The sequence below is a fragment of the Rhea americana genome, unplaced genomic scaffold, assembly GCF_003343005.1.
Source record: "Rhea americana isolate MKP2758 unplaced genomic scaffold, rheAme1 scaffold_6, whole genome shotgun sequence".
NCBI classification, from domain to species: Eukaryota; Metazoa; Chordata; class Aves; order Rheiformes; family Rheidae; genus Rhea; species Rhea americana.
The window spans coordinates 4,048,309-4,120,397 of record NW_028186756.1 but is presented as its reverse complement, the minus strand read 5'-3'; the positions used below and the strand labels follow the sequence as shown (position 1 = coordinate 4,120,397).

The 72,089-nt window shown below is 40.2% G+C and overlaps 2 protein-coding genes across 3 annotated transcripts in view; one reads left to right on the top strand and one right to left on the bottom strand.

The window, feature by feature from the left end:
- LONRF3 (LON peptidase N-terminal domain and ring finger 3) overlaps positions 1-3,358 on the top strand; it is a 28,094-nt gene extending 24,736 nt beyond the window's left edge. Inside the window, exon 13 of one of the 2 annotated variants that reach the window (XM_085319748.1) lies at positions 1,286-3,358. The gene's annotated coding sequence lies outside the window, so the exon portion shown is untranslated. The other variant, XM_085319747.1, reaches the window with a different exon arrangement.
- Positions 3,359-18,119: 14,761 nt separating this feature from the next.
- KIAA1210 (KIAA1210 ortholog) lies at positions 18,120-52,925 on the bottom strand. Its single transcript, XM_085319790.1, has 12 exons — positions 52,896-52,925; positions 47,270-47,346; positions 43,266-43,434; positions 38,389-38,518; positions 35,730-35,888; positions 34,389-34,454; positions 30,035-30,244; positions 28,768-28,870; positions 25,707-27,284; positions 24,807-24,958; positions 24,006-24,102; positions 18,120-20,257 (listed from the first exon to the last, which is right to left on the bottom strand). The coding sequence occupies exons 2-12, from the start codon at positions 47,334-47,336 to the stop codon at positions 20,085-20,087; spliced, it is 2,904 nt and encodes a 967-aa protein (XP_085175916.1). The 5' UTR covers positions 47,337-47,346; positions 52,896-52,925; the 3' UTR covers positions 18,120-20,084.
- Between the last annotated feature and the right edge of the window lie 19,164 nt (positions 52,926-72,089).

Here is a 72,089-nt window from a genome sequence, read left to right as displayed (position 1 = left end):
GTGCAAAATGCATCCAGGGTGGGGGAAGAAATGGGGGGAAAAAAAATGCTGGAACACACAAACCTGTTCAGGAAAAGCTGGATGAATAGCTTTAGCCTTTGGTGAGTTAAGATGATAATTCAGTATTAAGATTTAAAAACAAAAAAAATCTTCCAATTATGCCACAGCACTCTTGATTTTTGAATTGTATTAATTGGTACAATTATGTAAATACAGCATTTATTAGAAGCATGAATAAACAGCTGAATAGATTTAAATACCTTCACTTTAATTAGAGATACGGCATTGATCAGATAAGAGGATCATTGAGGGGATATTCTATTTATGCTTTTCACAGTATTCTAGATACCTATTTGTCCCCCTAACAAGTCTTGCTGATATTGTTGAAAAAAATCATGACTCAATCTTGCATTTCCTGTGTGGCCAGAAGTATTGATTAGTCTTTGTTAGGGCATAAGCAATACATAATTTTTGCTAGCCCTCCATCAAGGTTAATTTCTGTTGACCCTAGATCCTGAGTTTTAGGATTATTAAAATCAATGGATTTTTTTTGATTCCATGAAAATGTGATCAGTCCCTCTTAAAAGAAGGAAAACAGAAAAAGCCATTGCCCTGTGAGGCAGAGGGGAAAGGCAAGAAAAGGCTCAAACTATAATTAAATAATCAGTCTCCAGAAGAATATTGTGTGTAAAGCCACCTAAATCTCTCCTGGAGGCTTCTTGAAAGCTTTAGATTTCCATTTTTGAGATAGTTTTGTTCATTTGTAAAACCCCCTTCACTCTTCTGTAAGTAAGTGAAGTATTTAATCCAAATACATTAAAATAAGTAACAAAGGCTGGCTATGTCACCTTTCCAAATATCTGTATATATGTGTGTCATTTCTGATTAAAAACATTCTCTCAGACGAGTATTACGTTCTCTGAAAAACTTACTTACTTATCATTCTCATGCGTAGAGCAACTTCTGACAGTCATGGTAACTTTCCTTTGTTTTATATGCTATTTTGTCTAGCAATAGCTTAAAGGAAAATATTTCCATGAAAATAGCTTTCATCTCAGTTGGCACAACTTGGTTGAAAATAAACCTGAGGTAGGAGTGGATTTATGGGGGAGGGGGGCAGCAATCAAACCTGAGAGTGATCTCAGACACAGTTGTAGAAAGTTGTTTAGTAGTGTTAGTGAAATGATAGAATGGTCTGGATCTAATTGACATTCTGGTGTTAGTTGAAACTAAGTTCTTACTACTTTATTTTTAATTTCAAGTGCTTCTATCTTCTCTTCTTTAGCTTGTAGCAATAAGAAATACCATCTGCCATACTGAATGGCTGACCTATTGCTGGGCCTATGCTTCTGTCCTGTATGACTGACTGCTCACTAACAGAACACCTGAACCACTGACTTCTTAATCCAAAGGTTATTATAATCTCTGGAGGAAAAAAGGAAAAAAAAAAAGAACAAACAAACAACCTTAGATTTGGATTTAGCATTTAGATTTATGCTGTACAGTAAACTGTAGAGAGAGAAAACTTTATGGAAAATCAAGTTTTGAGGTTTAGATGGTGATTTAATGATTTCCTGCTTGGTGCTGGCATTTTACTAGTGTTCAAGATAATGACAGACAGGAGTTGTATTTCAATGCAATGTTTAGGAATGGAGAACATACATACAAACTCCTACTTTAAAAAAAAGCGTAAAGTAATTACAATTTACATGTAAACCCTGATGAAACTGTATGTGCTTAGGATAGTGCTCCCCAAAGTGCTTTAGTCTGCGGGTCCTACATCAGATGAGCTCAAGTCCTCATTAGTTTTCACTTAACGTACCAGCTTCACAACCTAACTTGTATCCAGTGCAGCACAAAGTTTAAGATCTAGTGATTTGGGGTCTCTTCCAAAGCACAGTAAATCACTACAAAAAGTCACTATTTTGAAACAGATTGCTAAATAAATACTGTCTGGGAACAAGAAACTAATCTGCTTAGTCAGGATTAAAATGATAGATAATAAAAAAATGAACTATTACTATCATATGAAGTGCTTACTATTGTCAGAGTTTCATAAGGTCTAAATTAACCCTCACATAGAAGTGCCTGTATTGTTATTGGTTGCCATTCTTAAGCTTTTTCAGAAAGTAAGTCATAGCCATATATTTTATATATACATATGCACCTTTAAGTCTTTACATTAAATTTGCAGAACAAAGGTTTACAGAGCAGAAGTGTAGCAAAAACAATGCAATAGCTTCTATATTTTAATGGTAACAGAAGGGAGAAGTACAAAACTGAGGAGGAAAAGACTATTGTGTAAAGATGTCTTAATATGACACCATATAATCATCCAATTTAATTCCATGAAGTGATGTGGTTGCAAGAGTGCCAGAAATATATCAAGCCATTTCAAATGAAAACAGTTCTTTGTGGGCTTGTGTATTCCATTTGTTTGTAAAACATCTTTTTTGTGCACTGTAATGAACTTGAAATGAAACAAGTTATACTCGTATCACTGAACAGAGTACTGTTCAGCTACCTCTACGTAAGATTGAAGTACTTTATTTTTTTTCCAAATTTGTTCGTTGTCATATACAATATATTTTTTAAAAATCATAGTCCAAAGAAACTGTATGTGTTTGTAGATGTACTTAAAATTCTGTTGTACTGACAAAGTCTGTGTGGAGAGTTGTGTTTGCTAATTAAAGTTTTTGTGTTCTTTACTCTTTGGCTCTCAACAAAATTACAAAGATGAATATAATTAAAAAGGCAATTACAATTTCAATACTAAAACAGGACAAGAAAGCACTGGAAAAGTTATCTTTTCAGATGCATCCTTCAGCAGTTTCTTTTGTCTACTGTCTTCAGGAATGCTCTTCCTGCTGCTCTCAAACTCTGATACTGCAGTTAGATAGGAATTTACCCTCAACAAGGAGTATTGTTATATCAACTACTTATTTCTGCAAGTTTTCATAACACAGTGGTTGGGGTTTCATAATCACTGGAATCAATCACAAAATACGCAAGCCACTTAAAACTTTGCTTTAGTAGGCACAGTGGTGTTAACTGAGAGAGATCTTCCTTGTCTATTATGTTTTACTATAATTCTCTGAACTTTCCATCATGATCATCTTTACAAGCGTGCGTTTCACCAGGTAATAACCAAGTTGCTATTCTCACTCTTGTCAGAGAACTCACGCTGGATTAAAAGTGAGCTGCTACTTTAGGTATTTTAGATAAAGCACCAAGAACAGATCCTAGACTGAACAATCACACCACAAAACTTGAGGTGAGGGAACAAATACATAGAAAGCAAATTGCCTAAACTTCACAGTTTGTAAAGGACCCTGAATGTTTTTTTTTTTTCTTCCTTGTCATTAAAGGAAGAATAATGGGAACTGAAGGGGGCCTGGCTTACAGCACTGTAAGCACTTCTGCAGGCTTCAGTACCTCTTGTACATTACTGTTTGTTTTACTGTGAGCTACTTCAGTTTGTGACTTAAAGTAATAACCAGGGTACCTTTTCATTCAAAGTCTGGGCAAGATTGAGTCATAGCTGCGTTTAAGCTTCATTTGTGAACAGAGGAAAGGTCTGTTTTTTAGCAAGGACAGAAAAAAAAAAAAAAAAAAAAAAAAGGAAAATTTTGCTTAAATCCTGACCTTTATAGACAAGGGAGAAAATAGCAGTTTAATCTTACACTTAGCATTACAAGAGGAATGACTACTAGAAGACCTGGAAGAGTTGCCAAAGTTTTTAAAAGTTAAGTATATACAGGCTGCTCTTGTTGTTTAAGTGTATAAGATAAAAGAAGGATGCAAGGAAGTCCCAAGCACTTACAGTATTGGAGTTTAGCTTGCTGGTCTCTTAGGTAGATTTGTTCAGGCCCTGTGTTTGTTTAATTAGCAGGGCACAGGCTAAGACTGTATATGGTAGGCCAACAACTAGTTATGTCAGACTATTATTTTCTATAAGTGTATTTGATTATTCATTGAGGACATGTTTTGACTGAAGTGTTTTTCCTTCAAAATAGTCAAAACTATTTACTTGGGAACGCATTGATTTAAATCATTTCCTTCAATTCTTGATTTTAGTTTTGAAACCATTAAGCTGGATTAAAAAAAAAAAAAAAAAAAAGTATTCAAGTCCCAAAACTGCAGTCATCAACCTGGTTTATCAAATCTCTGCTATGCCAGTCATGGCTTGCCTATGCTTCACTCTGTACTAATCACAACTACTCACAGTATAAGGTATACTATCCATCACCCCCCAGCCACATGCACACATAGGAAGAATATAAACTTCATTAATGAACTACTGTAAGGCTGTGGTTTTCAGGGAGGGGCAGGGAGGCAACTGTTTTTAAAGGATTTCTAATTTTCAAATTGAGCAAGTTTTTAATCAGCAGTCACTTGTACCAAGTCCTCCAGAAACGATGCAACAGAAGAACTAATTGTGATTTTTTTTAACTAGTAAGCCCTAATGTCATCAGGCCTTCTTTATCAGAAAAAAGAAATGTTTTTATCTAAACAAGTTGTATATTATATCAAAAAAGTAAAATACAGAGGCAACCCAAAAACTGGGGCACTGACATGAAGAACAAGAATTGCTGTGAAGATTAGCTCTGAGCTGCCACATACTGAATAGCTTACATCTTACACTAGGAGGGCTCTTAACGTTGTTAAAACAGAAAATATACTGCCTGAAAGAATCTATATAATGAAAGCCTGAGTGCGCTGTCAATACCAGTTTGATGCTAGCATAACCTCTTTTGTTTAAGTAGATCTGCTCTTGATTTATAATGCCATAAATGAAAGAAAAATTATTAAATAACTTTTATAAGTGACTTATGCTGTATTATGTGATTGAAAAGAAAACTAAGCACATGGCTTTTTGTGTTTCTATGAGCTACAGAAAGATTTTGTAAAAGTAATACTAGTAATAAAGTTTTCTGTATGTGGCTTATATTAGAATTTCAGTCTCATCCACACAGGTTTTATCATGAGTAGAAAACATAGTAATAAATGACATGATAATGTAAAGGATTTTAGCAGTTCTGCAGACAGTCTAGAAAATATGACTTCTGAGCATCACAATTTAGACCGTAGGTTAGTTCAACAAAGCAATTGTTATTCCTTAGATGACTCAGTGACTTGTACTGTGACTATTAGTACTGAATGTACCATCCGAAATTCATTTTGAAAGATTACTGAAGCATTAGTGATTTAAAAGCAGTTTCCACACGTATTTTTATCAATGACAAGCCCAGACTCTAGCAAGGCTGAAGAACATACACAAGGATCTTCAACATAGCTGAATTCATTTTCTTTTAAGTTTTTTTTACACTGTTTTTCACTTCTTAGTGAATGATGACTACATAATATCTAGGAAATCGGGGTCAGTAGGGTAAACGTTTCCATAGCAATTTGGCAGACACACCTTTCATAACCCATAAAGTCACTACTGGAAAGGCACAACTGGGTCACAGAAGTGCATGGTGGGATGCATCGCAGTTATGCAAGGAGGGTAACTAAAGGTTAGAGAGGGAGCACTAGAATAATGAGCTTTTTGCCAGAAAGAGTGGAACAGAAAAACACAGTCTTTTTAAACACTGGCTTCTGAACAGCAGCCGTCTAACGTGTCTTGTTAGGAGTCATCAAACCGAAATAGAACCGGATGCGTCAGAACTTTGAAGAATGGCAATTCAACATCCCAAAAGAAGAGATTCACTTGTATTCCAGAAGCAAATTCTACTGATTATCTGATTCTGATAGAAGATACTAGAGCCATTTGATGTGTTCTGCTTAGCTTATTCTTTTGGCCTGCTGCAACTAGCTTTATTACTCATCTTTCCCCTTCATCCAGCAACATCTTCAACTTAAGGAATTCCACAATTTACTTCTATTTTATTTGCACCGTTTTTGTCATCCTAAACTCTTCTATTCCCCTGATAACTTATAGCTCATTTGTCTGCTTCTCCCCCCACACACTTTCTTTCCTGCTATTTACTTTTTTTTTTTTTTGGACTACTTCTAATAAATAAAATTAGTAAGGAATTCTGACTGGACTTCTTACAGAGGAAAGAAAAGAAAAAGGAAGTTTTGTTTCTGCACTGTAAAGATTTTCAAGGTTTGGAGAGCTAGGACATACACCAAGGGCACAGATTATCACCTTAACTAACAACCCCCCATCAAGTTTGGGGATGTTAGTGACAAAAACTGAACACTATACTGTAAAAAGACAAAACAGTGCTCTTTCAATCCCAATTGCATCTCCTGCTACAGCTGCACATCAGATAAATATATTAATCAAAATGACCTCATTTTAGGCATGAGTAGCAGTGTGTTATATAACCATGTTAAGTATGCTATTTTATTTCCCTCCCGCCAAGGAGAAATGGTGTTTGTCTTACAAGAGTTCCAAATAAGTCTGGTTATAAAATGATAGGGAAAAGAACAGGAGGGAGAAACGAAAGCAAGAGAATTAATGAGCAAAAATGACTCACTCTCCAACTGCAGAGGTGATGTTAGACTCCACTGTTAAGTATTAGTAGCGCTACAGGAAACTAATGTTGTCAGCAGCAGTCTGAGTGCTCCTAATGTGCCCAGCATTTCTCAGGATAGGAAATACAGAAGTGTTGCAAAAAATGGAAAGTATTTCTTCTCAGACTTCTCAATCAGATGACATGGGTTTAGAGCATTCCTGTTTTGTTTTTAAAGCTATTTATGAAGGCTGTCTCCATAAACAAGGAGTTTGCAGAATCCCCTGCCATCCCCAGAAGTTGTTCGCTTCGTTCATGAAAGTGGCATCAAATTATTTCTTTTCCTAGTGCTACTAGTCATGCATTAAACAAGCTCAAAAACACCCTTAAAAGTAGAATATCCCACATACACACACACAAGGCTGAGACTCATCTAGATTTATACTGCATTACAGAAAAAAGGACCAAGAGGCATACATTTTTGCCATATAAGATCACTCAGGCAGAGAACTGATAAGTGCTGAAAACGTGAAAAACAAATGGCAGGGTATGCATTTCCCATTTGCTCAATACACATACATAAAAGAAACACTGTGTAGGCTTCACTGCAGCATACCAGTGCGTCCAAAACTCAAAGGTTAGTTACATAAATGATAAGGCGTGGGCTTAAATGCTTCATTCAGCTTGTTAATTACTTGCTTTGTGGCCCTAGCCAATGTTCTGAAACAGGTTCATCCAATACTGCGTTGCTTCCTCTGCATTTTCATTTAGTGTATTAAGGTGAAGTGCTGGGAACAATTTATTGCAATGCCTAGGAAGAGTCTGTTTTTCTTCTCAAGCAATTTACAGAAGAAACTTACTCAGAGTAATTCACAGATGCTCTTTAAATGTCCTCCCTATTCTGGAAAATTTTATAATTTACATCTTAAAGCCTTGTCTTAAATAAGAGAACTGCTGGCAGCCATAAAAGTATATGCATTATCGAACACTATGTTTTCATGACTCCTTTGTATTCTTTTTAATCTACATACCTAAAGTGAGAATTATTATGAAATGAACTGCAGCATGTTAGAAAACTCTTAAATTAAAGTGCTAATAAAAGCTATGGTTTGATGGTAAATGGAAATATCTTCTGTTTGGTTAATTGAGATACCTAGTTGTTAAAAATTTTTAATACCATGGGTAAGAACAAGCCTTCATTATCGAGCAGCCTATCCTAAGGAGGCGGCAGACCACCTATCCATTTCGTGAGATGCGGAGGTAGAAACTGCAGGTTTAGAATTCCTTACCGCTGCAAAAATAAACCGTATTGTATGTGGAGCAAACTGTAGTTGTAGCAGGAAATATCTCTTGAAGGTACTTAGGAACCTCCTCTAAGATTTACTTGAAACAACATCATTTGTTTTAAAACTAAAACCCTGTAACTTGCATTATCTTCATCACTGTACTTTTGCAGACATCTTGATTTCTAACACAGACACGGTCTAAGATGCCTAATCTGAGCTTGAATATGTTTTAACAGCTACAGGGAAAAGGAAGCAAACTAAAGGAAAATATATCAGAACAGTTTTTGACTCCTGCATTTTATGATTCTGATGCATTCCCTTTAAATCTTACCATCCGTTTTCTGCATTAAGGATCTTTTTTTTCCTTCTATGATTAGGTTGCCAGTTAGAGATTTCTGAGTCACAAATGCAGATTAGCATTTGGATCTGAATTACAAGTCTCCAAAAACTGAAGTTGATTAAAACAGAAGTCTCATCCAGCCCATTATAGATAGAGAGACTAACTGCAAAATATAGATTGCAGTTTGAAACCTGGGCTGAAGCGATTTGGCCTTTATGCTGTGCTGTGTGAAAGGTGATGAGATACATGTCATCTACGTGTCACCTTCTGTTTCAGCAGACTGACTCCCCACTGAAATCACTATGGATTTCTACTCAAAAATTGATAGTGCAATACGGCCACATGTCTCTATTCTTACACACCTGGCCCTGTTCAGTTATAGTCCCTCTTTCATATTTCCTTTCTTCAGATTACTCAAAACACTGGAACATTCTTAACTGCATTTAAACTATCAAAGACAATTTCTAAATGAGAACATGTATAAAAGCACCTTTTCTATTAGCTAGTGAGACCTGACCACGCTACTTAGCTGATTTCACCATACAGATCACTTTCATCTTCAGGCTAAACATTGTTTCTTCAAATTGAAGATGAAAGCTGCAATTAAATATAGGCCACAGATGTTCAGGATACAGAGGACAAAAATACAGGTTTCATAACTCGATAGTTATGCAACCAGTTGCTTTTTCACATATTAAAACGAACATGTAATTTTATGCTCTTATTTACCCTTAATCTACACACAAATAAATCTATGCATGTCCTTAAAATGATAAGACTTTTTTTTTAAAAAAAAATGCTTCTGATCTATTTTAGTCACTGATATTTTTCTCCCTCAAGATGTTCATCATTGTTTTCTAATTTAACTTTAGAACCCCAAATACTCAGACCTCTGATTCTCTGTTAAATTACTAAAGCACCTAAATAACCGAGGATCTGAACCTTAATTTCATAGCAAATCTGGGAAAGGCAAGACTATTTTAAAATAAGGTCACTACATATAGGTGTTACCTTACCTCCTGCATCTCGTGTGTCTACCCTGATAGTCAGAGCCCTCTCTGGGAGTGGCTGCGTTACCCCCCGCAGCAGTGAAACTCTCAACTAATGCAGCACAGTCACACCTGCAAGAGAAAAATTTTCATAGCAGTTGGACCTAGGCAATGAAATTTAACCCCTCAGTAGATATAAAAATTATCTAAGACTAAGCACATCTGGCATTTACATAAAAATCCTTTTCTTCAGCTTAGCTCTCCTTTCGTAAATCACACACATTAGTTCTCTCGCACAAAACCACAGCAGCAAACCAAGCAAACTGTTCCCTTTGCTGACTAGGAATGCAGAGGGAATGCATAGATAGGAGAAAAATCATGTTACAATTATTTGTACTTTTAGCCTGGTTTTCTAAGGAGGTTCAACTTATAAAATTACATTGCCTGTCAATCACTTTTGATAAGTTTTGAATCAGATGGCTGTTTTTTAAACCAAATTTGAAAGGAGGCGGTAGAAATTTCAAAAATCCTCCCAGTTTCATTAAAATCAAGGGCTAGTAGAGAAAAATGATGAAAATTAACAGACTGGCGGGAGGAAAGGCATAGAGAACCCAGCCATTTGCACGCTGTTCGAATTTGCCGGTTAAGTCACACACACGTGCGCAGGGAACAAGGGAGAGGGACAAACGTCCTGGGAGACACCCAAGCACGGGAATACGTCTCCATATGAAACCAGACTTTTTTGGTTTCAGTGTTTGCAGAATTACTGCTTAAATACTCAGCAGGTACTTGAAGGCTGTGGTAACAGGAGCTCTGTTCACACAATGAGAAACACAAACTGAAAGGTCTGCTAGGTATCTAGCACATTTTTTTAAATGAAGGTCCCAAAGCACAACCCTAATAATAAATATTAATAGCCAACAGCAGCTCAGGAAGACAACAGGCTTGCTTACAGTCAATAAAGGCAGTCATCCTCAAAACGAGTGATTTTGGGGTGATGGATGAGGTAGGGCGTGTAAAGGTCTCAATTTGTGTTTTAGATCACAGTGTGAATCTGCAGAACTGGTATGTTTTTACTTTTAAGCTAAGGAAGTTTAAGTCAGCACAGAGCCTCACAACGCCATTTTGCAGTCATTTTAGAAGCAAAATTGCATTTTGAAGACTTCAGATAAGAAGAGTTAAGAGCATAAGATATCTCAGATGTAACACAACCCGTGTAAATATCTAGAAAAGCTCTCAACCTTTCCGAAACATTTAAGGAACTGGGAAACTACACAAACAAGATTCTTATAAACTTGAATTACTGCTGCTTTTATAAAATCCTAATGTGTGGGCCTGTTCATTGTGGGTCCCCACAGCCCTGCGAAGGCCGTCCTCAGAACCAAATGTTCCCAACCCCTAAGAAAGCAAAATAAATAAATAAAATTCATTAATCTTCTCCTCTAAGAGACTCTGACACAACTTGGTTGGGTTTTGTTAGGTTCAGCCAAGCTGCGTGAGTCACATCAGACGAGTCTCCAAGGTGAGTCTTACAGCTAACTCAGGGAAGGTGACAGAGGGACGGTTGTTTGAAACCCCCCGTTCGACTCTGGCAGGCCAGTTCCTCTCCACAGCGCAGAGAAAGCCTCTCAGCCCCTAAACGAAGCACAAAGTCCATAATGCAGTTACTAAATGAGAAGTGGCATCTCAGTGGGCTGCCTCAGTGGATTAATTTTAAATGCATAATTCACTATGGACCCACATAAACCTTTATGAATAGAAATAGAGGTTATATAAGCTTGTTCTTAGAGCATATACTGCAAACTCCAAGCCCAGTTTGAGTGCAGATTAACTGTATCTTTTATTAGTATTTTCACCTTCTCTTTGGTTCACTTCTCCAGCGCATGGGCTAATCAGATTACTTTCTTCACTCATACACTGAGATGCCTAAAATAAAAACAGTATCTCCCTTCCAGTGTCAGAGACCAATCAATCCTTTAAAAAAAGTTTGTCAGACAACTCCTGAGGCAGCAGCTTGCATCAGCGACAGTCCAATAAAGGCGCCGGGTGCTAAACCATCATTTCATGCTGGTGAAAGTTGAAGGTCTCCAAGACCTGGAGGGACCTCTGTGTGTCTCACAAAGGCTAGCAGTAGCAGAAAAGATGCTAGACATGCTTCTGTCAAGAACCAGTGCTAGGAAGTGTCCCAGGAAGCATCTTTGGGCAACTTTAACAAGGTCTCATGCAAGAAGGAAGTGGCATATTTCCTAAAAACAAGGCAAAAGCTGTACATTTACTCCCTGCCTTCCTCGGAGCCAGCACACACACACTCTTTGGGAAACCAAAAGAGGAAACTGGCCTCCAGTTTTCGTCTATTCCTAGCTAGACAAAAGAAGCATGCCAGACAAACAGCTTTGGACACACAGATACTTGTCTGCAGTAAACAGTCACATAAATTATTCCTATCTTTTCTAAGCTTTAAGTATATAGTTGTTAATTGATCAAAGATCTCAGAAAACTGGAAGACAGGAAAACCTACCTCAAAACCATTTTCCACATGGTAGAACTGCTTTGAAAACACCAAAATAGTGTACACTACAAAAAAAAAAAAAAAAAAAAAAAAAAAGCTCACTCCACACATATTAGTTTAACTATCTCAGAAATACAGTGATAGTTGTCTTTTCAGCCAGGGATTAATATTGTCTTCAGTCAAGGTAAATCCCTATCCCACGGAATGCCGGTTCTGCAAAACTGATTAGCAGCTTCACTAGTTGAAGATATATATATATATATATATAATGTCCAAAGGGTTACCACAATTCATTTTTAAATATAATCAGATTAATTAAAGTCAGAATGCTAGGCTTGGGCTATTAGTAGAAATATTTATAATCACATGTTGCTATTTAAAAACAGCTGCTTCTCTATTAAGCTGAATATTAACAAAATGACAGATTGGTTCAAAACGAACGTAGTTTTAAAGAGTTATAGAATTGCACAGGTTATGAAAACAGAACAAAACGAAAAACCCTTCAAATGTTCCCAAGCTTTGAGGGGGTTTAGATCCTGATTTGGACCTGAATAGTACAACAAATGTACAACTCCAAACCATGTGGACCCAAAGCCTTAGTTCAAACACTTGCTGAAGTTTAGAGAACTTCATATCTGGCTCAAAATCTAGCTTTCTGTGTTGAGGTCCACCATCACTAAAAGCACAAATAAAGAAAACAGTTTTCTTTCCACAAGTAAAGATGACCAAAGAGATGTCTACGCCAAGTTTTGCAGGGATATGGGAGCTTGCTCTGCTTTCTGCCCCCAGATACTAAACTAAATTAATTGAACGTGGTATGAAAGACACTAGAGATCACATCTGGACAACTACTGGCAGCAGCTCAGTCATGAGCCTCCCTAAACTGAAGCTGCACAAACATTTATTTCGCTATGTTGTGGTAGGGAGGCTTCTAACTGAAAGTAAAGCAAAATACACAGTAAGCAGTATGCCTGCTGGCATGGATGCAAGCACACTGCATGGAGCAGCTGCTCTTCATCTGGCTTTAAAAGAACCTCAGAAGTGACCTATTAAACTTGGCTTTGGAGAAGACATGTTTGTTTGGACCTCCTGGCATCGTCAGCTCCTTCAAACACACTGTTTGGGGCCGTAACACCCAGGACCAGGACACAAATACCCAGCAAGCCTAAGCCAAACAGCAGCGCAGGATTGATCACAGCCCCAGTGCCATGCTCTGCTGTTTACCACCCTGGACCCCAGGAGCCAAGGGAGCACCTGCCTCCCTGCCAAGGGCAGCTGGACCCAAGACCGCAGCAGCACACTCTGCCACAAGTGCCCATGCTGCTGTGACCTCCAGGTTGTACTCCTTGAGTTTGTGCAACTTGAGAAATGTCACAGGCAGCGTGGAGACTGGCCCTTCCCAGAGATTCCTGGAAACGACACAAAGCGAAAGCTGGTGCTAACGGGAGCTAACCCCAAACTTCGGGGATGGCACCAAGGCTGCAGTTCATTGCTTTTAAAGAAGGTCAAATAGTGGGAAAATAAAACTTACCCATTCCACTTGATTTATCTAGCAATGAAAAGGTATTTCTAGTCAGCTAGGCAGGTAACATACTCAATTTGAATGACATACTGTACAAATCCTCTTAAAATGACTAAGGAAGATACCAGTGTCTTCATCTACTGAGCCTCAGACAGCAGCAGTTATATGTGTAACTACTCTTTCACACGCTATTCCTAGCAATGTATTTAACTTGACTATCAAAGGAAGCAATGCACTGGTCTTTTCCAAGAGATTTTGTTCCATTTTGCTTTACTCCTCTTAAGCAGGGTCAAATCCAGTTTCCACTGCAGCCAGTCAAGAACAGGACTAGTTCTGTAGTCCACTTTTTGACTTTGTCAGTCCAAGCCCTGGCTCATTACTGACCCATGCGGAAGCGCTTCACAGAAGTTGTGCTTTAGAAGCTAGTCATACTCTGAAATCATTAAACAAATAGCAAATAATAAGTGATGTTAATTCTTTTAGCATTTTACATGCAATCTAAACACCACCCCACTTACTATTCTACCACAACACGTAGCATTTTTTCCTGTTGTTTTCAGAACAAGAGCTTTGGCTGTGAGGTAAGGAGACAGTTATTTTCTCAGGAGATCATAACACATGCTCACACGTTAAGCTGTTGTGTCAAAATGACAAATGTGAAATGAAGCTCTGTTTTGAAGCATCTCTGATTTCCTTTCATACAATACAGATCAGGTCATTCATCTTTGGACTGAACTAGCTCTCTTTATCAATGAAGTGGTCTGCTAAGAGAGAAAAGACCACATCCATCTTCTTCAGATGCTTCTGGATCTAAACAGAATGAACACACTCTGCATTTAAAAAACAGCTCTATTATTTAATGTAGATGTAACCCAACTTGTACATCTAGTTGTGACAGAAAAGTCACCTTATTTACTCCTGGATAAGTAAAACATACTTTCACAGCTCACAAAGTCCAGTGGAGTTATTTCATCCCACGTGCACAACTGCTAAAACGCAGACTCTGTGGGGGGCACGTCACCATTGCTGCTGGACCACGGTCACTTTGCTCAGCTGCTCCATTTGCCCTCATCACCAGTGACATAGCTGGTATTCAGGACGGCAGGAATGACACACTCACTAGGAGCCAGCCAGCAATGTCTCCTCCTGCCTCATTAGCTCCCTACGGTGCCAATGATATCATTAGGGAGGGCTGCTGCAAGTGATTTAAATTCTATGGAAACAAAACAGCTCCAGGACTTAGACCCTTTCCTATGCATCGCTGCAATTGCTACACTGACCTTTTTGCGTAATTTGGAAAAAGTTACTTAAATGCCACAGAACCATATTTCTGAGCAGTGTGAAAAGCTTCTAATTTTAAAACACAACCTCACTTTTCTGCTTTATAAAAACACTTGCAAGTCAAAACTGATTTGGAAGTGAAAAAATGGGGTAATATGGAAAATGTGATCGAAATAGCTTGAATTGCTTAATAAAGCAGGTAAAAGCGATCTTTGAGCAAGGCAGTGCTTCCTGTATTAGTAGATTCCTACAAAATACGGCTGATTATAAGAGAAATTAAATACCGAATGTTTTTAATTCCACAAATAAAAAGTAAGGTTGAGAGAGAAACTATCTTTTTTAACAGAAAAATTCCAAGGCAGATAGAAGAATGGCTGGACTGAGAGAGCTTCAGACGCAAACGAACTGTTTCCACATGGATTGTTTATGTCAATGTAACAAGGCTACTGCCTCCTCATTTTTATATCAAACAAAATTGTGACATCAATTAGTTACCCTACACTCTCACTCATTTTCATACCTACTTGTTGTTTAGTGGCTTATTTGATTTACAGATCAGTCTAAGAATTGAAAGTTAATACTCCTGTTTACATAATCTACTTGTAGCTTTTTCTTTTCAGTTGCCTCAAAAACATAAATAGCTATTAAAAATAGCTTATTTTTAAACCCCTCCTAGCAAAATAATAACAGCATCTCACATTTCAGGAGTCAGTAATCTGCCTTACAAGCCAGGAGAAGCTGCTAACTACAGCTTAGCTCCCTCCTATGAGGCTGCATTTTTAACACATAGATCATAGAGCAATTTCATTTAAAGAGCTGCACCGCTGCCGACTCGAGTGATAGGTCACAGCGTGCTTTGATCTGCAGCATAATCAAGGCACTTACCCACTCACTGTGGTCCAGAGTAAGGAAAGGGGCTTAGTGACACAGTGTTTCCTCTCCTCATCAAATGATGTGGAAAGGTGTGAACTGCATCAGTTAAAGAAAAAGCTGGTGATGGCAGCATGCATCTTCAATGCATATCTACCCCTTTCTGATGAGGCGTGAAGTCCTGCTTCCACGTGCACAGGGGGAGCAGATGCACGAAGAACTTCTCTGCTCAGAGGCCCCCTCTCAATACCTTCCTTCGCGCTTCCCACCAAGCAAAAATAATTTAAGTCATAGCTTCCCACTCCAAGTTTTTTGTTTCTCAGCTTGAGCTATTTTCTTCCACAGTCGCTCATCTTCATTCAGCTAGACCCCTCCATCTAACCAGCTTGAAGCACAGGAGCAGCCTCTTCATTCTGGGCAGATGCACAGTTTTGTGCTTAGGAGTTCAGAATTTGAATTTTATTTCACCTACCTGCTTCCACAAAGGATGTTAAAAAAAAAAATCCAATTAAAAACAGAGGCTTCACTCAACCACTGCAAGAGCTAAACCCAGCCTGTAACAACAGCAAGAGCTGGTAACAAGTACTGCTGCTTTGGGTACAAACACTCCTGACAACACAAAGAACAGAGAATGCAACTGCTTTAGCTGGCAAGAAATCAAGGCCAGAATCCTGAACAGATGTGAGGTGTTTCACTAATTACTAACAATCTGGTGACAGTTGATGAGACATGTCTGTCAAATCATAACAAGGTAACTCTCTAATAGAAAAACAGGTAGGCTAACACACACTAGAGGAAAAGAGAAAGAGAGATATGTGTCTGGTTAGCTGCTAATTACGTCTCTGATTACTAGCATGCTCAAGGTGTATCACTTTTCAGTATCAGTTCTAAAGACAAAATATCTTCACAGGCCAATGTCTTTCCTCTATTGATCTCAAAAGCACTTGCCAGAGCAGGTGGAACCAGCTAAGGACTTATTACCTTCCTAAGCTGAGAACTTCTACTGTAATATTTCCAAACAAACTGTATTTAATATTTTAAATCACTGCACTTAAAAAGACACAAGGTAATATTAGTCAGGAGGACCCTCTCTATTAAAACTTTCTCATATGAAAAGAGCTAGTGCTTTCAATATGGCTAATCATTCCCAAATATTCTAAGACCTTCCTCGTAACTATGGTCATCGAAATGAGGGTTGGCTCCTGAGTTGTATGTGTACTTTAGAGTAAGCTGTTTCAGGCTATTGAAGATGTGTACTCAACACAAGTAACAATTACATTGTCAGGGTTGGGCTGAGACAAAAGTGTGTGGCTTTGAGGTTTTCAGGTCTTTTTTCCTTCTTTAATCTGATTCCTTCCCTTTTGTCAACAAACCCAGTTACCTCTAGGTAGATCCTCAGCTGGATAGTAACAAATTCTCTTTTAGCCCTAGACTTTACAGTTCACTGTTAGAGTAGGAGGAGTCCCTATATCCACCATCTAGGTGTTTGCTAAGCTGCTGTTTGTCTCTAATCTCTCCAGTAAATTCATCAGACTCCAGATCTGGATGGAATGAAGATCAACTTCTAGCCAGGCACCAGTTGTTCTAAGCAGTAGAGTTAAAATGCCGAACTGCAAATGCCCTTTTTGGACATGTTCATAGATCCTCCTGCACAGGACTGAAGTCACCATGCAAGCTGTCTTTTCCCACAGTTGTCACCAATGTTCAGTGGCTTCTTGTAACAACAGGATGAAGCATTTTCCCAAATTCTATAGCTCAAATAACCTCAGTCAAATCACAAACAGAAATTCACCTCTCTGCCTCCCGCTCCCTCAGACTCCTCTTCTCTGTATCAATGAAAGCCTCCAGCCTCCTTACTGTAGCAGTGAACATTTAAATGAATGCATACCGAAATCTGCCTTCTGTGGCACTGTGAACCCTTCTGTAATCCTTGGGGATGGCACTAGCACCCTCTGCTGTCGCTTAGCAGCACAGAAGTCTGCTTAAAGCCCAGAGCCTCTACTGTACACAGGGAACTTCAGGGACAGCTTTCCAGATCCTTCACTGAAGACCAAACCATAAAATCTCACGATGATGTTCTGCAATGAACTCTGCACTTCAAGGCAGCTTATTTTCAAATACAGTGACTGTGTCTGGAAATTATAATGATTTTTTTAATTTAATTTAATTATTTGCACTGATAAAACACCTAAAAGCTATACATGGACAACTGGAAGTCAAAGCCATTCTAATATGGCTACCAGCTTTCATAAAAGGATCATTAAATCACTGCTGTTTCAATGTTTCACTTAAAGCCCCAGTTTTTAAAGTCTTGTGATTACATGAGACTCAAGTTTTGATTTTTCCTCTGTATGTTTTTTGTCCTCTTGGTTGCAGAGAAAAACTTGAAAATATTCACTTCCAAAGTCCAGAAAGCAAGTGAACACCAAACGTAGTAGTACACGATTCTCATACGCTTTTTTTAAAGCAATCTCCAAATGTCTTAGAGCAGCTGGTTAGCAATACTGAAACACATTCAGATGAGTGTCTGCAAGGCTTTCTGAGACACAGGAGTGCTGGCCTTCAAGCCAAGTCACAAACTGTAGGAGCAGTAGCTCCAGAACAAAAGGAGGGCCATCAGCTCATATGATGGCTTTTTAAACTCCCACGGATAGATTTAGAAAAGCTCTCGAGTCTGTAACCACAGCTTCTGAGCCACTGTGTTGATCAGTCCTAGGCCTCACAGACTAAATTGTCTCAGAGTAAGATCTATGCAGTATATCCATACAGAATGTCTATTATGTCCAAGGCCTTTTTTTTTTATTCTCTCCTTAGTGAATGAGGAGAATTACTCTTATTTTCCCAGAAATTATATCATCATCACTGATAGCAGTGTTTAATAGTAAACCAAATACAGGAACGGAATACAAAAAGGGTTCCTTCAAGGCAAGATTTAAAAAAACATATATACATATCCAACATAAAAGAAACAATCAATATTAAAATCAAAAGCAACAAAGGAAAGAGATATTTTAGTATCATCTGCAGCACTTTAGGTGATGGATCACAGTCCACACTAACAGAAAGAGAAGAAAATTTGCAGAATATGGGAAAGCACATGTTTTACAGAGGGTCAGAGAGCTTGTGATGGGATGTCAGGTGTACAAAACTTCAGGAATCAAAGTTTAGTATGTTCCTTTACATTACACTCATAAGTTTCAGAGAAATACAAATACTTTTGTCCTTTGCAAGAGAAGATATGCTTCTTAAAATAGAGAGAAACAAGTAGTAATATAGGCCTAGATTACCAAACTGATTGTGAAACCCTTAATCTTTCTGGTGTTAATATACATAAACAGAATCTATAGTTTCATTGGACCTATATGAATAAGTTTTTGCCTACATAAAGAAGATTCACAGTCTAGCTCCTAATTAATACTATGTTCAAATTTCAAGAGCTATATCTTTAAATTCAGGCCAGAATTATAAGATTGAAGTCCTGTTAATGAGCTGATCTGAAACCAAAATTTTTCCTTTGTTGCTGAACTTATCAATATTCCTTAAACACACCCACCAACTTGCTAAAAACAGTTCACCAGCCAAGTCAGCCTTCAAAGTCTGCCTTGACTGTAAATAAAATCTACTTTATAAATGTGCAATGCTGCAAACAATGAAAAAGGACCAGTAAGTATCATTACCATTTAAATCACTACCATTATTTTCCAAATATCTTTTTCAAATGTCTGCTCCCCTCAAAGTCAATGGCAAAATTCCTGTTGATTCAGTGACCGCAAGGCTAGGCTCCGAAAGAATAATCCTTTCCCAGATGAACATTTTTAGATAGATATTTAGTTTTTGGTTAAAAATTAATGAGGCAAGGAAGAAAGCAGATGACCTTTTTATCACTAACAGTAAATATACCTGTCTAAACACACAGCAACATGATCATTGACAGGAGTGGTGTTTGCTGCAAACAAAGATACCACCTTCTGGAATGCAATTATTTCCCATCCCTAACACACTCTTTAGGAGAGACAACTGGTTGAAGAATCTCACACAAAAAATAATTGCTTTTTGCCATAATTAAAGAAAAGATTTATACACACACATACACACATATACGGCCCAAACTCAAATTATCCCAGATTTCCAAAGGTGTAACTAAGAGCAGAGTGTACCCTAGAGAGTGGTGATTTTCTAGTGTGTGGAAGAGAATAGGAGAAGGGTGCCTCTGGGCCATTCCAGCAGCCATCAGTGTACAAGGCCCAAGGCCCTAGGCCCTGACTTTACACCACTTGAAAAACAGAATCATTCCAATTCACATTGCTGCTTGGATCCTATAACTGTCACAAAAGAGATCCACGAACAGTCAGAAGCAAGATCAGGCTGCCCATCCCAGAGCATCAGATAGAGAAGTGTTATGACATCAATGCCCATGAGTCATGATGTGCCAGCGCAGAGCACTAAATCTATTTTACAGCACACATTTTCCTATCCAAAGCCAAATTTCACAAAATACTGTATGGTTTCTGGAAACTTTATAAACATATTTTGAAACAGAAACATTGAAAAAGCCTGAAGCATGTCTTCTTAGAACACTGGTGTCTTTTAGTCAAACATGTAAGTATATAACAAATTGATAAGGTATTTGGTAGTGGGAAATGCTCAGCTTCCTAATACTTTAGATTAAGCCATCAATGGTATTTCTTCATTGTGTATTTACACGTAACAGTATGGTCAGAAGTTCTAAGGCTCTTATTTCTCAAAAATGGTCACAGTAAAGAATGATTAAAAGGACATAATGCAGCTATTGGCAATACAAAGAAGAAGGCTCAAGTCATTTGCTATTGTACAATCTGGGGCATTTCACTCCATGCTTTGGCTTTCTTCTTGGCCAAGGATAGCCATGGTGGTTCAGCAGGGTTGCATGATGTTATTGGCAAGTTAGAGGAGTGTCTTGTTTCCTTTTCAATAGCAGGAATCATAGATGCTTCCTGAGCAACAGCTCCAACTTGACCTGCCAACAAGAAGATATCCATCATTCATCAGAAGGCTAAACAGTTAAAACTCAATTTCTGCCAATAATTTGTCCCTCTCTTTCAAGCAATCATTCTATAGTCCAGAATGTCTGTGACTCAGAAGTCAGAGGAACTGCTAATTTGAGTATGACTAGCACTAGCTGGTCCAGCTGCAACAATGGCTAGGACTAACTATTGCAACAGAAAAGTTGATTCTAAACTGTCAGTGAATAATCTGCCCTTAAAGGAATCTCCTCCTGAGGCCCAAGAGATAAGCAAGTATCCAATTTCTGATACATGAAGTAATTTCAAATTCTTCAAATGTGTGAAGATTATAGCTCCAGATATTCTTGCTATTCATATTCTAGGCTAATTTCTTTCTTTCTTTTCTCCTTTCCTCTCACACTCCTGGCTGCCACGACAGCACACAGCAAGGAGTTTCACAGACTTATTCTGCTCTGTGAGTGCAAGAAGATCTAGAAATGAGACTCCTGAGCATGCAGGAAAATGAAAACTGAGTATCTGCAGGGTAAGGCTCACTATAGGGTTAAATTAACTGGTGCGTGTCTTTCAGCACTGAGAAGTCTAAAGATTTATTTTTCAGTCTTTGCTGCCAGTGCAAATATTCTTACTCCAGCAACACTGTTAAGTACAAGGTCAAATCAATGCTTTATGTTCTTGGCTCTGTAAACCAAGAAGGTGGGATGCTTGTGGGGCTAGATGTTACTTTTCATGCAGCCTAACACAAGCCTGTCATCCTCAGAAAGGAAGGAGGAATGTAGATAACATTGCTGGCCTCCTCCACCCATCTTGCTTGAAGATTTTCAGGCTTGATGACTTCAGACAGACTGCCTGCGATGGGGCTTTGCAGAATGCAGCTCTGAACAGATGCAGCTCTCATCTCTTGCAACACAGTTCACAAGTCAGTCTATGTTGTGCATCCTCTCTCCCTCCATTCCAACCCAGGCGGTATTATATCTCTATGTAATAAAGCCAGAGCCTGGGAAAAACCCAAACATTTTCTCATACCTGATTAGTCTATGTGAGATATGTGGCAGACAAGATGAAGCTGCTGTGCTCCAGCACAAGAAGAGAGGCCACATGGCAACTTAAGTATTGTCAAGTTCATGAAATTGGATCCTGCTTGAATTTAAGTTAGTGAAAAACACCCATCAGCTTTGCTAGTCACACCCCGGGCAAAGCCATAGAAGTTCCTACCTCCACTCAGGAGGTCTCTGGCTCATTGGTAGTTCTTTAAGGGCATAAGCTACACTTAGGACTACTGGAGAAACTATACTATCCAGTAAGAAAAGGCTGCAGCTCCCCATATGCAGTACGTTCTTCAGAACTGAACTTATTTCTTACTGAAAATCTGATTTTGGAAATGGATTTGCACACTTTGGGAGAATTTCTTCCTTGTAATTAGCAAAAGTGAGTCTCAAACCCTTCTGCATGTTTTCAACAGCTCAGGGTAAAACAAAACCCAAAAATGGTGGCACATGCAAATTTGAGGGAAGACAGGCTTTGTGACAAGCTTCCCCGTGCTTAGGGTGAAATGAGAGAAAAAGAAGAGACAAGCTAAGTTATAACATGGGCTAAGTTATAACATGGGCTGCTATGCAGCAATAACAAAACAGACACACTCAGTAAAGTAAGGATTTGATTTCTTGAAATTCTCTGCCAAACTTAGCTGACCTTGGGTTGTCTTTCCTCTTTCCACTGTGTGCATCGCACACAAAACCTCAACCATACATCAAGGGAGAAAACTGCTGACAGTTCACATAAACAAAAAAGATCCAAGTTAGTATCTCCTCTGGATAGTACACCTACATCCTTTTCATCACCAGCACCTTCACCTAGACAAATTTCTGTCCGCACTAATAGGAACAAAATCTGAGAGAAGAGTTTACATTTGGGATTCCTGCTTTCCTGTTCATGTGCTGACAGTGCTGAATGTTAGCTTAGCAACAGGGCATGATTTTCTGAGTAGCTGAAGAGAAGTGATATTCTTAAACATCAGCACTGGTCAGAGCTGTTGGCAATATTCAAAGCGTGGAAGACTAGAATATCTCTATAAATTCTACCCCTGGAGGGGAGGAAACAGTCACTGGATTTCAGGAAACTAGGCCAGTTCTTGGGAAGAGGTGATACAGAAAAATTTTCAATGCTGCTGCAAGGCTCACAAGTGGTACGAGTTCTAGTAAATGAGTAGCAGTGCAAAGCCAAATGTCCCCGCAGTACACAACTCCACTTTGGATTTCCACTGGAGGCTACTTGGCCTCCAAGGCTTAGATGATTCAACACAGAGAAGTATAACTTGTTTGTGCCAGCCTTCCAAGGGAAAACCTCCTTCTAATCCAAGCAAAAATGTTGGCCTGTTTACTCTTCATCCCTCCCTTTGTGCCTGAAGCCATAATATGAAGCTGGCCTGTAACTAGAACTATTTTTAAAAAAAAAAAAATGTATTTTAATCACACACACACACACAGTTGGGCTGGCAGCTGACATTAGAATCTTTCTGGCGATGCACATCCTCAGCTGGTCAGCTATCTGTAGTAAGGGGAGAAGGTTTATTTCATAGGACCTGTAGGTTCAAAAAGGGATGAGGCAATAGGTCTATAAACAGATACTACAGGGAGCAGGTAGGGATGTACACCCCCCCAACATGCCTAATGCAACAATTCTAGATGCTGGTGGATTATAAGGAGAAAGGTCTGCAGAAAGTGATCAGAGGCAAGTGCTCTCTCTAGACAGCATCTCTAACTGCCAGTGTCAGAGACAGAAACCTGGATTAGATAAGCCACTGCTCTGACACAGTGGAGCATTTCTAATGTTTTTAGGGAGCATCTGAAATCAATAGCTTTCAGCTAGCACAGTATGCTTTTACAGCTGAAGAACTGACTTATCTGTACCTGTTGGAGCATGTCTCTGAGGTTTGGCACCACACTGAGTACACAGGGCAGGATAAGCTACAGCACAGCAGTAGCCTTGGAAGAGGCACCTGAGTCACGATGTCTGAGTCACACTCTTCCTCTGCACCTTTCTTATAGTCACAGAGAACAGGGAAGGAGAGGGACCATGCAGTCTGTCTGTTCACCTAAGGATGGAGCTTATCCCACATGAATTATTCTTGAAGCATGTTTAACTAATCTCTTCTCAAAAACATCCAGTAATGAAAACTGCATGCAAGCAGTTTTATGCATGCATAAGCAATCTGTGCCACACTTCACCACCCTCACTGTTAGAAAGTTTTTCCTAATGTTTAAGCTAAACCACACTTAGACATTTTAAACCCACACCAGGCATAATGACTACTCTCTTCCTCTTCGCAGCAAATTAAGTCTTCTTCTCTAGACTAAATAACTCCACTCCCATCAGTACTTCCTGGCTGATTGTAGGTCTAGAAGACCTGACCTTTTTCGCTGCTTTCTTCTGGACAGTCTCCAACTTCAACTGCTCCCTGGAAAATACTCTTTAGTACTGACCTCTACCAATAGTAAATCACCATCCTGTTTATATACTTCTTCATGAGCTGACAGTAGAGATAAAGTTCTTCATTCTCCTTCTCTGGCAAGCAAGCAAGGCAGTGCATTGCCTTATACGGAAACCACTGTCTGAACAGGCCTTCTGTAAAAAGTATGCTGATTACCAAAAAGGCAGCAATCTGCCCCCCTGCTGCCCACCACCTTCACCACTTACTGGTGAAAACTGTAGCCACTATGTAAAGACATGGACCAAAGAAAATACCTGCTGCAGTGGACACACTGGTCTTCATTTGCAATTTCTTTTCCTGAGAGCTCGAGCTTGGAGGTGTGCTCTTCCTCAATATGTTCTCACTAGCTTGCTACAAGAGGGGGAAGAGGAGAAATGAATGCAAATGAGGAACCCATCAGCCACTTGCACTCAGAAAGTTTGCTCTCAGAGTCCTGGCAGCACGTTCAAAACTAACTGTACGAGTGCACCAAAATCCAGTAAAGGATGGCTGGGAACAGCCTGCAGGAGGTTGGGAGAGGGGGAGAAAGAAGACAGCTGTTATAAATACAGGGTTACTGTACATGTAAGTGGGTTATCCTCTCCATCTCACGGATGAGGAAACTGAAGGGCTTGCCCAAGCTGCACAAGAAATCTATGCAAAAGCCAATGGGAAGACCAAACTGTGGGTACACAGCCTCTGGGGCAGTGCACTGTATGCCGTCTGTAAGTCACCAATAGTGGGAAAGCTACTGAAACTCACAGCAGCTCTCAGGTTGCCTGAACACATGCTGGGCACCAGTCAAGCTCCGAGAAGGCTCGGCTCTGAACAGTGCAAGGGAACAGGTAGAAGGATCCAGCTCTGAAACTAGCAACTGATTTGCACACCACAGTCATGTTTGTTAATTCCTTTGCATCAGCTGTCTGCTACAAAACACTTTAGAGCTCACCTGAAAATCTGTCTACGAGTAGTGCTAATAACCTGCCCAACATAAACATCATTTTGAGCAGTTTGCGCAAATACCCAGGCAACCTGGTGCAGGATTCACATCCATGCAACATTAGTCTATACTCTACCTCCTCTCGATCCACTTTGGTCAAAGCTTTGTCTTCAGCTTTATGTTCTTTGGCAAGAGGGTGGCCCTGGAAACCCTTTTGTTTTAGTTTTGCCATGGAGACCCAAGCTGGTTCAGATGAAGCAGTTTCCAAATGTGGAGAGAAGATTTTTTCTATTAAAAAAAAAAAATCTGAAGTGAAGAAGGAATTTGGGTCAAGTCAGTCTAAAGCTAGTATTTTGTGTTTTAAATCCTTCAGCATCTGTAATATCCTTTGAACAGTGTGGAGATAAAATTACCTTCCCTGATGCTTCCGTCCTTGGCAATAACTGTTTTTCTGTTTATTCTGGAGTTTTTGACCCAACCATGCTCCCCTTTTAGTCAATGGCAGAACTCCCACTGAGACCATTGTGAACCAGGTTTTGCCTTTGAAGTAACATCCTTACATTGCAGATTAAGTGAGTATGATAATCATTATTTTTTCGTGTATGCAATAAAATACAGGCTGCCTTTTCACTTTTCAAGTATTTTAACCCAAATGATTGGAGAAAAAAAATACAATTCCTATTAAGTTTTCAGCTGTCACAATCTGAAAAATTAGCTACAAAACAGCAGCAAGTTTTAAAAAGTGACGTAAAAACTCTAGTTGTATGTAGAAGTAGGTCATTCCCAAAACATTTCAGATCCCCTCAAGCTATTATTCTGTGGTTATTCATGCTAGAATACACCACTCATTGAGATAAAACCAAGAATTCTCTTGACTGGTCAAATTATTAAGCCAATTAAATTACAGTGCTGATGAACTCAAGACTGAATTTCGTCCCAGTTCAAGAGAGTTCCTATCTTTTCTTTGCCACTCTGTCAAGTGTCTCAGAAGGCCACTGTTTTCTACAATGTTTGGATAAAAACAGAGTATAAATACCTGGAGGTTTACTGTCATTTTGCTTCTTTACCACTTCTTCAGATTTTGTTTTGGGAGGATTTTTGTCTTCTGGGAAATCAGATTTTTTAACAAATGATTTTGTGTTAACAGGAAGGGCTAGAGATGGCTTCCCAGGGCCAACTGATTTCTGATCCTCATTGACCGAAACAGAAGAAATGGTGGGAGCAGCTGAGGGGATTAGCTTTGGAACCTCCGCACGGCTTTCACTCTGGTACTTCAGTAATGAAGATGTTCTCCTTAGTCTGACCCCAAATGGGTTTTCAACATTTTTTACTTCATGGTCAGCCCACTCCGTGGAAGAATTCAACTGCAAGTCATTGTCCTTACTATCTCGATCAAATCTATTGGAGTTGTTTTTTGCAGACTCCTGTATGACAGCACCAAAATGCGTATGCTCTTTTGTTATTCCTTCAAACAACTCTGGCCTTACAGGGGAGGTTGGGGAACTTCTGCTATAAGAATCTTCCTTTGAATTTGAACCCCCTGAGAGAGATCTTTGCCATGCTGGTGCAATAGTAAATCTAACTGGTTTAGCAGCAGCAGTCTTTAGTGGAGTTTTTATATTTTCTTCCAAAGATTGCCTCTCTCTCATTGTTTTTGTGTGAAAAGCTGTACTGCTTAACTGGTACTCTTTATTGTCATCATTAGAAGAGAAATTACTCTTCAAGCCAGACAAACTTGAGGAGGCAAGACATCCAATGGAAAGTTTTTCAAAGGTGTATGGGGTGCTGGTTTGTTGACTGCCTTCGTTACCCTTCAAAACAGGACAAGGTATTTCTGCTTTGAAACATACATCCAATTTACTGGGGGGCAGCATGCAATCTGCTTCCAAAACAGATGCAGCAGCATCTGGTTTTGTTTCTGCACTGCCTTTGGATGACTGAAATTCCATAACATCACAAGTTTCTTTATCATTTCTTGTTCCTGAACTGCTTTCAGGATTCAAAACAGCCACTGCCTTGATGTCAAAATAAAACCCTGAATTAGCTAGACCAACCTGTGAAATGTTCAGCACCGGATCTGATACAGAGTGGATGGACTGATTTTCACCATCACCCAGGCAAGCTTCTACTTTGCCAGTACACGGTGGATCCTCCTTTTCCCAGTCTTTGTTCTTTTGGTCCACAGGTTTTGCCGACAACCCTTGTGCAACATCTGCCAATGTATTTTTAGCTTGTGTTTCCATGCCATTGCTAAACAAGTCACCTGTCAGTATGTCTGGTAACAAAATAGCTTCTGCTTTAATTTGTTGAGATTTTGGAAATGCAGACACTTCAGTATTGGTATTTTCCTGATGTAATTTCAATTCACCAGCAGATTCATCCAAAGTGTACGGCACCTCTGCCCTGTGATGTTCCTCCACATTTAGTGGAGAAGCTGCTTTATTCTGATGGTCCGTGTCTGGAAGGCATACATCCTCTTGCAACAAAGCACACAAGTCTTCTGCCATAAGTGTGGAATCGTGAGAGTCAGGAGCAGCATCACTGGGACTTGTTACAGCCGGTGTCTCCTTAGAATCATTTCCCCTTGCACCATATTCTGCCTGGGCTGATAAGCCTATATTAAATAAAAGAGAAGTGTGCACTTTAAGGTTACACTTTAACAACCACCCATATCAGTAATTCCTTCTAGACAGTGCGGTCATTTAGCATGAGTTACCCCTATTTGGCAGCCATTAAAAGGCTGTTAAAAGTATATTTAGAAATGACCTGTCCAGCTGAGGAGACTAATACCTTGTAGTTTGAATATATCTAAGCCTAGGAATGATTGAATGTTGCTGTCTGCTGAACTTGCATCAAATCAGTTGATCAGCTGTCTGCTGAACTGGTATCAAATCATTTTCAGGGCTGCTGAACTTCTGGACAGCTGAGATGTGTCTGCACACAGTAAGTCTGAAGAGTTTGTGGAACAGCCTAAGGACTACTGTGGTACAGGTGATTTGTATGTGCACAGTCAGACCAGCATCTCCTCTGGGGAGTGGGTTTACTCTACCTCAAAAATACAGTGTATGTACAGTGAATCTAACTCTTTCTAGGCACCTGGATCCAATGAGCTGCACAGATTTCTGGCTGGGAAATTCAGGATAGAAGTACAACAGCAAGTGACAGTCATAACTCATACCTTCAAGGGCACCTCAGGTCTGTGATATCTAGAATGGCATTTCTTGTTTTTTGATGGAACCTTACCTGAAGAACTGTACCTTTCAACACTGAACTCAATCTATGTTAACATAGATTGGGAATGTATTGGGAATCACAGGTAATACTGCACACATCTTATACAGATCTTTCCATCAGCTGATCTTGAAGCCCTTTGTGAATGAGCCTTAAATGCCCAGCTTCCAGATAGATGATATTTGTGTGCTCCATTTGTCACTCACTCCTCTGAAATAGCAAGAGTCCTCAGTGTCCAGCTGCTTCATATACAAATAGCAGGCACTAATCCCCTGGATTTGAGACCCTTAGTATCTTGGAGTACCAGGTCCCAAGTCTGCCTTAACAACAAAGCGCCAGCATTCCCACTATACTGTAGCATTACTCTATAATGCAATGCAAAAGATAAAAGTTTGCGTGTCATTTTGGAGAAATTTCAGTTGTTCTTATAATTTACAATTACAATTGTTTTACTACTGACAATTAGCTATTATTCAAATAATAAGTGAGGGAGGTAGCTGTGGAAGATACAGTAAATATACTAAAGTGAAATTACGCATGGAACAGATATAATGCTGAAGAGTTACATTTCTGAGTTTCAGTGAACTCTGGCCCCAGTCAGTGAGATCTAGCTGCCTCTGTAGCACAAGAACTTCTAAAAATACTATCGTCACCCAATTTCTTTTTTAATGCTGCCCTCCGAGTTCACCATTCCGACACCACTGTGTTGACTGGAGCACATGACTTTTTCCTGTTTACACTTCAGCAGGCAGGATTGAGTTTATGATATAAAACCAAAAAGGTGCCTAGCTTTATACCATTTTCACTGTCAGCCATATGTAGAAGAGTTTGAGCGATCAACTTAGCAATTCACAAGTCTGCATTACCTTCCCAATCACTTTTATGCTGGTCACTCTCAAGAAATTCTGTTGAATTTCGCTTCTTCTCAGAAGCTGCAGGAAGACATGCTTCATTTTCCAGCTGATCCACCTAATATGGTGCAATAAGATGTTCTAATTAAAGAATTATGAAAAGAACTTGTATTTTATACACACACACACACGTTTATGAATACACAAAATATGTAGACATAAAATCCCCATACTAGAATTTACCAACACTGTGGGTAATGTGCTATTCCAATTAAGAACTTAGAAATCACCCATGTTTTAAAATATCAAAGAAAGCCCACCGATCTCTCTTGAATTTCTGAAACATTCTGGGATTAATATATTTTGAGGAAATGAGCATGTTTTTAAGGCACAGCCCAAGTTACCTGGCTCCATAGAACAGAGCAAGCCAGACACACTATCATCAATTCTAGTATCTGTGATTGCCACTCCACAATTAGCTTTTCTCCTTCAGCACTATGGTTACATCAGCTGCAGCACAAAGAATATCCAGCCCAAACTTTTAAGAAAGCCTCATTCTGTATTTCACTCATCCTGAGTTTTCCTCCCTTCCTTCCTCCCAAAGTGCAGGATTACATCCAGGGTTCTTCTAATTCAAGGGAAGATTTTCATGCAGAGGGGGACATACAAGATAGAAGGGTTACCCCTTATTTCTGCTTGACACTCTCTTTCCTCTGGCAAACTCTGTTTCCACAGTGTACTACTTAGAAGTGCCTCACCCTAATTTCTTTCTTCCAGAAGGCTCTTCATCCATTACCACTTAAATTTTCTCTCTTAGGCCCCCAAAGAGAGCACAAGTCTTCCTCCATTCACTGCTTTAATTCATCTGAACAACAGATTCCCATATGCAGAGCTACATCACTTTCCAAGGCTTTTTGCTCTTTTCTTCGGTACACAAAATACTAAACTAAAACTAACTTGAAATTAGAAATAGGCTGAGGCTTTTTTAAACTGAAAACTGGCTTTTCAAACAACAGGAGTATTTTTACAAATGAAACGTCACCTAGAATTTTTTTGATCAATAATGAAAAAACAAAGTTGCGTTTTAACACATCTCTGGTGAAACTGAAGCAAGTTTTCTGGTTTGACGGAAATAAGGCTGTTTCCTCTCTTCCAATAGAAGAAGCAAAAAAGTACAGAAACATGGAGAAGGAACAGAAGTGGACAAAGAAATATTTTTAATTAAAAAAAAATCACATCCATTTCCTTCTGCACAGTGTTTCTTCTCCAAAGAAAGACTTACCTGGGTTTGCAGGTTCTTGCTAGCAAAGCCTTTCTGTTTCCGGGGGTTTATGGCAATCCTGTGCCTGGCTGCTGAGGTGTCCAGGCAGCCGAGGGGACTGGCAGGAATGGTGAAGTCAACAGGAAGGAAGCTGCGGCCTCTTGAGCCTGGGGCCCCTAAAACAGCAGAGGATGAAGGACTGATGGGCCTAGAGGAATCTCCGGAAGTTATCTGTAAAACAAAAACACATCACTATTCGTTTTGCTTGGCTTCCCCACACTTCTGAAATGGAAGCTTTTGCTAGCTCAATCCATTTCAAAAGCCTGAAATGGCTCTATTTCTCAATATAAAATCCTCACGTTTAACAGTCATGTCTAATGTCACCTCTGCAGAGCCTCCAACTCCGTTTGGTGTGTTTAGCTGTAGGTTACACAGAAGAGTGAAATTCCTCTCCCCTAGTAACAGCCTCAGCTGTCCTTCCCAATTCTCATATGAAAAGTCATTTGCAATATATGTGTGCACCAGCAGGAGACACTGGTGCAGTTTTTGTAACTGCCTTTTCATCCTGATAATGAGACACATTGCAGGAATGAGTTATTAAAAAGCCACAAATGTAGGATGGGTATTTGCTCCTCATTAGTTCTAAGAAAGTTACCACAGCCACTTTGCTCTTTGAATACCCACTATCCTAGAAAAATCAAATGCTTCTCTCCAACAAGTAGCCTAGAATCATCTTCTAGACAAAGTGATGTGGCTTGCACCCTTATAGTCACACTGCTCTGAAGAATCAAACTGTTGTAGTCTTAGAATACTCTATCAAAATAAAGAATTGGCAGAAATGTTTGAAGAGAAATCCCTAAATGTGCAGTTTGACTGGTTTTGTTACTGGTTTGAAATGTAGACCAGATTTGCTGGAACATTTGCAAAATTACTCAGACCTGTCAAACAAGCTTCATTCAACACAATATATTCACTATTTTTCATGGCTTTGGCCATGAAATATATTAGCTGTTCACACCTGTTCAAATATGCTTTGTATTCAGATTTTGGCTTTGTTTAAGCTTAAGATGTAACACAGAGTTTAAAATATATACAAGCTGATGAAGTTTTAAAGATAACAAAAGTGTCTCCCCATCTGTTCTACAAAAATTGTCTAAGTACATCACTTTGTGTTTAAGAAAACCAATAATTAATTTCCTTACACTCTATTGATTATTTTAAGTTTCTAGAGCATAAATAAATCACAACAGAATGCATTAGGCCAGATACAGATCTCTTTTTCACAGAATGTAATTTTTTCATGAGATGAATGAAGAGCATGTTTAATAAATAAGCTAACTATAATTCTACAAACTAAGAATAAACTTGTAAGGATCACTAGAACTTACAGAAGTAACAACAGTGTTCCTTATCTCTATATATAGGTTCTTCTGATTTCCAATTTTAAAATAATAGTTATTTAATAAAAAAAGCATCTAAAGACATATCTGAACTACTGTCATATACAGATGGCAAAATCAGCTGTTATGTTTGCTTGTATAACGGTACCTGATTTTACAAGCTGTCTGAACTAGTACCACCTGCACGAACTGCATTTCTGCTTTATATGTAGGTTTCACAGTTCCTGCTTATTTTAATTCTGCGAGACCATCCAGTCCTTTACAGCCTCTGGCTTTCATTAAAGCCTGGAGAGTTTAGGGTTTACACTACAGCATTGTATAGTGCATGTATACCAGCTGAAGATCTGTTTCTTGGTGATAGTAAATCTGTCATTAAAGGAACTTAAAGTAGAATTTTCCCTTAATTTCCCTTCTCTACTGAGGATTCAGGAAATTTTTCTCTCAGCACTAACTGAGAATCAGTGTCTTCTCTCAAAGTCAGTGATGCAGAGACAAACTCTCCATCTTAGTGACTGAATATAAGATAAATTTGGGATTCGTTGATTATTGTGCAGTTACTAGAGTCTGCACTGGAAAATGATACAGCTAAGAGGGACATTTCGTAAAGTGAGTTTGTGCTAAGAAACTTTCTTCAGCCTCACACGATGAGGCTCTGCTTTGCTTTAAATCAATCTGTGCTGAAGATGCCAATACGGAAGTTAGATTTTGGTAAATGCTATCTGGCAAAGGTAGTGTAATGCTGGTTAGCGTCTCTGTAAAGTCACTTGGTGCTGTCTTTGAGTGACAGCCTCACATTTATCTTTCTATCACTCAGAAACTGTGTGTTTATAAATGTGGAAGGCACTGAGAAGTATTGAGTGACACATCAGGGCTTCTCAGACACAACAGCAGCATGAAGCTCTTGGAAAACTCAGAAAAGCAGCACAGAAAAGACATCAAGTTACTATCATCTGCAGCCATATCAGTACAGTGGTAAAAAGTAAACCACTACACTGTGTGTAACTTATGATTAAATCCACTTTTTCATTTACTTAAACAGCATTGTTACATAGAACAATTAGTGTCGATTTCTTGGAGCTCTTCACCATTTTCTTCATATTTTGGAATGAGGTTATTCAGTTTAACAACCCACATTCTGCTAGTTCGAATCCTGGTATTATACGAATAGTTACAAATGTTATTACAAAAATGATGATTATTTAGGATTTTTTTTTTTAATCTTGGCAAGATTTCCACTAAGCCAATCTGCTGACTAAGAAAAATATTTGGGTAAAGGAAAAAATCTCATAGAGACCAGCCAGACTCCTAGTGAGTTGGGGAGAACAAGGAAGAGCTTTTAAGTAGGGGAATTCTATGCAACACGGAATAGAAAGAAATCTTCCTCCTGTCCTTCCTTTTCTTTCTTACAGAGGATGAGGACATAAGACAGAAAGAGCTCAAAGACTTCAGAACTGGGAAGAAAAGGGCTGCTTAATATTGTAAGGAACAACTAGTATACAGGTTTGGAAAATGGAATATTTCACTCAAAACATACAATAGGAGATGAGTTAATGATAAAATATGTGTAAGGAAGTTATTAAAAATAATGGCAATGAAAGTTACCTAAATCACTTAGGCCTCTAGAGCTGTCTGTCTACTATAAGAACGAATATACTACTATATCTTTCCACCCCAAAAGCAACTGAGCTAAGGATGACTGAGCAGGACCTCAGCCACAGGAAAACTGAGCTGGTCTTGCCCAAAGGCTGCTTTCTCACTTCTCAGAGACTGGCCAAAGGGTGAGGGAAGGAAAAGCCTTGTTAGGAGAGTAGTTGGTGCTAATAGTTTGACCCTCAGGATGCAGCCCCTGGTTATCAAGAGGGAATAACCTAGGTACCCTGCTACCTCTCATCTCTTTATTTGCAGGCTCCTCCCTGCTTCACAAAGGGTTAATTTGTCCTCTCTCTGGTGAGTTTCTCAGACAGGGAAGCTGTATGGAGGACAGTAAAGCTTGGACCAAGATGACCCACAGTTGTTCTGGACCCACAACATTTCCACTTCTCAGCTAAATGGCAGATTAGATTGCTCATACAATGGCAAGTGCTACCCTTTGAGTTGAACCAGCTTTGTCAGAGTGGTGGCTGCCTTTGGCAGGGGCATTTGAGGTCCCCATTGGCAGAGCTGTGGTCTGATGAGTCTTTCAGATATTATATCAGTGTTGGAGAGAGGGGGCAACAAAAGCAAAGCTCACAGGTCTGCCTTGAAAGCACAAGGTGGACAGGAGCTCAGCTCAGGTCCATGCAGCAGAGACAGTCAAGGTGAAAGGTCTTCTATGCTCTTCTCCAGAAGCATCACCTTTATTAACTGTTCCAGCTTGGTCAGGGAAGAGACTGTTGGATTGACAGCAAGACCTGCTGTTTCTGAGGATCTCTCATAATCCAAAGCAAACTGCAAATTAACCTAGGCTCTTTTCCCATGGAATACCTGGTATTGGGAAGGGCTGATCCTGCAATTAGTTCCAGTGATGAGAGTGAAGCAGGGCATTACTCAGCAGCCACTGCTGATGGGTAGGTACTATTAAGCTATAACTACTTTGGGCATTTGGGTCTGGAGTGCAGAAGAGAAAGTGAATTGCTTTCCTGTGTTTGTGTCCTACCTTGTAGGTCTGTGACACCATGTCCAACTATTTTGGTTGTGTAACTTCAGAGTCATATTGCATTACAGAGCTGGCTATGCTATTCACACAAAGCACTTACCAATAGAGTTCTGTCTCCCTTATGTCACCCACAAAGAGGTTTCAGTTATTTTTTGAATTTTTATTCAAAATTCGAGAGGTACATTTCAAGTATCCCTGTATCTACTACAGACTGTTCATGAACTGTTTGCTAGAATATATTCTACCCAGAATAACTTAAAAAAAATGCTGTATTGGCTCCACACAAACACCACACATACTGTCTCAGGAAATTTTATTAGGAGGAGGAATAGCTATTTACCTGTTCATCTTCACTGTCTGTCCCGCCTAAACTCAAAGAGCTATGACGCTGAACAAAGTTGGAAGACTGTGGGATAAAACAAGGAAGAGGGTAAGTCAAGGGAAGTAACACACAGCCTTATCTGGGACTGAATATACAGTGATAATTATGAGAAGATACAAGAGGAAAGATAAAGGGTCATTGCAAAGTCCCTGCCTCACAGAATAGTTTCATTCCTTCATTGGATCAGACATAGAAAAGAGGAGTTTTATCCTGCTAAGAGATACGCCACAAAGGTTGACTACAAAGAACAAAAGCTCTGTGCTGATATATACACCACAGGACAATATACTTTAATGGGGAATTGAGCCAATGTATTTTTTTTAAAGTTACTTTAGCTTGTTGTTTTAAGCAATTCAAATTTTTAAATGCCATCAGTGCGATCAGGACCTGTTTTTACCATACACATAAGACTGTCACTTTCCTGCTGATTCAGCTAAATTGCTCTGGTTCTGAGCTATTTCATTCCAAAAAGAATAATTGTTTCAGATACTCCTACAGCCCCCACTATTTTTGTTTTCTTCACTAGCTTTTAAAAACACTAAATCTCTTCTATTTTTATGGGTGTAGGAAACTGCCAACCTCTCCACTTTGGAGCTGGAAGACATGGGAAGTTTGTCTGTGCAGTGCAGGTACCTCAACTTCTTCTGGGACTGGAAGCAGTATAGTCACAGTAACACCATACTCACCCCTGGATACTTCACTTTTTGTGCCTTCTGCCATATGGACCTGCCTGCTGAGACTAACTTGACCAAAGGCACTCAGAGTTGCCATAACAACTGACCTTCCTCTTCCTTCTCCTCTTCGCCTAACAAGAGAGCTCACAACTGCCACAGCATAGTATTACATAGAGCCATAGAAAACAGTGCTCAGAAGGGGTATTTTGTAAGGCCAGTTCCTAGATAACTCTCTCAGTGATGAGTCCACAGTACACCTCAGTAATTCATTCCAGTTCTAATTGATCCTCACTAGAGGATCAGTGCCTCTGTGTCTGCCAGACTTCTGGAAGCTTTTAAACCTGAAGAGAGTTCATTAGTGGAAACAGACTTTAATGATCAAAGAATTATGCTCATTCCTCATTGACAAATGTTTATCTGAAATGGGTAACTCTAGCAGTATTCTACACAAACATCATGTCAGAGTATGGTAGGCTTGCATAAAGGAAACTGAGTAAAAATGTCATTAAAACACATCTTAATGAGTGCAGAGGTTTTATGACAAGCAAACAGAAGGATCTTCCCCCACTCCAAACAAATTCTCTTCTCTCTGCAGGAGTTCACTAAAGTGATGTAACACTTATACCTTACGTGCTGAATCTGTCAGAACTTCATGAAGGCTTGAAATATCAGGAGGGCTCCTAGGTAATCCATCGTCTTCAGAAACAGCACCTGCATCTTCCATTTTCCTTCCAGTTATAACAAGAGGAGGTGATCCAAGCCTGATGTTCTGCTGCAATTGAAGCTGCAATTAAAGAGAAATTTAAAATACTGTCTTTCAATGGCATTACCTGTAGGGGACATTTCAGACACCTTTACCCAGTTACTCCAATTAACCACACAAAATCTCCTGTTAAAAAGAAGTATATGAAGGAATATGCCATCTACATAAAATAGTCATTAATAGCTTGTAATTAAACTTCATTTAATCACGTTCACTAAGAACCTATCACTAGAGCTTGGTTTCTCTGTAAAACTAAAATAAAACCAATTTTATACAGTAAGTTACCAAAGATAAATTTCACCGTCCCAGAAAAAAATACACCAGTTTAACTTAGTTTGAACTTTAAAAATTCTTTCAAATATAAACAGTTTTTAAATAATTACATGTACCAGGGTGACCAAATTGTCCCACAAACTATTGCCAGTCAGCAGTTCCCATCCCCAAGTTTACATGGACAGCTCTTCCAAATACTGAGAGCTTGTCACTGGTCTCTCCCACACAAGTAGCTGGGTCCCACCTCTTACACAAAGTCAGTTTAATTCAATTCCTGGTACCCCAACAAATTGCTTACTAATTTTCCCCAGCATCACAGCCTGGTCCTGTCCACAGCAAGAAAGACAATGGCAGTCAGGAATGACTGTTTTAAAAGAACTGTGGAGATTCTTTTCCAAGATTGCATAAAATTGCTCTGGCAGGCCCCGATCCTAGAAAAACAAAACAAAGTCTACAACCTCACAAGCAGCCAGATGTTCTCTCAAACTAAAAAAATCTTACATCTCAGGAAACACCATTAATAAATCTCTTGGCTTAAATCTTTCAGCTATGTCAAAGCTGGAATCTTTGTCTCTCAACTAAAAACAGGTCATCTGAATATTCCCAAGATAAATGTGCAGACCTATTTTTTCCTGATTCTTTGCTTATTAAACCAGATTTGAAAATTCTAGGCCTAATTCTGTGCTGCTCTTCAAGCAATGCATTCATTTACATCTCTGCAAATTAGATTTCAACAGCTGCCATTCTTTCTCAGCGAGACTCCCTGTGGAACATAGTTCCTACAGCTCTAACTACACAGGAAGCAAGATAGCACACTGTCAGCCTTTTATCCTCCAGTCTCCTTATTGAAGCAGCTCTCTTGCCCTCTTATCCACAACAATCTAAGAAATATCAGCAATACAATCTGCAAAAGCAGGGCTGATGACAAACTGCACAAAGATTGCAATACATGGTAGAAACAAGTAAGACATACAACATATCTGCACACTTCACAGAAAGGAAAATATAGGAAGTAAATTTTGCTTTCTTCTCTTTTCACAACTGCCCATCTTTCATTATTAAATTTATTAAATGCAGACAGCAAAGTGTTCTGGGAGAAACTGTTGAATTTACAGTCTGTCTTCTATTGGTAAAGTTAATTTACATTGCTAAGAAAACATCAGCTTTTATTGGTGCTTGGTTTTTAATCTGACAAGACTCAAGTTGTCTTTTATGATTATGGAAATAGTGCTAGCAGTATTATGCAGTGCTAGAGGTATTATGTTGCCATGCAGAATGCTGCATGGTTGAAGAAAGGGTGCATTGGGCTGGTGACAGCATGGAAAGAGTTTCTCCAACATAATCTGTCACGTACAAACATAATTTCTCCTGCTGCTCCTGTTGTTACACAAAAAATACCCTGAATTGAAGCTTGGCCTATTTTGCAGTTTTATGGGGGAACAAGTCCCTCTGTGCATCTTCTATTACTCAACATGTGATGCAAATATATTTTGCAGTAAGAAGTTCACACTGAGCAAAGAAAGAATTTGAATGGTCTTTGGCTGCCTTATCAACAGTTTGTTCCAGTCCCTGGAAAAACCTTAAACTTTTATCTCAGTGCTCTGAGCTGGGCAGCTATTTGAATGCAATTAATATAACCAACAGTTGATAAACGAGCTGTCACAAAGGGTTCAATGTGTGCCTTGGAAGAAGGAAATGACCTAGCAGAATACACTATCTGCTGCTGGCAGAGATCAAAAGAATAATGATATAAATAAAGCTGTCACTAAGAATGCCCTGATATAACTGTCATCCCACACACTTACACAGCCCTGGTGCTAGCGTGTACTGTGAAAACATTTCAGCCAGAATTGCAAGAAACAAATGTTTTTATAAAGAATAACAGTGTAAGGGACACACTGAGGTATAAATAAATGGCCTGCACTCAAAAGCCATAGCTATGAAGTAAAAAATGGGAATCCCAATGGAAGAGGACATATTTATTAAGGAAAGAATCTAGTTCATGGACTCCTGGAGACAGGTCACAAGCACACTGTGGGACCTTGGCCAGGCTGAAAGCACCAGGAATATCCAAAAATGTGGCTTCCAAGAGGCTGAATAGATTCAAAGCAGCAAATTTAGCTTCAGACACATCAGTCAACAAAGTCTTAAGGCATATGGCAGAAGAATCAAACAAGAAACACGGACAGAGTTTTCTAGGAGATAGCTAATAAAAAGCAACAGCATGAATGAGAGAAGGTGTTCTCACCTGTAAAGTTTTCACTCGTCCAGGTATGTTTTCCTGAGATGATGTGTCAGCTGACACACTTCCTGGTGAAGATTCAAAAATGAAGACACTGTCATGGGACAAAGCTTTGTGTCCCATGCTTCCTCTGAGCCTGAGATGGAAGGAAGAGTGGTCAATGTACTAGGTACAGTCCTCCAATACTTCCTTTTACCACTTCACTTGGGCAGAGGGATCATAAAGAGACCGAGGTCAGATGCATCTCATTTCATTTCACATTTCTGTAGATTAGATATCTGAGCTAGTCACTGCCCGCTCCCTTTACACTCAGAAAGGAGGACAAAGCACTTTTTACAAGGATGATCTAATCTAGGTGTCTGCTTTAAAATGGACTTAGTATCTGCATTGAACACAGAGGCCAGTCTCTGTGACTATAGAGGGAGCCCAGAGTGGTTAGGTCAGATGCTGAAGTCATTAACTGGATGCATCTCCCAATAAAACACGCCTACCACACAGTGGAAGGAAAGTGAAAAGCGTCCATGCCACAAGCATCCCATGCCCTCCTTTGGTAGCAATTTGCTCAGCATGGGATATTCATAGTATGATCTCTATAGCCTGATGAGAGCTATGAATTTCTTTTTCCCTTCTTGCAAATGCAGGCAGAAAATGTAATTCCACCACATTTGCAGACTTGATTCAAATCTTCTCAGGTCCAGCAACAGAGTTTTGCCCACATTTATCACAAAGTATGTGGCTGGATTCTGAGCACATAAAAAGAGGCAGACAGGACAAGTGTCCAAGGTCATAGTTACATGCCTATCTATGACCATGTTAGAGAACCCAGGTAAGAGATTCCTGACCTGTTTCTATGCTCTCTGGGTGTTCAGCAGAGTCCAAGGGAGATGAGTTCCCATTATAGCCATTAACCAAGTTGTAATCAACTGAGATTAATTGGAGTTCGACTGTTAGGTTGTGCAAAGCAAATTCTGCACTAGGAGCATAACAGAAAAGACTCCAACTCCTTTATTCACAAAGTTGCACCAGCGGTGTCTGTGCACTGCTTTATCCAAAAGATCACAAGGAGAGCTTATATCAGGATTTTAAGCTAGCACTTAACTGGAAAACAAAAGGGAGTACTTTCCTGTTGTTGGCCGCCAGCTTTGTAACCCACAAGTTACAGGGATTCGTTTGCTCAGTTGCCTTGCAGGCAATGCTCGTTGCCTCTAGAGGTTTGGCCCAGGATAACAGAGAGTGACTAGGAACGAAATTCTGGCAAGAAAATCCTAGTAAGTCTAACATTTTTCTTCAAGAAATACAGATAGATGAGGTCTGTTATTTGCCTAGCCTCAGATTCTCTCTTTAATTTGGAAGCAAGCCCTGGAAGACAGTGAACTTTCAAAAAAGAAATAAACCATGTAAAACAAACAAACAAAAAAACAAGTCTTTTTTTCCTCCTGCATCTCCCTTCCTTATCTCTTTGGAGACATCTCCTTTGTCTGATTGACCAACCCTCCTTTTACCACAAAAGTGTTGGTCAATGAGCGTACAGTTACACCATGCGTCATAGTAGGGTAAAACAGTTTTGCTCTACAATTACGTCACATTCAAGACAATCTGAGCTCTTTCTCTCACTGCACAGGCCACAGCTCATGCTTCCTCCCATGGTACATGGGTTAATGCCTGTGTTACTTTACAGGGTATTAGTTCTACACACTGGAAAACATACGTCTTATTTCATCATTAGAGTGAATGGAACCATCCCATCTTTTCCTGTGTTTGATTTTAAAGAGCCCTTTCCAGCATGAAAGGCACTCTATACAGGCAAGATAACATGGAAATAATTTTACTGCATTCAGAAAGACAGTGTCACTTAAATATTTGTCACAGCAAATAAGTCACGTTCACTACTCGTTCACATATTTTTTTACTTATTGCACAGAATGATTTTAGCATTAGCAAGTATTAACCCTTTCAGTTGGGGATTTCCTCACTCCATTTACTTAGAAGTCTCTAGCAACAAGAGCTGAGGTTTTCTTGCTCTTGAGACTGCCAGTACAAGAGCTCTTTCTCTCTTGCTGTCCCTCCTTGCATATGTATCGTATACATTTGCAAGAGAATTACTGTATTTTCTTCTGGCAGTGGTAAAAATAGAATTAGATCAAGTCTGCAATTAATTGCAGCTTTAGCACAGATGAGCCTCCTACATACATTCATTCATGTGTAACTCCAGGCAGTGTATTTATATTTGTGTTGAAGCTAAAGATGCACTGTTAGCCAAAATCCCAGATGTTTTAGCCACTGTATTTCCACATTGATTTCCCTATACAAATGCTTAATTCATCTATGTGCAGTAACACTCAAGCTGCGGTGACTGTGGAAATAATGGGATTCTAAATCCAGCCATAAAGCCCCTCCTAAATGCATCGAGGCCTGTGCTATCTTCCACTTCTCATTGCTACAACCCCACTCCTTCTCCTAGTATTTTACTTTTTTTCCCCCTGACTCAAATAGTTCCTTCAAGCAGCTGCTCTCCCCAAAACAATGATAGCCTGCAAGAGCACTGAGTGTACATTACAAAGACAAGGACAATTTACATATTAGCCCCACAGCTTTTTAACTGAAATAAGATTTTGGGGGACTAAATTCTCCCCTATGTCAGTTCTTCTACCCATTTAATAACATAGAAAAGAAGCTTACAGCACATGCTTTAATTTTGTCATCTAGGAGATTTTTCCAGTTCTGTTCAAAACTCATGCCTCTCTGAAGACAAAGAGGCAATAGCAAATAACGCTCGCTTGCCCTTCACAGATACCCAGTCCCACTGATTCCTGCAGCGCCATGATATCTGGGCTTCTGAAGAAGCCTGCCAACCCTCTGGTTCCCTTCATATCTCTTTGGCTGTTACAAGAGCATTGGGCACATCTAGAAGTTTGGTCTTTGGTTAGCATTTAGAAAATTTAAATTTTAAAAAGCTTACATGGTTTTAAAGAAAGAAAATCGGTGCTTCTGCCTCAAAAACAAACAAACAAACAACGGCATTGTTTTAGAATTGATTTTGGTATTCTGCATGTCGAGAATTACACAGCTCAGTGCTACAAACCTTCACAAGTTATATTTCCGCTGGCTTCCAGGATCAGGTCTTCCAAAGGATTAGTTTGTTTGATCTCTCTAGGAATTTACAAAGCGTGCTCATGCCATGCAGGGTCTGGACATGACGGCGTTTTCAAATAGCATAAACATACCCTTGGATTTTTTTGGATAGCCCATTCAACTCTACCTCTAAGGGAAAAACAAGAAGGGTTTTACTAACTTCCTGGTCTCTGGTCTTGCAAAACAATTAATAATCACTGGAGGATAGTGTGGAGGTAAACAGCAATTGGACTTGAAGTACTTGGTTAAGGGTAAGAGAAACAGTTCTCACTCACACTGCCTTGGGAGCACACAGCTGATTTTATGCCAGATCCCTCCTATGGGCTCATGGGTAAGGTTAGTGGTTCCTAAGCTTTTTGGACTGGGTTAGTTGAGTCACTGTAATTCCCCCTTGCCCCAGGGGACTGGTTGTGTGGTCGGTCACTCTGCTAGTGTTATGCTAACAAGCAAAATAAAAAGATTGTTGTTTCCCTAAACCCAGATCATTTTCATGATACAGTTAAATAAACACAATAGAGAGGGTAGTGAAAGGTGGGGCATGAAGACACAAGCACCCTTGAGAAAGAAAGATCTTTAACCTGCTCCACCAGAAGAAACATAGGGTCCAGTCACACTGAATGCCATATTCATGATGCATCACACTTGGCAGCAACACTGATTTCAGCATCTCCTACCTCAGCCACCCATTTGTGCTCTATACCACAGGGACATACCCATCAAACATGCCCTCCCATAAATCACTGCGAGCCCTAAGATATGGCCAGTGTACTGTCACGGTCAGTTAGTCTGCAGCCCCACAACAACCTGAGGCCTCAGCTATTCAAGCAAGAGACCATGCTAACATGGGGGAGTGGGAGGGAGAGGCTCAGGAAGATTGGAAAGCAGCCAAATTATAGGCTGTGAGATACTGCTTCATGACAGCCTGTTTCCCTAGCTAGAAATAATACCCACACCCTTGGCAAGGGACATTCAGAGGGTCATCCCACCTCAGATTGTCAGAGATGTGTAATGAAAGTATTGCTGTAGCTTGATGGTCTACAGTTATGAGTGAAGCAATGTTAGCAGGGCAAGCTAATAGTTTTTATTACCCTAATTTAAAAAGACAGGTTTTTGAACAAACATCATTCAGGAACCAGAGAATTGCTTTGAGATTTGCAAGGTTCCTTCTGCAAAATCTGCATATGAGTTGCAAACCTCAGTCATATGCACAGTCCTTCTTGGGTACCTGGTACAAAACTAGAGGCCTTCTCGTGTAACGGATACCTAAATGACTACATAAGCAAGTTAAACTAAGTAGCAATCTCATACCAGGAACACACCATAAACGCTTTCTTTCCCTTTAATCCAGCCACGACAGAGGGCACCGATTACAGTAAAAACCAGCAAAACTTCACATGTATTCTGTGCTAAGACTACTCAATCATTTCTTTCCTGCCAAGTTGCTGCTGGTCAGACCTGCCAGGGCAGATTTTTAAGCGCTAAAACCAATCAAAACAATCTGGGCTATCTGTAGTCTTACAGACTAAGAGGTTGTTTCACCCCTGCCCTTAGCTGCCCTCCCCCTCCTCTCCATACTGGCTTTTGAAGGACATAGCAAAGAAAGGAAATTCCTCAAATTCCTTCATCAACATTAGGGCTTGTTTTGCACAAACTTGGACAGAGGTTGCTGCTAAGGGGCCAGCTCACGCTTTCATCCTACTGTGGCGAGAGGTCTGCTTTTATTTATTTACTTTCCTTCCCCACTAGCTTACCCAGCCTCCTTTGGTGAATGAAGCACTGTGCTGTCGAGCACAGAGATGCTGACATCGCTGCTGGACTGGCTGGGTTTTAAATTACTCTCACCCCTAGGAGCTGGAGGCTCTTTCCTTTTCTTCTTGGCAAAGAAGTTCTTGAAAGTCTGAAATTTGGACTTTTTCCTTCCTGCAACATGAAAAAATGAAAATTTATGGAAACTGGAGGTGTTGCTTAGCTTGGAGAATATCTCCTAAACTCTGGAGAAAGCCTACAGACAGTCACAGGCTAGAGCAACCCATTCAGTTCCACTCAGCTGCTTTGTAAATAATTCAATGCTGGAGTCCAGTGAAAGATGAAGCTGCAATTCATAGATTTGCTGCCCACAAAGCAACATAACCATTAAGCTGACAATGGTGGTGCTTGCTTAGGTACCAGTTTATTAAAAAAATACATATAAAGAATGTATCTATCTACAACAGTGATCATGCAATTCATACTTAATTCATTTTCAGCAAAGCAATTAGTTTAACATCTTAATGTCTTTAACTCTTAATATCTAAGCTTGGTTTAGTTCTGTTTCTTTCTTTATTCAGTGCTATAAGGAGTCAAAATTTGAAGAATATTCAAAATTTGGCAAAAAGATTCAAACTGGCAAAACTCTAAAACCAAAAGATCTGTTTCCATACTAAACTATTATTCTAAAATAACATCAACAACTCCCCCAAGGCCAAGGAGCGAGCTGCTCTTAAATTATCATACTCCTCTCCAGGACATGAAACCTTCAAGTAGGGCAGGCCTAAGAACACAGCTATAAATCTGTTAATCTGACTTCAGATTTTTCGTTGTCCAAACGAAGAGAAATGCAAATAGAAAAACAATCAGAAACACAATTGACTTCTTTCATGTTTAATAATTTAAGATACCTTACATTTTTATTAATATTTTTTTCAGCACACAAGAGCTCCATATTATTTATTATAGACATTGAAGGATCAGTTTGGAGTGGTTTGGGCCAAACTGTTGGACTAAGACCCTCGTGACTGACACACACACATATGCAGACCAGTAACATCACTGGGTAACAGAGCCAAAGTCATTGTTCAATTAATATTTTAAGGCAGATGACATAATAAATGCCCACAGCTGGAGGATTCCTTCATAAGCAAGGCATTATTTCAACACAATTATTGTCTTCTCCAGCAATGATTTAGTCGTCAATGCTCTGTCTTAACGTATGCCCTGTACGTGTAGGGATCTCTGCCAAAGGGCCTTATCTGGGCTGAAACCACACCACGGGCAGCTGTGCTGTGCCTCGGACAGTAGCCACTCTGAGAATTAAACAATGATGCTGAGATCTGCTCACCCGGCCTCCACTCGCTCTCCGCATCAGAGCAGGCATCAGGGCATGCAGAGATGCTGCTGCACTGTACGGCAGGCACTGACGAAACGGCTGCCCTCTGCAGAGCAGTAGCAACCACAGAAGAGCCGCACGATGCTTTGCCAGTGACTTGGGCTGTCACTGCAACCGAATTATCTTTCAGACAGTATAGAGCAAAATCATCCATGGATGTAGCACTCCTCTAGAGGGGTTCATCAATTTATCAGCTGAAGATCTCAAAGGTGTTTACAAGGCAGTTAAATGAATTAATACACTCATAGAAAACATACAGGATAAATTGCTTGCCTCAGACTACAGAGATGAGCTCAAAGCTTTTGGGTTTGCCGAGACCCACATGGGGCTCCGAGTTTCACAGTGAGCACTCCGTAAGAGCTGATAAGAGAAGGCAGGTCACAGAGCAATCAGAAGACCATACTGGCTCTCAAAGAAATCTAGTGTGTTGAGTGTCCTTCAGAGAGTCTTTAGAAATGCCTCCCTACAACTACTGCCACTCACATCAGCAATTAGACATCATAAACAATATTCTTCCAGCAAACCTGACAAAGCTGAAGTAGTTTATTTTAGATGAGCAAAACAAAAAATTTATAAGTCTCCTGAAACAATGCCCCAAAATTATCAATCCCGTAACATCTGCTACAATGATTCAAAGAACAAAATGACAGACTTTGTGTATGCAGAGAACTTTTCAATTTAAAGTTAGTCTAAATGAGAAACAAGGACATTATTATGCACCCTGGGCAATCATCAGTGATATAGGCAGCAAACAAGTTTGATTTTAGTGCTAGTATAACTGATGGACTTAATCAGATACTGCTATTTCCAGAAGAAATGGGCGAATGCTCACAAAACAAACAAAAAACGGAAGTGTCCCTAAGGACATTTAAGAGAAACAGCCGTAAGTCTTACCACACACACACACACACAAAAAAAAAAAAAAAAAAAAAAAAAAAAAAAAAACAACAAAAACAACAAAAAAAATTTTTTTCAAGGTACTACTCTGAATACTTTCTGGATTCAAAGCGTTGCTAAGTTTAGAATGAAGACCACTGCAAGGATGCGCAAAGAGTGCCAGCGAGTAAGCCGCAGCTGGCATGGGACAATGCTCGAGTATCACTGTGCAGCATGCGGTCCTCTAATGCAGACACACCAGCTACTTTGAGTGCTTTCTCCAAGCACTAATTCATTGTTGATGTGCAGGGCATATCCCCTCCAGCAGCAACTCCTCCTCAGCTGCACTCTGCCCAGCTGCATGCCTTCAGCTGTTTCAGATGAATGAAAAACAGGAGGTTTCCCTGCAGCTACAAAAGATGGGCAGTTGCCATATTATTACGCAAAAAAGATAAAATATCACTACGAGATACTTTGTGTTGCAACCAGATGAGAACTGTGGAATCAGTTCTGCTCTGTGCAAGTACTTGGCAGTAAAGACGCAGTTCAGAACCGCGGTGCTCATAATAGTTTACTGCTGCAAATAGTTGTGCACTATGCTGTTAGAAAGATGCCATGTTTCACATAAAAGTGCCTATGTTTCAGTGCACTGTGAGGTACTCACCATAGCACAAAATGGTAGAGTGCCCTATGATATTTAGGCTAATAATATAAAAGATGATTTTATTACTTAAAGCAGAAAAAAATTGCTTAACAAAAATCCAGTCAAAACAAAGAGAGAAAATCCTAGCTCAGGCAACTATGCCTATTGTCCATTCTCCCACTGATGAATGATGGCTCATAATACTTGAACGCTTATTCTCAGTTTAAAGGCATTCAAAATTAAAGGCCACTGCCTTTAAAAAGCAAAAGCCTTCCCAAAAATGAGTTGCTTATTGTAACTACAAGTTATCCCACTATAACAGAAAAGGAGTAAGAGTAGGTACTTGTCTCTCTTTTTAAAGTTTATTAATCTGTGAGGTTTTTTTTAACTGATTTAACTCTTCGTGTAATGTACACAGGGAAAATTAGCGTATGCCTTTTTGCTCATAGCACGGTTCCTTCCTATAACAGGATACGAGAAAGATGTTTTCCAGTGCAAAATTGAGATTGTAAAAATAACAAAAACTGACAAGATTACTCTAAAACAGAGGGAACATCTGATCTGGGAGCTCAATAATCATTATTTAAATGAACTAGTTCATTTAGAGATCTTCTATACTTTGACTTCCTAGAGGTGTATTCAGGACACATTTGCAATGCTTTTACCAATAAAAATGCATAATTAAAAAAATACAGACAAGATTCTCAAAAAAAACCCACAAAACACGATTCTGGATGAACAAGCTTCATAAAAGTATTCAGTATTGTCAGATGGGCAATAAAATCATAGAATTCAGCAAGGCTAATGTTGGGTGCTGACAGTTTTTGGACAGTGAGCTTGGTCACTGCCATCATGAAGGAACAGCATGCACTCTAAATACTCTACTGATAGAAAGACAATAAGGCAAACCCCAAGAAATCAAACTGACTGAATTGTGAAGACTGGGAATTTTTGCCTCCAAAGGCCTTTGAATTCCAGGCCAACTAAACCTATAAAGAGGAAGATACAAGGTAATTCTATGTTGCATGGAAGTTAACAAAAGGTAACTCTGGCTTCCAAATCAGCTATACATTTAGACAACAACTGCTTACCTGTGCATTCTTCAGCTGTATATCCCGTTTCAGGCGACTGTACGACATCTGCTGGTGCTGTAGCCATGATATGGTCACTGAAATAAAGATGACAGCATCAGTTAACTTTTAGTCCATCTTCCCAAAAAGCTATGGTCCCACCCAGCACAAAGAACAAACATCACTGGATCTCTTCTAAAACTGCCTTCCCAAATGCATATCACAAACAAGGCTTGCACACTTATTTTGTTCTTCAGTCACAGAGCTTTTCCTCGTTTTTCAGTAACACTTATTTATCTAGCCAATACTAACAAATCACTCTCATTTCTCACCAGTATCTCTTTCTTTTTAGGAAATCAGGATCAAAGTTTACATTAAATGAAAGAAGCCATTAAACACATCCAGAGACTGTAATGCTTCCCAGTCCCAGAATAATGAATCTTTATGATTGCTATTTGCTAGAGTGACAGCTCCATGCTACTGTAAAAAACATCTTAAGTAAGAGCTGCACTGCTGAGAGTTCACATAGTACAGTGTCCTCACAGCAGGCACCAGACTAGTCTGTCAGCATTATAAAAATGAATTAAGCATCAGCACTGAACCATCATCCTGAGCTACGCTACATTTGTGGAAGCCAATAGATCAAATTTATTTTGGATCCAGTGCAATCAGCTTTTAGCCACAAGCTTTGAAACCTTATCGCAAGCAGGGCTATTGATCAACCAAATTAGCTGATGGCATCATCTTCCTCCCTGATGAAAACAAAAGTTCAGTCTAATTTTAAAATCATTCAATGTTAACTGGCTCCACTTTGTATTTTCCAGGACTCCTAAATGGGTGCCTGTCAGAGACAAAGGAATTAAGCTACCGACCACAGGAGTTACAACAGAAATGTCAAGTTACAGTGGAAACGTGACAGTTTAGCAGGGCAGCTCACAAACACTGCACTTTGTTACAGGAGATAGCCAAGTGATACATTTACATAGTTAGCAGCTCCAGGATGCTGTGCCAGGATTTAATGAGTAAGAAATCTTTATTAATAAATGAAAACACTCAAAAACAAGTCCTGCTCCCTTTTCTGCATACCTTCCATAATAATTTTCTACCTAAAAGTAGTGTAACAATACTGAAAAGGTATCTCAGCAGCAAGTAGGATTACAATTTTATATTGATTTGGCCAATCAGTAAACTCCTGTATTTTCTTCTGTATCACCCATACCTCCTCTAATCTGCCATGCCCAAGGGTGCTAGTACTTCGGTATGAACCACAGATATCCCACATGCTCAGATAACCTTAAATCATAAGGTGCACAAAACCAGTTAGAGGCAAAGGAACTGTTGAAATAAAGGCCACAGATGTAACAGAGACAGGGCTCCCACAGAAAAAGAGAGCCTGGAGTAAGCTTTCCCTCTACTACCACCACAGACATACAAATTGCCACGTTGCTGAGCTATAGATAGACAAGGAGGAGAGGGAGTGCTGTTCCCTCCTGTTTTAACAGATCATCCACGAGCTGTGCACATAGGAGGGCACTAATGCACTCTACTTCCAAACAGTCTCATCTCAACCTGCTGAAATCAATGAAGGAGTCATTACAGAGACCAGGACTGACTATCTTTTCTAAAAAAGGTGCACTGAGGATGTTTTTGGAACAGTTGTTAGACAATACCGATAAGCAATAAGAAATAAAGCTTTTAAGATTTTTTCTTTGGGATGATCATTATCATTCAACTCTTCTCCCTCTTTATTCCATGTCTCATCAATTATGTCTGGAAATATAGATATTTCCTGCGTATTTTGATTAAAGTGGTCATCAGAAGATTTTCACATTGGCTCCTTCTCTGTATTAAAAAGAAATCTGGTTCCAGTTTTTTCCACTCAGCTTTATGTGCCATGTGCAGTGGTTACATTAGACTTTCCCTCAGGGAAAGAATAGTGTATTTGAAATGAAACATCAAGAAAATACTCAACAAATTTGCAACAGCAAACTGGCAAGTCCCCAGACTTCAGCTTATTTTCACATAATACACACAGGTCTGACATTTGGCTCATTTACATCTCTAATTTCTGCTTTGCCCACCTTAAATTAAATCAAAGCCAGGCACAATGTTGATTTTATATCCATCTTTGTTATCACTGGCTCTATGTTTATTTAAATTGCTCCATCATCTCAGCTTCTTACTCGGAATCCTTCCAGCCCTTGGAGAGATTTTGACTGCTGTGTTTATAGCTGTAAGCATCTATTTTCATTTGATATATCTTCTTAACAAGTAGAACTATAATTGCAAAGCCATTCAGCTCCAAGGCAGTCTCTTTAGAGTCAAATCAGCTCCTGCATTAACTCGGTTTTATAGTTGGGCTTTCTGAGGCATATAGAGGTCAAACATCATTTGCAAAAGTGCATCAGGAGTCTGTGAACGTGGCCCTTTTAGGGCCCAATGGCTTGGTGCCTTTTTGTACATGACAACAGTGCCATTATTGTCCAAAAAACTGAAGAGTGACTTGAGGTAAGGGAAGCCATCACAGAGTTTTCTGAGCTTTAAGTCAACAAATATTAAAATGATAAGGAAAAAAAAAATACAACAAAGTGTAAGTTCCACCATTAAAAGACTAATGAAATACCTTAAGAAAAGTTAATATTCACACAATGTTTAGACTTCAAATGCTGGTTGCAGCATCTTGCACTTTACAGAAAACAGCTAGTAAAAGTTCTGGGTAACAAACTCTAGTCTAGAGATCAATGTAGTGGAGAGAAAGAGGATGAAAAGCCATCAATAGAAACACATGTGAGTGCACAGGCATGAAATGATCGAACTCTCAGGCATTCACCAATTCCAACCCCTAATGACAACTGACAGATGCAGCACTGCACATGGTCAGCGTGTATCCATGCCATGTTTGCTCAGTTCAATCAGCGGTACAAACCATGTGCACCCTGCAAGTTTTCCCATAGCACTACACCACGAGACAAAATTTTAAACAAATACGGTATGCGTATTGATTTTCACTGATAAAAATATCAGGTCAAATAAATGGCCTTTCGCAGCAGCATTTCCAATATTCTTTGAGTCAGGAGATGCTCAAGGACATCTGGGAAAAGGAGCTCATGGAGGGATGAAGGAGATTCTCTCCCTCGGCAGGAAACAGTCACAGGAGAGCAGTAACAGATCGACAGCTACGGCCCAGGCAGCAGGCAGGGTTGTCAAGTCCCAGTTGCTCTTTGTCTCCCAGTAGATGTGCAACGGTAGGCACATTTGCCCATTCCACAACTTTCTAATCCTGCTCTTACTCCTCCTTCACGCAGCATTTGTGATCTCTGCCTACGCACAGGCCGCCTACTGCTGAGATACTGTACTGCTGAGTCTCTGCTAAACACCTTAAAAGCCAGATCTAGCACTGCCCAGTTAGTTCCCTACAGGAATTCCCATGCAAGGCTGTGGAAAAGACTGAAAGCTTCCTAAGAGCAGCAAGGATTCTGAACACAGTGCTCATCTCTCTCTGCACAGACAATGGGCTAGATTATTCAACCTACAAATTAATGCAACACTTGCAAATAGCAGAGTTTTCCTGTACAGCTGCAATTAAAACAAGCTTGACATTATTGGATCTAATTAGTCAGTGGAATTTGCAATGCCAGGAAGTATCTTAAAGCAATAAAACTCCTACAGAGTTGCAGGGATTTCTTTGTTTTTCAAAGCAGGCAACAGGAGTAAGTTAGCAATCAGCACTGTGCTCATCTGATCTGATGGTTTAGATATATGCTCCCTGCTATCCCATACACAACTTTCATTAATAATCCTACCATGTTGCACTCAGCTGGAGCTCTTCACTTCATTAGAGGAATTAATGAGTCCTGGAAATACTATCCAGGAACAGGGGAAATAATCCTGTCTCCCTTTTACAAACCAGGGCAGCTGGACAGGTACCCAGACTGTCCCACAAGTGCAGACCGTGATATGGGTAACACCATGCAATCCCAGCACTGTGCTCTGACCATTCCCCCTGCTCAGCAGAGTACAATACTTGAACATGTATATCATGTGTTGAACACAATCTCTAGAAAGAGAAGACAACTTCCTTTCACAGCTTGGTCTGTGTATTCAAAGATTCCTGCAAAGTTAATGTTAAGTGCAGAAAACTGAGTCTCATACAAATGCCCAAGACTAAAAGAAATCTTTCTGCTCAGCCTCAGAAGACACACAGCCTTCTTGAAGACTATGTAGGAAGAAGATGAAGCAGAAAAGCTGGAGACTCTCCACAGTAAGCAAGCCTTTACGCTGCCTTTAGGGTTTCTTTTGTCTTAGTCTTATCCTTCTGCATGAGCCTTCTGGAAAATCCTGTGAGAGAGAGTTCAAAAGAGATGCTGACCTCTGAGTAGCCTTCTCCATAACAAATAAATGCTTGAGGAAATAAGGATTTTGGAATATGAAGTACTGCATTTGGTTAGCGTCCTGATAGCCTAAAGAAAACAATTGGCCAAAGAGGTGACATTTTGCCTGGAGCTTTGAAAGACCGTTTTCCTTCAGGCAACAAACATCATCTGAATGCAAGCTTATGATGGATCAGCACAGGGAGAGTCACGCCACTCATCTAGTCCTCTAGGTCACCACCCTGCAGTCAGCCTCCCCCCCAAACACACTTCAAGTTGCAGCAGGATGCCAGAGAAAGCCCTTCTATTTTTCCTGAGCACTGAGTTTCATAAAAACGCAGGGTGAAAGAAGCTTTATGATTCCTATCACATTCTTCAGGAGAAGTGGACTGACAGGTTAAATTTTCACTTAGTCTTATTAAAGCACGTTAGAGGACTTTGTTCTGACAAAATGTGGTTGGTTGCTTTCCTCCCCGGGAACCCTGCAAGCTAAGGAACTATTAATAAATTTATTACTCCAGTGACAATAACTGAGCCAAATTCTGTCTCTGCAAGTTCTCCCTCTGCAATCCCACTTCAGAGACAATTCTGAAATGACAGCAGAACCAGCAAGATTCACATTCAAATTTCAGATCCCTTGAGCTTATCAGAAACTGAACGAACAAAGCTCCCATTGCTCTCGGTGCAAGGAGCCGAGCACGCTGCACTTCAAGGCCCACATTCAGGGCACGCGCCGAATAGCACAGGATCCCACAAACAACTTCCCTGAAACACTACTGTGCAGCGTGACAGCGGGTGCTGGGATCTGACCTTGCACAGCTGATCTCATCATACTTGTCTACAGCACAGTGTTTCTGGGACAAAATTCCCACAGTTTTGACCAGCTGGTCAGTTTTACCGGGGGATCCCTGCTAGATCATAGCTGTTTTAAGCAGGCATAAGCAAATGGTGCAAACAGCGGTTTACACTAGGACTCTCCTTGTCCTCACTGGCAACAGCGAGCAGGGGGTGCTTACAAAGTTAATGAAGGCTGGGCTTGTAACCTCCACAGCAAGAGGGAGAGCTTAAGAGAGTTTAAGGCCCTTCTCCACAGATTGCAAATAATACAGTAGCTATCAGGCAGTCTGGATAAGCAGCCTGATGATATTTAATATCAATAAAAATACTCTCTCCCAGGATCAAACAGCGGTCATAATTCCCCGTAGCATCAAACAACACTCAGCTCCTACCCTTGCAGAGATACCCAGAGCAAACAACTGCTCACATAAGAGACTTACTCACAGCTTTCACGCTCTGCGTTCGGACAACATACCCTCAGCCCTCCGTCCCAACACCTTCACTTCCCAGAGGAGGCTCACCAGAAGACAGGTCTCACTGTGTGGGACTCCTTTTACCCACAGTCAGCTGAGGAGCCTGTCTGACAGCGGTTCTGAAGGATTTCTGCTATTCAGCAGTGCCTGAAGTATCATATGCTGCCCTCCCAGTGAGTGTGTGTGTAACGCTAATGGAAAGCAGCTGGTGGGCTGAAGCCGACTTAAAAAAAAAAAAATGTAACAGGAGGAAATGCCTTTCATACAGTCACACAGGCTCAGTCTGTAATTGTGCGAGAAGCCAAAAGGATAAGAAGGGGGAAGGGAAAATGAGACAAAAAAAAAAAACATTCGCAAGCTACCACAGAAAACAGAGTGGTAACGCATATGCTGTTACCAGTTCAGGAACTGGGAGAGTAAATGTCCCTGTCCCCTGCATCCTGCCCCATCTCCACAAGACTCGCTCCTTCTCAGCAATTGTGTCATTTGCTAAATCACTGCAGAAAGGTCTCCCTGCATGTGGGAACACGACCACAGAGTATATATGCAGACTCATAGTAACTTAATCCCGGGGCAGGTACCAGAAGCAGAGTAACTGTTAGTTCATATTCAGCTGGCAAGACTGAATTGAAGTCCAAAGCACCACGGCTTTGCAACACTGGGCACCCACACCAGACAGATTAAGCTATTCCGGCCTTGCTACCTCAAGCAGCCCTCATACCCCTGATTAGTCTGCAATGCTTCTTAGCGTGACCTTGTGCAGTTGCTGTCAGCGCAGGGATCCCTACTGCAAGTTTGCATCTGCCCAGACAACATGCAGAGCAAATATATACCTGTAAATAAAAGGGTAAGTAAAATGCTTCTGATTAGCCTACTTCCAGTAACAATTTATAGCATAATTTTTTTCCGTGCATTTCCTAGTCTGCATAAATCAGGAGAAACGTGACAGAACCTTGCTCAAATCAAGATTGGTGCTAATATAGTCAGCATGTGAGCACAGGCAACAGCTCAGCCAGTATTTTGGGCCCAGACAGCCTCCATTGTAAAGCAATGTATATTTATTGACTATTGACTTTGGTTCAGTTGCATCATTTGGCATCAGCATAGGAATAAGTCAGTGCTTTTCCTACATAGTAATCCCTTTTCTTTAAACTACCACACTAGAGAAATTTCAGGAAACAGCTGGAATGAAGTTCTTCCATGCTTCCTAAAAAGAATTAAAATAGCAAAGTCATCCAGTAACCATACTAAGGAACTAGTACATTGCCAGCATTAGAAGACTCTCTCAGACCTACTTGACATGGATATATTTGGAATAGTTGGGGGCTGGGAGGAAAGGGGAACATGCATTTAAAATTAACAAGAATATAACCAAAGACTGCCTGTGTCAGTTAGGGAGTTACACCCAGTAAGCATTACTGCCTTTGGAAACAGTTTCCAGAGCAAATCAACAGGAAATGTCAAGCCACTATCTCTAAACAACAAACATGCCCCATGCTAGCACAGTCAAGATGCCAGAGAGTCAAGCAAGGGAATAAAAATAAAGCTTACTGTCTCTGCCTCGCCATGTGTAAATTTAACAAATACTCTTCATCTTCCATTTCAAACCTGGGGGGGTCGGCTTATCTCCCCACTGTTTTCTAAATTATATGTGCACTTTCTACCTTCTCTCCAAGCCCCTAATTCCTATTGTTCCACCTGTGGCCTCCCAGGATAAAGGTGAATTACTGATGTTCAGCCTACAGTATTAAAAGGCCCCAGGAGTTCATGTGCTACTTCAACAGAGTCAGTGAAAGGTAGCTAAGAAAAAAAGTCTACTGCCAGCTGGCCTCAGCATGCTCCACAGGAGCTTGAAAAACTGCATGTTTGAGAAAACGCTATGGAAATTGTCAGTGTCTGTAAACTGTGAAAGAGTAAATCATCAGTTTAGACTACAAAGTATTTGAGACAGAGCTCACCTTTTATATATAGCTTAGCAGACAGAGACTACTGGACTGGTACTCAGCAGAACTGGCTATTTTCCTTGGCTCTGTCACTGGATAACAGGGCAAATTACTGGACTACTGAAAGCAGGCTTATTTAGTTATTATCGCTCAGCTTTGAGTTTCCTCACTTGTGGAATTGCAATCCTTGGAATATTTGCAATACTTGGAAAACCTGAAGAGCCCTACAGAGGAGCTAAGCACTACCACCCAAGGAGAGACTATTACAATAGAGCCCTACCAGTTGACACTGCTACCAAGGGCTACCACTGTACAAGTAATAAATAACAAAAATCATAAAGTTTAAGAGTGGCCTACATACCTGCCATGGCCCTGTATTTGAATCTCAAACTGATTTCCAAGATCTTATTCACACAAAATCAGAAAAATCATTGTATCCTAAGCCTGAAAGACAGACTCTGGAGATCTTTTTAGCAAACTAAGCTGTCTGACCATTGCAGGGAAGATGGAGCTGAAACAATAGCAAGATGAATGCCAGAATTGAAATGTGACCTTAGGGTATGTCAAAGCTTTTATTTATTTATTTATTTTCCTCCACCCCCCTCCAAAATGGTCACTTATCCCTCAATTTATGGGTTAAATATTAGTTTTAGGATAGGAAAAAATAAAAAGCTTCAGATAGATCAAACTGTTCAGGTCACATCTGATTCCAAAATGATTTAATATAGACATTTAGCACTCAAGAATTCAAACTGCACTGAAAAGACAAGAGGCTAACAGAAACTTTAAGGGCTAACTATTATAGATGTTCACTCTGAGGATCAAACTGTCCTAAAAACAGTCAGACATCTTTTGGCTTAAGAAATCAAATAAAATGCAAGCTTTGTGGTCTCAGAAGCTGCCTTTGGCAGTGAGGTTGGGAAATCTCTCAAGTCTCCAAATTCTGCTAGGGCAACATCTACTGCCTGTACATGCACAGAAATAAAAGCTAGGCCAGCTCCCTCCTATGTTGAAATACACTGTGTCTGGAGGGAGAAACCTCATGAGCTTCCACTGCCTGTGAGTATTTCTGGAATTCAGACCCCGTTTGGCTGCTGATCTTAGCCAGAGCCACAGGAAGGTCTAGGGCAGCTTCTAGGCTTACAAAAGAAGCTCTTCTTTCAAGCTTTCTTGGCGTTTTAAGAGTCTCACTTCTTTGCTCTTAGGGAAACCTTCTGCTGTCCCTGCTCCCCTTTCCTGGCTACTCTCTCCAGAGCTTCAAGTTAGCAAGCTCCTGAAGCGCACACTTAACTTGAAGCACACAAATCACTGATCACTCATGTGTTTAAAGCAATGCCCAAGTCATTTCTCTACTGGAAGTATTTACTGACTTGTCTTTTTAGTGTGAGCAGCCACTTAAGTGGGATTCTACTTTTCTGAGATTCCAACTACAAATACCTCTCTGCAAGTCACGCAAGCCTCAGCATCCCCAAAGATGTTGTAAAAGAAACACGTGGTCCACGCTGGCAACTTCATGTTCATTGTGTTTAATTTTTCAGACTTCAGAGCAGTCAAGAGAGACATAGAATCTCAAATCCCTAATCCCCAAAACTGAGGGTTAAATTCAAATAGGAATTATAATGCCTGGGGGGGGGGAACATTTAAGCTGGCAAAGAAGGAAGTAGGGGGTTGAATTCGCAGAGTAAGTGAATACAGCTGAAGTAAGAACATCTGAGCTATTGCTGGTTTGCACCAATGGAGAATCAAACTGTGTCAAACCTGTGTTTTGAAGGAGGCAAAAAGCACTAGGGAGCAGAGGGGTAAGTAACAGCAGAAAGTCCCAGGAAGAGGACAGAAAAGATAATAAGGACTGCAAGAAGGGTACTAACAACAAGGCACTGAGAAAAAAAACATATGGGAATAGACATCTGTAAGGTCTTAGCAGGCCAAGAGATGCAAGGAAGGAAGGGAGCAGTAAGACAGTTGGCATTTTTGAAGGAAAACAATGAAATTTCAACTTCTGGAATATTCTTTTCACAAAGCTGAGAGGATCAAAAGTGGTTTAATTGCTAGAGCAAACCAGCAAACAAATCCTCTGTACCTCCTTCAGATCTACATTGTTCCACATATATAGCTAATTTGATGATTAACACCAAGTCTACATCATATTCTGAGCCAGAGTGTTCAAAATACATCCCATTTGCATCTGAACTACCGTGTGGAGCTGAACTATGTTTTTAGATGAGTGATCTGAGAAGGCCTGGCAAATGCACGCAGTTACATATTTCTTAGAACGAATAAGCATAAGTGAATTCATCATGAATAAAAGTCAAACATTTAGTTCACTAATTAGCACCAGACCCCTGGAGCTCTGAGGCCAAAAGCAACAACCACCACAAATATGAAACTGGAATGCTGCCTCAGCTCCAGCATGGATGGTTAAAAGGCAAAACCAGGCAGTTTTGCCTGCACAGCAAAGTTATCCTGCTCTGACTGAAATTACTTTCCCCTCTAACAGCAACAAAGATACCAGGGGGCTACAACAGGATTACAGAACACACTATATACCACAGGATACCTGAGTACCAGTACATCTGCACGTATGCACCAGCATGCACTGATAAAACGACATGATGGTGTGCGTGGCCCAGGCCTCAGCTTTTCCACGTAGATCACATTGCAAATGCTGAGCTGTTAGCACAGTCCTGACTCTTAACACAGTGATGAGCTGTGACAGCTCAGCATCTGCAAGCAAACTCAGACAAGATATTAAATGACTGACTTTGTTCAAACAGTGACTCCCACAATGAAGCCATGAAGGGCCACCTGCTCTCTCAATACAAATATTTATTAATAATAAAATAAAAAGATACAAAAAGGTCTGCAGTTAGTATTTGCTGTATTCAAAACACTGGCTATCTCCTTGGTCCATAATAGTTTTACCAACCTTGAAAGTGCAACAGATTTAGCTCAGACCTGTGAACACACATGATTTTAGAGTGCAGCCTTTGGTAAGCACCTTTGCAACCTGTGCTCAACTGTTTAAAAGCACTAACCCTTAAGAGGAAAATAAATAAATAATAATAAAAAACAACCTTCCAAATTACCTCATGTTTTTTGTCTGTCTCCCCACAAGCAGATTCATCTCAGAATTACCCAAGTTTGGTTGATAATCAGCTCCAGCTCCCTTACACCACTTAGGTTATCTACTGGAAGCACAGCTTGGACCCAGTACATTTTTGTCATAAGTATACATAGCCAAATTTCCGCTTTTAAGGCCAAGTCTAGGTCTTCACATCACAGCTTTAAACTTTCAAGGAACCTCTGTACAAGAAGGAAATGACAAATTAATCTCTCCAGATGGCTGGAAGGGTACAAAGCTAGAAACTGAGCAGTACAAGCTTCTGCTTAAGGAGAGAACAAAAGGCAAAATTATGACAAGATGTTTTCACGGCTCAGTCTGGCAAAGTAAGATAGACGAAAAGCTGACAGCCAAATGTCTTGTAAGAGTGAGAATCACATTCAGGGGATTGTCTGAAACTGAGAATTTTCTGCTCCAGTGCAAGAGAAGCAGCACAGGCAGTATTACAGGTGCTCATAGTCAGTACCTTGATGGTGGGGAAAGGGCTGCTCTGCTGAAGCCAAGCAGACAGGCACGCCTGCTGGGAATTCCTGTTTTCAGCCAGCAAACGCACCACATCACTGTGGCTGCTAAAACAAATATGGTCCAGAGAGAAGCGCAAACGGAGTGAGAAGAACTGAGAGATGTGGAGTGACTCTGGCCATGTTAAACCTCATCTGAACTTCTCACACAGAGATGAGTCAAATGGAATGAGTCAACGCACAGGAAGAGCTGATCTTTTGTTAATAATACAACGCCATTGTACTGACCGTGCCCAACCATCTGCAGTACCATGGCTCCACCACCTCCTGACTGTTTTTGTTCGCTTTCTCCATTTATTCTTGTCTAAGAAAACAGGGTTTAAGTTTGTACACGTTTAATACCAGGCAGGGTGGTGAACAATCCCTGTGGGCAGAAGACAGAATGCCCACCAACTGCCACATACAGGAACAAGCTCAAAGGTTGTGTATTCAAAGATTACAAGAGAGAGTCACAGCGCCTGGGGAGTCCTTTCAGCTCAGCTCACCCTCTCTGACTTGGCTCCAGTTACGAGAACTCACACCCCTTCTCCCATCCAACACTTCACCCTTTGCCCTCTGTAAGCCCTTTCTTGAAACCTGCTGTTGCCACCTCTGTCTGGATCCAAGGATTCTCTCTGCTCTGGTGAATGTGCTTTCCTGGACAGGAGCTACCTTTTATCCTCAGATATTTTCATCTTTTCATCTCGAAAAAAAAAAGAAAAAAAAAGAAAAAAGCTGTTAGTGAGTGACTCTTGTCTTCACTGGGAAATGTGTTGAAGAGGTGTACAAAAAAGTCAAGTAAACAAATATATTTCAGGATTTCAGGACACTCAAGTGTTCATGGCAAGCATTTCATCTCACCAGAATGGGTCGGCTGCACAAACAGACCCCAGATCACCACGGGACCGCAACAGTAGCTCCAGTAGGTACTGCCAACAGGTGCCTGCCCCAGCTCTGGGGCAGCACCCACTGACTCCAAACTGCATTGCATCCTGAGACCTGCCATCCCAATTGAGCCTAGGGGCTGCTGATGAGCCAAGCCCAGGTACGCAGGGGGACCCTGCAGATGGGGATGGCCAAGGAACTCCATGTCTCACTTTAAATGGTCCATGAGCCCTGTGGAGATGCTCTCGGGGCTCCACATCAGAACATGTGCCCAAGAGCAGAACCTCGTGCACTGCGGAGAGTCAGCAGATGCAGCTACTTGGGCCCCACTGCGATTACGCAGCTCCAAAAGTGAGAGATGCTACAGGAAGTGAACGAGCTGCTGACAGAGTAGAACCAACAGTTTTGAACTGCCCCTCTTCCACATGGTGCCAAGTTGCTACTTCAGTAGCCATCAGTGGTGCTTTAAACCCCTTCCAGTTCACTTGCTGGTGTCAAAACTAAAACAGCAGCTGTTTGCTATGGATGGGGAACCAAAGGCTCTAAGGAGCTTTATGAATATAAAAGCTGTAAAAAAGTTTATTATGCACCTAGGATGGAGAGTCCCCCATGAGTCTCTCCAACAAGCAGGCTGGAGAGCAGAGCCTCTCTCTCCAACAGAGCAGGAGAGGCGGGAAGAGTACAGAGAACAGTCATCTCAGCTTAGCTCACTATCAGTCAACTAGGCAGCACTATCCTATCTTTGCAATAATCCCAGCAAACTCTGAAGTCTCTTTCTGACATTCACCTGAATAAGCAATAACACAAGGTATAGTAATAAAGCAACAGCACCTTATCTAGTAAACAAATTCTACAAAATGCCCTGGTCATAACATCATTTAAAATTTGCAATGTCTTTCATCTCAGAAAATATAAAAATGTATTGAAAATGACACTGATACACCTTTGATCAATTGTTTTAACAAAATGCTGAATTTGCCTACAAGGTAAGAGCGCATATCAGCATTTCTTGATAATTTTGGGCTGTAAGTAAAGAATACAATATCTCATTGGAAGTGCAGAGATTGGCACAGTAGAACATACTCAAGTTGAAATACATCCTGCTTGTGAAAGGCACCATGAAGTCTTGAGTGACCACATTAAGTACAGACCAGTTAAATACATTTTCTTATAGTCTGTTACAGAAACCATTTCTGAGCTGGCATGCAAAGTCTTCAGCCAAATATTTTATAACTTCTAACACACTGTATCTGTCTTTGGAAACTGGCAGTTTGCACTGACCATCAGTGAACCTTAGTATTCAAGCAACCATATTTTCAGCTCACAACTATGTATTTGGCTGGTATCAAACGCTGAAAGCCATTATGAATAGATTTCTCTCAAAGCTTTAGCCAAGCACTTCGTAGCGGGCCACGACAGTCTTTCCTGACATCATACTAGGGCCAAGCACAACGAAGTTTTGCAGCAAGGATGAGCTATGAACTTTTTAGAACAACCACCACCTGGGGTTATTCAGGTTGCAGGTGTTCATTAAAGAGAACACAAAAGCAACCTACCACTTTTATTTCAGTGGATTGGCAGCCAAGCTTGGGGCTGCAGTGAAGAATTAGCTATATAAGGCTTTTTTATTTTTTTTTCTTTTCCCCCTATGTGACATTTCTTAAAAGAGCATGAGCAAAGCACAGGGGCAGGATTGACTGTGGGGGAGTGCAGATAGATGCGACAGCAGCACAGCAGAGAAAATACCCCCGACAGCTTTTAAAAAGCCCAGGTACTTTAGCTACATCCAGCAGCTCATAGCCCTTGATGGACCCTCTCCCAGCTGCTACGGCAGGTTTTACAGCTTGTGCTGAGCTCTATGCTGTTTTGGCTAAATCGTTACTGGTACCCAAGCTAAGTTTAGAATATGAAAGTCACTTCATTCCAGAGTAATTTTCATTCACAAAACCAACTAGCTCCTCCTGGCAGAGCATTCTTGTGCAGATGCAAGGAAGCTATTCCAACGACCCTTTCGTCCAGGAAGACAAGCTCTTCATGTCAAATTACCAGGAAATCTCACCCAAAATTAATCTCAGGTGCCAAACACCACTTTTAGCTAATGTCTTAGATTTGTTTTAACTGCCAATAACCACAGCCAAAGCAGAAAATAAAATCTGTAAAGGCCACCAAGTATTAATAATTGCATTAACCAACCTGGGAACTTATCACACAGCTGAAACAACATGTTGAGAAATATAATCTGAATTGACACCCAGTGCTGAGACCTAACTGAAGATTAACGAGAAAGAAGAATTTGTTGGAGAAAATAAAATGATCCTTATTAAGCAGGTAAAGATCCACCAGGAAAGAAGTGATCATATGCCTTATGAAAGAAGTATCATCTACCCATCCTTTACAGCTTCTCCCACCTTTCCAAGTTTGCTTTAATCTCATTAGATGCTAGAAGATATTGGAGAAAAACAACTTAACATAAATGAAACAATGTAAATTGATTTTCTCTGTCAACACAATAAAATACAAGTGCCAACCTCTCTGCCTTTATCGGGTCTCATTCTCAGCAATTTTTTAGTTGTGATCACATCATATCCCTCTTTCCAAATATTTAGAGATCTCTCATACTCTTCAAAATTTCAAAGGAGAAGAGTCAAAATGGGATGGAAATGCTAACTGAAATACAAGGGAATCGAGTGCCTTTGAAAATGTGTATTTCCATCAAAGTAATATGAGTCAAATTGTTGGTATGAAGGATACAATCTTTACATGAGGGAGAAGGAGAAAGAATGAATTGACAGCTTCATTTTTGAATTGGAGTATTTTTTCCTCTGCTAACAAGGACTTCATCCACCCATTTAAATATCATAATTCATATCTTAAGCCCCAAGATACTATTTTGAAAGTCTTTTTCTCTCTCTTCAACTCCATAGTGTATGCAAGAATAGAGCCCTCTACAGTCTGCTGATGCAAAACATTATCAAAAAACAGTGCTCAGCTTTTGCAGCCGAGAATTTCATTCCACTCCTTAGCAGCGAGAATGTCAAAGGAAAAACAAAATGCATCTTCACAGTTGTTTAAAGCACAAATACAAATATGCATTGTCCCATCCTCTTCTCCCTTTGCAACCTGCTCCAACAGAACATGACAGCGAAGCAATCAAAATATTTATTTTAAATAAAACCAAATCTTTCAACAGGGAGCAATTACAGAAACAAACCTCAGGTTGCTTATACAAAAACTGAACACATCAAGATCTCAGAGAGTATATAATGCCAGATTTGTAGTGGAACATTTTTAAAAGTCAATGTGCATTTCTGTATTTCTCTTTTTATTTGTTAATATATAATCAATGCAGCTAATCAGTAAGGAAGAGGATATTTTTTTCTCTTGCTATAATTAGACAAAAAATGGTTCTTAATTCCTTTTACAATATTTAGTGTTTGCCACTGGACTTACACCTGTGAAGGAAAAAACATGCTCAATTTTCATTAGTTTGGTATTTCAGTCAGAACTGATTTTTTGCACTTTTGTACTCAGGGTGGTACCTCGGGATCAAAGCAGGAGCACTTTGTTCAGAGCTGCTGATGCAGTAGAACAGAGACAGAATTTTAAAGTACTCGCTAGATTCAGCTCACTTTGGGAAGGTAGAGGGAGGGCTCAGCATGGCACTTACTTTTTACTTTTCAGGCAACTGTAGAATCCAGCCATGGTCCTTCCTGGGAGGCGTGCGGGCATTTAATTCATCCCTGTGTGTGGATGCCGGCACAAAGACTCTGCAGCTTCGTACCCTGCTCCCCAAATGCCCACACACACACTCAAGAAAGCCAGCATGCCGATGCAATCACCAGCCAGATAAAGTTCCTGATCTGAGGCCCTCCGACTCTGCTGAACTGGGTCCAAGGAGGGCTGTGCTTGTTCCATAAATGGTTATGAATTGTTAACTCCCCCTTTTCCTGTCTCCTTCCAGCTCTTGGTAAGCACAGCATCCTAAGTGTAAAATACCATATGGCATTTGATTCTGTCTCCCTGTGGGACTAATGAGAGGCTTGGTTGTAATTATAATGCTAAGAAGCCCTAAGGAGTATATTGTTATTTTTAAACAGGAAAAGGCTACAGAAAATACTTGCATTGTCTCCGAGAAAACCATTTGAATCTGCAGTCATTCCCTGCACATAAGGGGTGCATGGGACCTTCCAGAACAGTCATTATCCAGTCTCACTGTAAATCACTATCTATTCTAACAAGCTACTCTGCACATTAACAGAAATACTATATCCCTGCAATATTGCAAGGGAAGAAGCTATGGTCTTTATAGTAGCCAGCACACCTATGTTAGAAAAGTACTGCCTGGTGGTGCCCTCTGATGACGCACATAACAGTACTGTTCCCTTTTTACTCACGACCATAGCTAAGGGGGCTCTCACTGGCTGTGGGGGGAGAAAAACACCTGCCACTTAATGCTGGGCAGCAGCTACGTTCATTGGGGTCACCCAGGCCTTGGAGCCAACATAGCTGCACACATTTCTGACATTACATTGCATTAAATCTATATGCAAATGAATTTGCATTGTGTTTTATCCATTTGCAAAGAGCAGTTAACAACCCCTGGTGAGGAAAAAGCAGGTAAGGCAAGATACTGCTTGTGCTCCCTGCACTGGGGAGCATCAGCAGCCAGCAATAAAGTGTTAGCCTGTTCCTGCTGCATGCCTCGGTAAGAATCTCAGCTTTTGATTAATATTTGATTAATATGCCTATATATATATATATATATATATATGCATATTTTAATGCAGTAAATTTGTAAAGGTAAGGTACTGATTCCTAAAAGATCAGAAGAAAAACATTCCTATTTCTCAGCTAGTACATGATATTTGAATACTTGGATCTGGCAATACAATAAGAAAGAGTATTATAAGAGCATTTCTAATGAGTTCCTCTTAAAAGTGCTGACTAGCAGGACTAGACCTGAGGAGGACCAGTTCTTCTGGAATACTAGAAAAAAATATTTTATTTTAACAGCCCAATCAGAGGCTGTTAGCCTTTTCCTCGGAGAAACATGACATTTGAGAAACGCACCTCTGGAGGAAGTCTCCTGCAGCCTGGCTTAGGAGTTCCATAGCCCGCTCTGTTAGGGCAGTTTTATAATGGTGTAGAAATTTGAAATCTATGAAAGGACAAATGATAGTAAATATACGGCCATCATAAACAGGAATAAAATCATATTCAAGTCTAGTTCCCACTTAGCAGAAAAGAGAAAGCTTCTACATACAGCCAACTTCAATGTTTTCCATAGAAGAATTGCAAAACAATTTGACCTCAAGTGGATAGTTTCTTCTGCCTCTGGAAAAGACAAAGCAAAAGTGCAATAATAATAGTTTCAGTTTTACCCAAATGAGTTTCATTGTTGTCCTGAATTACCGCATTTGACAAGATGACACCATGCTGAACTCCTAACTCAAACAGGCAAAAGCTAGCTAGAGAGCATTAGACTCCACTCAGCAGAGAAAGCCCACAAGAAAAGGTCAAAATCAAGACTATGGTTACAGGGTAACAAGCACAAAGAAGGAATTCCCAGAGACTGCTAGGGAAATGTTCTGACTGGCTTGAGGTACAAAACCTTGGATGTAGGATTTCATCTAAAATCTGACTGGCATTTAGTTCAGAAAATGCTGCCAACAGAAACATTTATAGTAAAAAATAAAGGAAACCTCATCAGAAAATCACATTTGGATTTAAAAGCAAGAGAGATCAAATGGCACAAAATCCAGTGGGAAGGCCCAACCCCTAAATCCAGTGGTAAGGTGTAATCCTCGTGGCTTTGGAAGAATTTCATCATTTTAACTGATGTAGAATGGGGCCCACAAGCTTCAGAAGATCGTATTTTTTGCTAAACATGAAACAGATTCCCGCCCTTCTACCCACTCAAGATATGAGCTTCACTTTCAGAATGTTTCTTTTTTTTTTTTTTTTTTTTTTTTTTTTGGTCATGAAATTACTTACTTGAACATGTAAACCTTCATCTGTTAGTTTTCGTTTAGGTCAAACACAGCCCCATTCCCAGGAGCCGGCAGTTTAGCAATACACATTGCACCATGTAGAAAGACCCTTACTTTCCAAGAAGCACAGACTGGTAAACAATCATTAAAAATAATTACCTCATGTTAGGATTTAATCCTTTTTGATTCTCTATCTTCATATCAGTCTCGAAGCCACTTCATCGTAGCATTTATTATTTACTGCTCTGATTCCTCACCACTAGCACAGCTCCACGTGGCTCCACACTGAGCTTTTTGAGTACCGATATGAAACCTTGCATGCTAGCAAATATTGCACCTCTCAGATCAGTGGTAAAGCAGAGCAGGAAAGCAGTGACGTACCCAAAGTTGTGTAGCCAAACCGGGCAGAGCTGCCATTAGCTCTTCTGCTTGTGAAGTACTAAAACAAGTGGGCTGCTCTGCTGCCAGTTAATTAACTAAAGCTGCTCTCAGTTTGGAAGGTAAGTGAACACCAAATAACCACAGAATGAAGACTTCAGCAAAGCAGAGATGGTTCCTTAAAGATATGGAAGTGGGCAGGTTTAGACACCTGGATGCTGAATCAGATCTGGACTTCCTCTAAAGTCCATGGCTTGGCTTGATTGAAATAACCTAGTTTAGGCCCGTTTCTAACTGCAGATATGGACTTCTCCTTTACCTCTTCAAACTCACTATCACTGCTCTCTCTCAACAGCCCAGCATCGCATCAACCCTCTGGTGATCACAGTGCAGCCAAACCTGCCTTGCTTTGTCTTATGAGCCTGCATGCAGGACCAGCAGCCCAGGCAGCAAGCTGCCATTCCTCAGGGAAACTGGCACAGACGAAGGGGCAGCGGCACAGCTTCCAGCGCCTGTTAAGTTTCCCAACAAGTTTCTTAATTTCTCCAAAGGGAATGAGGGAGGCAAGTCTGAGCAAGGCTCAGCAACCTAATTTTTGAGTAATGCTTGCGTTGAAATATACGTCCTAACTCTGAGAAAAAGTTATTTTACAGGTGCTTTTACCTGCATCACTGCAAAAACAACTTTTTCGAAGTAACCAATGACAATCAGCAATCTAACGAGGGAAACTCAAAATGAGCCAGAAACACTGGCATGTTTCCACAGTCACTTCCTACACATATACACGTACACAGGGTACATGCCAGCAGCCTGTCAGCAGAAGTGTTAGGAGCTACACACATCATCAGCGATTCAGAATATGTTTTGTGTCCAACAGATCTATTGCTTTTCTTGCAGTCTCTTGCAACTAGATCTCTAAGGAATAACCAAATCTTAGTCTCCTCTGCTCTCAGCTAGCAAACACTTCAAACTCCTCAAAATGGCCATTCGAAGCTGCTTGTGGGTAAGTTCAGGGCACATACACAGTGCAAAGCACCAGGGACAGACCACAAGATGCCACTGGGAAATCCCACAACTTACCAGTCACTTTAAATGTGGCCGTTTGATTATTTATCTATTTATTTTCAAAAAAGGACTGAAGTATCATCTGAATTTTTCAACAAGTAAATATGGGGGCAGGAGTAAGAAATCTACAGTAAATTGATAGACCCTAGCATTTCAGGTTTCCAGTATATTTTGCCATCTCTAAACTGACTTCCTATTCAAAGGGCAGACTTTGGTCTCTCATTTTTAGTCATTAGCCTCTGTAAAAATCCAGGTTAATTCCCCCTCTCCCAAACACTAACAAAGTCTTGTTTTGACTGCATTCTTCTACTAAGTTTTGCTGCTATGAAAAACATGGTTATCTAATAGGAATTAATTCACTGGAGGAGCTTTGTAGCCCCCCCCCCCCCGCCATCACCATGGCCATAGGGTGAGCTGTCTCATGCACCTATCTATAAGAACGTGGATTTTATGCAACGAAGATCCTGCACATTTCTTACATGCGAGTTGCATTTGGACCCCTGCAACATTATGCACTTAAAGTGTGCCTACATTGCACAAGGACACATCAGGTAGGGATCTCCTAGGAAACCTTCACAGCATCAGAGCACGCACCGCACCACACCACACAGACCCAGGAGTGGAGAAACACTCTGGTGTGCATCTGTGCAACCTGGTGAGCAAGCTGGTGTGAGCACCACAGCTTGCACACCAGCAGTTAGTCCACCCCCCAACAGGGTGGGCTGTCGATGCTCCCTGTCCTGGGGTTACATGAAAGCCTTGGGTTGTAGAGCAGGCGATGGGGCTAGATAAGCTGAAGTAACTAATTCTCCTCCTCTCCACCTTTCCCAGCCATGGCCTGCCTGAGCACCACCTGATGCCCTCCTGCACCCCTTCATGCAGCTGAAGCTATGCAGCTGCACAGATCCTCTGCTCCTTTTACAGCAGGACTGCTCTACCCTTAAACAACTGACATTTTCTATTTATTTGTGTATCTCTGAAAAAGTAACCTTGCCCACCGTCTGGACATCAAATGAGGTATCTGAGGTAAATCCAGCAGCTGAATTCAAGTCTAGCTTCCAGTCCTCATGTCTTCGCCAGCAGGCAAAGAAGTCAATGTTAATTGAGAACTTTCAGACCAGATTTTATACTGCACGTGATCTTGCCTAAGTATTTTTTATAAATGCAACATTCCAGCTGAAGTGTATGTAGAGCACTCCTTCCATTATAACCTGTAATAAATCCTGTATGAAAGAAATACTACAAGTCACTCTCTCTGTAAGTCATACCACGGTTCTCTTTGGATTCAGAGGATTGCTTTACTGTGTGCTAACATAAATGTGACTATAAGGAAACACGTTTCTGAAGCAGAAACAGATTCAGCTTTGTTTCAAGTGAGATTCCCTGGCTGGCAAGTGAGCCTGGCTCAGGAATTTTTAAGAGAAAAAAGCCTTCAATACTAAAGAAACAACTAAACATGCCTCACTTAAAAGCTGCAGTATCAGAGCTTTAAACAAACTGGGTTGGAATCAAGCACAGTATTCTGTGGAAAACAAAGAAGTGGAGATAAGAGGATTTCTGCCTTTCAGAGTTTATATGTCCATCTGTGATTAATATTAGGAAGAAAATGAGGGTAAAATCCTATCTCTGAAAGTAGAGAGCATAGTCAGGGGCCCATCTAACTTGTACTGTACCAGCTCCTAATTCATGTATATGAGCCTGAGGAATTTGCCACAATACTTGCTCAGGAATCTAATTGCTGTATGTTAATCTAATTATGTCTGGTTTTACACTTTGTCTGCAATGTCTGGGGTTTGGAGTTAGTTTTATTGTTTTGGTCTTCACTGTTAGAGGAGTTTCTGCAAGCTCCTTCAATAAAAAGAGTATTTTACAGAAAGCAGCAATACATATGATCTCTTTGATTCCAGTGTTTGGTAATTCTGCGTATGAATCATTTTTTTGCAGTTTACCACAAACACACTGTCTCCATCTCTGAGGAAGGAGTGAAGATAAAATTCAGCATGCCATACCCAGTGCATTACTGAATTCTAAAATACAGCCAAAAAGATACTGGTATTCTAGATCTGTCCTCTCTAGTTTGTGCCTCCGTTGCATCTTCACAGTCAAACATAAACTCTTCCTAGATTATGTGGAGATGAAGGTCAGGCCATGTGTCATTCAAAAGGTAATTTCCCCTAGCTTTGCAACAGGATCACAGATGTAACCTCAGACCCTGGAGTCAGAAAACATAAATTGCCAAACAAGTAATACAGAGAGAGAGAGAGAGAGAGAGAGAGAGAGAGAGAGAGAGAGAGAGAGAGAGAGAGAGAGAGAGGTGTTTGTTCTACATTTTACAAATTTCCAAGGATTGATTTGCATATAAATATGTAACTTATTTACAGAGAAAATACCAGCATCTCTGCATATGCAGACAGCATAGCCAGGATGCACTCCCTCTGACATATCTACTTTTTTTTTTCCCCCACACAAATCAAAGTTTTTAATGCATCTGAATGAAAAGTGGAATACTTCTGACAGAGTGGAAGAGCTTGGTATTTTCTATAAAAATGCTAGCATGGTCAATATTTTATATACTGGGAAACTGTGGCTCTTTTGCCTAAGATGGATAGCACAGAAGTTGAACAAAGGAGCACTATTTCCACACATTCTGACTTAAGAAAATAGTATATTAAAAAACATTAATTTCCAACAGCACAACTTTTCCTTCTCAGTGTCCAGGCAAACACCAATATGCAAGACCATCTGGAAAGAAATGTGAGAACACAGTATGTAGCTACAGACACATGGATCATTGCCTAGTCTAGATGAAGAACATCGGAGGTAACAGTTCCTGAGTCTAAATAAATATCCTAAGGCAACTTGAATAATGAATTGCATTCCTACACCTCATTCTTTCCAAATCCATCTCTAGAGACAGATTCAGTCAATGTCCTTGCAACACTCCCACCAAGCTCTCTTGGAGACAGATCAGACCTGCATTGCAACTAATGCCTGTGCTGTGAATAGCAATCAGGTTTAATGACTTCCCAGGTATATTAGTTTTCCACTAATGTGGACCTACCTCTTCAACAAAATTACTCTCGATTTATTTGTATAGGTATAAGCAAGAGGCATATCAGGGACTCACGCATCTGGAATAATATTGCTAAAACCATCAACATCCTGAATTTCAACTGCCACTGAAATAAAAATTCAAAAACAAAGGTCATCTCAGATACCATCTCACTGCCTGTCAGCTGAAGTAATAGTAATAGGGGAAATCTTGAAAGTACGGTTCTGGGGAAAAAGCTGCCAGACTCCAGTGCTTACAAACACCAGGCTAAAGATAAAGTGACCATTAACCTCCAGAAAAGGGCAGGGAGGTCCCAGAATGTCCTGCCTGCAGGTGTTATTGCTCTAAAAGGAAACGAACAGAAAAATAAGAGTGAGGAGTGTGTATTATCGACATTTAATGCAAATTTGTAGACAACAGTAATATCTTGCTTTCTTTGTTAGTTTCCATCTGTATAAAGACGCAAAAGCGTTGAACCTGGTTCATTTCATAAACTGCAAAATTAAGTAGTACATCTTGAGTAATAACAAATTACCTACCAGTACCCAATATCTGCAAGATTAATTAAAAGTATCAGACCCTGTACTCTTCTGCATAGAATATAGTATTACTCCATTCTGCAGATACAGCTGGGAGAACTGAGGCAGAGTAATTCAGTGACTATTCCAGAAACCATAAACTAAGACTGCAGTCAGAGTTCCTGGTGCCTAGAACTGCATTTAGACCATGAGTCTTTCCCCATCCTATCCCGCTCAATAAGGACAGCCAGAAAGAAACTATAAGAATAGGCACTCTATAAATATCTAAGATAATTTTAAGTTTACTAACCAGCCTTCTGCCGTGGGAACTTTTACAGGATCACCAGCATCAAAACTTTGGGTTAAATTAGAAATCAATAACTCCACCACACAATTTAGCCCCTTCTGTCCAGAGTTTTAAAATCATCACATAATAAAATATACCTCATACTGAGCCAATTTCACCAGAGTCCCACACCACAGCAGAGTTTCTTGCACGGCAGCCCGATGCATTACTCATATTCAAGTTCTGGGAATCTTTAAATATCCGCAGTTTGTTCCCAGTTGTCTCTTAAATATGCTGGCATTGTTCCCATCATAATGGGAAGGGAAAATATCAAATAAATATCCAGAGACAAGAAATATGCTACTTGCGGAAGAATTGTACCTAAAACCGTTGAATAAACTATGGTTCTGAGTCACCAAGTCACTTAATCATATGCTTAAATTGGATCTCTGCTTGGTCCTTCCCGTTCCAAAGGGTATAACCACACATCGGGGCATATACCTAAGCAATGTGCTGAGCTGACAGGTCTGCCTATCATCTCCTCATGAGACGTATCTGAAAAAGCTGCAGAGTCACTGACAAACTTAAGTCCATTGCCTCAGTATCTTTGTGCTTTACCATGGAGATTAGGTAATTCCTACAGTTTTCCTAGCACCTACGTAAGAAAACAAACTCAGATCATAGAGACTGATGTAACTCATATTGTCTAGCATAGCATCAGTTATGTCCTCAAGGAACTCTGTAGCACCCGGAGACAAGCTAGTGTGAAGTCCAAAGACTAGGTATGCTTGTTCTGTCCTCACAGACAGCGCCCCTTCATCAAAAAATAATAAACAAGCCTTCTGTTTATTAAGGACTGTTTATATAAATGCAAGTTACTGACTACAGAGTCCTTAAAAGCAACAAGATGTTGCTTGAACTAAATTACAAGGTGAATTTACATTGTTTTCTAGATCACAAAATACCTATATTGCAATATTTTCTTACTGTCAATGAGACTTAATATGTCACTAAGACAACTATAACCAAGTACAACTATTTATGAGACTTCTGAATAATTTCTCCTAGACTGTGCAAAGCTTTTTCACCATAAATTGTTATGTAATTGCTTAATATAATGGAACTTCAGTAAAAAGACATACAAACAAAATACCATTAAATGCTGCAGAATAACACTGATCATTCATAAAAACAGTATTATTGATGATATGACCATATTTTTATTCTGAGTGGAATCAGTTACAAAAATAGCAAATATGTCATCTTTGAAGAGATATGTACACATGTAACACCCCTCTCACCAAAATAAAAAATCCCTTCAAAATCCAAACTATTTTCCCATTGGAGAAGTGAGAGCACGATGACTGTACTGATGCCGTGTAGCATATAGTAGAACAAAATCCAACTCGCACCCAATGGCTGT

What these genes read in the sequence shown, in the direction of transcription:
- KIAA1210 (XM_085319790.1), bottom strand. Translation starts at nt 47,336, where the DNA reads ATGGCTACAGCACCAGCAGATGTCGTACAGTCGCCTGAAACGGGATAT. An exon ending in TACAGCTGAAGAATGCACAG is followed by an intron (nt 43,435 to 47,269) that starts GTAAGCAGTTGT and finishes TTCATGTTGCAG; the next exon opens with GAAGGAAAAAGTCCAAATTT. An exon ending in GACGAGTGAAAACTTTACAG is followed by an intron (nt 35,889 to 38,388) that starts GTGAGAACACCT and finishes CTTTAATTGCAG; the next exon opens with CTTCAATTGCAGCAGAACAT.